This window comes from Helianthus annuus, chromosome 11 (assembly GCF_002127325.2).
Source record: "Helianthus annuus cultivar XRQ/B chromosome 11, HanXRQr2.0-SUNRISE, whole genome shotgun sequence".
Classification (NCBI taxonomy): Eukaryota; Viridiplantae; Streptophyta; class Magnoliopsida; order Asterales; family Asteraceae; genus Helianthus; species Helianthus annuus.
The window spans coordinates 141,100,079-141,172,167 of NC_035443.2; the positions used below are offsets into that span (position 1 = coordinate 141,100,079).

General features: G+C 40.1%; 1 protein-coding gene across 1 annotated transcript; it reads right to left on the reverse strand.

Annotated features, from left to right (window-relative positions):
• Positions 1-5,159: 5,159 nt before the first annotated feature.
• Positions 5,160-15,024, reverse strand: LOC118484087 (golgin subfamily A member 6-like protein 1). The gene is made up of 4 exons (XM_035979978.1): positions 14,574-15,024; positions 13,506-14,135; positions 6,148-6,364; positions 5,160-5,625 (listed from the first exon to the last, which is right to left on the reverse strand). The coding sequence occupies exons 1-4, from the start codon at positions 15,022-15,024 to the stop codon at positions 5,160-5,162; spliced, it is 1,764 nt and encodes a 587-aa protein (XP_035835871.1).
• Between the last annotated feature and the right edge of the window lie 57,065 nt (positions 15,025-72,089).

Genomic DNA, 72,089 nt, shown 5'->3' on the forward strand with positions numbered 1-72,089 from the left:
ACAACACCTTCATATTTATTAAATCTTGCTATGTACATAAGCCAAAAATAGCCGCCCAAATGTCACCGCCGGATGCTACTGGATCGACTAAGACATGCACAATTATTAATTTTCTAATTTGAAAATTGTCTAGAACAGGAATCATGTGTGATGATAATTAGCATATGTCGGCCATTAGTTGACAACATCAAGAATTGCATGTGATGATCCTTTAGCTTAATAAATCAAGGTTACATCAATTTATGTCAGTTCATATAATATTCGCCCCCACCCTTTTGATAAGTTTGGTCCAATAGGAAATTTCATGATGTCAGACATATGAGGTAAATTTCAAAGTTGTGGAAGAATAAGATTAATAGTCTAGTCATGCAACCCTAGTTCCTACATATACAGCCATAATGATTTCAAATGATATTATTCCATGCTAAATCAGATTCTAAATCATGTGTAATTGAAATCATATTAATCCATTCCGAATATCACAGTACCATACATATAATCCGATGCCACTTTGTTCAATAATCATACACATAAAGGAACCTAATATCCAGCCAATAGAAATCAGTTTAACACATGACATTATACTAACCGAATTACAAGGGGGCGGATAATGTGCCAGATCCGAGAAGAAAGCTTCGATGAGGGAGGGCCTGCCGTCGCACACAAGGGAAGTACTCAAGGGTTTCGGTTTTTTTTTTTTTTTTTTTTTTTTTGGTGATAAGACTTTTACGTGAGGTAGGGAGCATGATATATATAAAAAAAAAACCCATTACTACTGGGCCAAGCCCATATGTTTTCGCTGGCCATTTGTGGACGAAAACACCTCAGGTGTTTTCAGTCATAGAGTGTTTTCGTAGGATGTGGGTTTTTCTTTTGGCTAGGATGTCAGGCAAAGTTCCATATTAATTTATAACACACAATTTAACACAAGGCAATTTATTACTATACATGTATAGATATATTGCACAATCAAATATATCATATTAATCACAATATGGTTTAACACATTACAAACGCGCATAGTAGTAACACAAACATGTCGTGTTAATAAACAACTCAAACAATTAACGTGCAATTAATGCGAAGATGGGATCTTGGAAACTCGAATTGTCACAGACCCTCTCCTCGTCCCCTGAGCTTTCGTCTTCAGAGATAATCACCGGCTCGTCGATTGCATTTGCTATGCGTTGTGCAATGACAAGTGACCTTTCGCGCAGCCTCTTACTTCTCCTAAGATTATGCGCTGGTTCGTCAGTCGGCTCAGCAATAGCGAGCGCGGGAGTTGAGGACATCAACCTGCAAACGAAAAACTGACACAATGAATAGTTTATTAATATAATAATGTTTTTTTAGCTGAATAGAAACAAAATATTTATAAAAATGGGCTGCAAGATTTATAAAAATCCGAAAATGGGCCGAAATTTTTATAAAAAATTAAAGCAATGAAAATAATCGAATCGGCTAGTTTAAAAACGATTTTTAAGAGCCGAAAATTCAACGAATAAATGAATAAATAAATCCGGATTAGAATAAATAAAAAGAATAAAAATTTACAAGTGTACAAAAGAATCACGAAAATGAATAAATTGAATTAAAAGCAAGAATTATTAACAAATAAATCAACAAATAAATAATCACGAAAATATACACAAATATTAACAAGTATATACACCGATAACACAATGACTCGGGTCGTTCCTAAAACTCGCCATTCCCCGGCAACGGCGCCAAAAACTTGGTACGTGCGCGACTGTACATATTTTTACAATGAAATTACACACGATTTGGTTTTAAATTTATAAAAGTGATTATTACTTTTACATCAAAACACACACGAAAGAGGCAAGTGTACCCCGTCATATATGTAGTAAAGTATTGGTAAGAACCAAGTATCAATCCACGGAAATGGGCGGAGAAATAATACTAGACCTTTGCCACTAAATTACCGGTAAAAACATAAGTTGTTTTGGTTTTAGTTAATCTAAAGTAAGCATAAATAAATACTTATAAAACATAGTAAATTATATATAAATAGCCTTGCTTAATACATAACCAAAGCATGTCATCTAAGTCAGTTTTGGCACTAGAAGCATTCGGTCAATTTTCCATTTTAAGACAATTAGTATCCCTTTCGGGAATCCTAACATGACAATCATTCGGAAAGTTAAAACGATAAACACACTTTAACCACCTAAAAATTGTTCTTTAACGTGCAATTGATTAATGTCTACAAAAAATAAGTTAGTCATCCGTTAGGAATTTTCTAACCTCACTTAATCAAGGAAAGCAACACCGATAAACACAATGCAACCACCGAGACAAGCATAAACTAGATTAAATCACAACCGAGTTCATTTTACAAATCTTGCGCATAAATTCACCAAGATAGCAATTTTGGCCGAAACTACTAACTAAGCTAACAAATCATGGCAAGAATTCATAACAACACCATCTAACCCGTTAGAGTCCTTCCGTGAAGGCAAGCTTTCTTGATTAAAATAATTACATTTTATTAAACCACTAACCCGTTAGAGTATCATGGTGCCCACATTTTAACCAAGTTAAGCTAGTTAACCAAATTAAAAGTTTACTAATACATGATTAAATAAGCTTCATTTCTCAACTATCTTACCTAACCAAGCACCAATCATCCAACACAATTACTTATAATCAAGAAATCAATATCAATAACAAGGTTGCAAACTAATCATCAAAGATAATCATAGAAAACACTTCCAAATTTCATTACAAACATAGATTAACATACTAATGGTTATAATCAAGCAAGGGATTGTTGTGTTTTTGCCCAAAGGCTACAATAATACATAAACATTAACCTAAATGCTTGAAAGATTAACAAAAACATGGAAAGATTAGAAAACCCAACCATAAACAAGCACAAGATTAAGAATCTGGATAGTAAATGAGCAAAACCAGGCAATGTGGCTTGAATCCGAGTGAAAGTAGAAGCCTTCGGAGCCTCAAAATCGCCTGCAAAGCTCTCCAAAATTCCAGAGTTTTCAACAGAATGGTTCTGTTCTGTTTTTATGCTTTTTCGCAGTCGCACGGTCGTTCTCCCTATGGCACGACCGTGCACTTTAAGCAATTATTGGTGGTGGTCCACCATACTGCATTAAATCAGCAGATCGTTGACCAGATTCGATATCGCACGACTGTTCTCTATGTGGCATGGTCGTTCATCATCGGGTTGTCGTTGCACGCCTGGTCGCACTGGTCGTTCAGTTCCGAGGTTGGCTTGATCATCGAAAATGCACGTGGTGCATGATATGGAACGACCGTGCGTTCCCGGGTTGGCCTTCAATGCGGAGTTGCACCCTCGTTCACTGCCGGGGTCTTCATGAATCATCGGTGACGCACGGTCGTGCATCAGGTCGCACGGCCGTTCCACACGCCCAGGTCAGTTTTCTAATAGAAGTTTCGCAGCTTCGTCGTTTTATCCGGAAAGTCCTCGTTTTCGCTATCATCCTGTCTGGTATGCTGTTTTAGGCCTGTAAACAAAAATGTAGATAATTAAGTATCCGAATGACGGTTTTACGGCCGAAAACACATAAAATAGGGGTAAAACGGGGGACTAAAATATGTGTAAATTAGCGAATATCAGAGGTACACGACTTTTTTTCAGAGAAGATTTCAGAATCAGATCAAAATTGTGTGTATCGGGACAACATACAGAGATTCAAATAGAAATGAGCTAATTCCAAGTGACTTTCTTTCCTGGGGTCATGTACAATTTTAGTTCTGAACAGAAGGACAGCCAAGATATCCCAGGATGATTCAACAATATAAAGACCCGAAACCTCAGATGTTGGCTATCTATCAACGCAAGATTTAAGACCATAAAATCATACGCCGTTGGTATGTTACCCACATGATACATAGTTCATTATGTTTATATCACTTAGTATCTTTTATCATTTTGAGCGTCAAGCCTATCGACATATCGCAGTAGATCCTAGTCTTTCCAGCTATGGCACCTTACATGTGTTAGTCAAATCCTTTAACACAAACATTTATTTCACTTCCCTTATCATGCAATTTATCTTTTTGGCTTTTTCATTTTTCTAAGGTTTTTGTATTTTTCTCATTTTCTCCCCCTAAATTCTATATCTATCTATATGTTCCTCTCCCCCCCCCCTAAATTTGTGCATAAATCTTGTATTTTTGCGCAAATTTACCATTTACTAGAGAAAGGACACTCTCTATACAAAAAAAAAAAAAAACTAAGAAATAGAGAAAATATTTTTGTTTAACCGTTCTATCATCAGATTGAAAACTAATCAAAATCATATCAAAGTACTGAATTTAAACGGTACCTTTTGCTGATCATTTCTTACTTCTCTAATCTCCTCCAAAGGAAACATATCATCTGTAAAAAAAATTTGAACTTTTTGCAACAGTGAAACGTTACCCGTTTTTATCTCTGGAACAACCGCTATCAACATTCCAGAGATTGTCAACAGCTCCTCCTTAGTTGTTCCTGAAAGGTAAGGAGATTAGTAAGACATAGGTACCCAGGCCATCGTGGTCCTGGGATTCCCTGAAGCATCAAAATAAGACACTTCCTTTAAACATAAGTCCCCTTTAATTTCAAGGATTGGAGACATTACTGCCTTGGATTTAGGTTTCCAAATTTGTTTCGGCTTAGCAAACGCGTTTGTTGCCTTCGATTGAGCAACTTTAGCTGTTTCAGACTTGTTAGTTTTAGAAAAACGTTTTTGTTCCTGAAAAGCTTTGCTTTTGTTTTTGGCAGCGTTCTAATCCCCATCAGAAGGTTTAACCTTGGGATTCACATTCTTCATTGCCTTAGGTGAAGATACCTTCATCGGCTTGGAATGATTGTTATCCTTTGGTGTAACCCTCTGATTTTGCATATAATATGGTACGTAGGGACGATGTGTGCAGTTTCTTGCAATGTGACCAGCAATGCCGCAATTGAAGCATGTTTGTCTCTTCACGTGGAAGGCATTCTGAACAGCTGGATTTGCTCTTGCAGGCCCTGAAGGACGAACCGGTCCTTTCTGTGCTTGATTTTGTTGTACATTTCTTGCAGAAGACGATGAATTTGGATGTCTATACTTATCGTTTGCAGGGTCCTTCTGTGGTTGAGATTTCTTTTGATTCTTCTTGTTTTGATTAGACTACAGGTCTTGTTCAGAAATCTCACCAGTCTTTTTGAAAGCTTTGTTAGCACAATCAAATGCATATTTCTCACATTTTCCATTACAGACTGGCTTAACGAAAGCATTTTTCTCATTACGAGCCTTTTTTGGACGATTGCTGCCCATTGAGGATTGTGGAGAGCCTGATCGTCTTTGATGTTTAGGCTTCTTCTTTTCGCATCCTTTACCTACTCGCTTCGGCTCTTGTTGCTTAATCTGAACCTTTTCATTACTAACAGAAGGTTCAGATTGTTTAGCTTGCGTACTTGGAGCCTTGTTCACATCAGTCTTCTCGTCATCCTTCATGTCATCAGCTTTGACAGAATCGGAGAGTTCTGGTTTGTCAGATGAAACACCAGAAACTTTAGTAGAAACTTCAGCTGAAACATTTGACGAATTTTCAGCACAAGACGGTTCTGCACATGACACCTTTGGGCTGAATCCACTAGAATCAACTTGTAGGATCAGTTTTGACCACACGAATGAGTCAATCAGAGCTAGTGCTTACTGAAAATGTGGCGGAAACACATTTTCAGCATGATACAAAGATAAACGTAACAGAAACGAGTAGAAACAGATGAATTCACACTTTAAACACTTTTACTTCACTTGATAACGATTGCCACACGGTCAGCAGTTTGACGTAGAGTACAAGACAACGTTACAAATGAAAACGACTTCAGGGGTATTTATAGAGATTGTGAACCGCTCATGTGACATGTCCACATGAGCGATCCAGCCTGGTTCGCTTTTGTGGACAAATGTCACAAAAGCGGTCCAGCATCATAACTTTCATAATATTACACTTTCAACCCCTAAACTAATACAAAATAATCTATCTAGACCATATACGTTAATCTAACTTCACAAAGACGCAGGCTTTAGACATTATGCACCAACAAACTCCCCCTTGGATGAAGCCGCAGTCTTTGTCTTTAATATTGGTCTTCAGATAGCAGCTTTGTACTGTTCTTCACGCCCTTTAGGCTTCCTGCTCAAAGCAATTCTTATCTTTTCATGCTTTAGCTTCTCTGCCTTCTCTTCTTCCTGTTGTTTCTTCAAAAACTTTCCTCTTTTCTCTTCCATCCTACGATTTTCACGTTCACGTACACGTTTTGCTTTCTTCTTCATCTTTTCATCTAACTCCCACCATGACGATTTCCACTTGCTTTCGGAATTGATTCCTACAGATATGTCTTAAACACTCTAGATCTGAGATCTAAACTTCTTGTTGCCGACAACACACATCTAACGTACAAATCTCAACAATTAACATATTGTACATCTATCAACATCATCAGACGATAACACTCAACCTAGCAATTTAGACAAATATGATATTTAAATGAACAAAACTCGAATCGTTCAAACATACATACCGACAGACGAGATTTAAACACACTAGGACTGAAATTGAAAGATGACTTACCTTGCCCATGATGTAAATGATGGAAATCTATCAAGAACAGGCAAAAACAAAGCTCAAACAGCAAGAAAACACGAAGATCAGTTGAAATCGCTCGAATCGCTTCAGAGACAATGACGTAAAAGCGGTTTAGGGTAATGGCAGAATAAGCGGACCCTGTTCCTTATATATGAGGGTCTGAACCGCTTATTCGTCATGTCCTTATGAGCGGTCCACAATGATCATTTGTCAAAAAGGCGGTCCATAGATGTGTCATAAGAGCGATCCACCCTTAACTTTTAAAAAAATTCAATTTTTAATCATTTTTCAACCTTTTTGATTTCACATGCTGGCACCCAGTTGACCAAGTCCAAGTTAATGACCTTGGAACAACTGATTGATCTTCCAAGTCCAAGTTAATGGCCCTGGATGATCAGATTTATGAAGTACTTTGTCATTTTGTTTCTAAAACAGTTCAACTTAATAAACTTTTGACGTTTAAACCATTTGCACCTTTTATCTGTCAAGCATCATACCAGATCTTTGTTTGCAATCACAGCTTAACCAACCCTCATCAGACACCGACATGATCTGCATACGGGCTTTGAACTTTCAATCCCCAGTATCAGTTGTCGAAAATAAAATGAGAAAATAAAATCTTTTTGGGTTTAAAGCTGTACAAACTAAAATATATACACACACTATTTTTTCGAGCGTGTTAGGGGATCATATCAACTGCCGACAGAACACAAGTACCGTTAAGCTTATTTCATTTTAAACATTTAAGCAATTCGCGTTGATTGTCGGTATATTGATCCACTTTAAATTCTCACAGAATTTTCAAACTGTTCGGGATACGTTATTAGTGTTTTAAAGACTTAAACGTCAACGTGTGTTCCCACCTCAGTATATACTCCCGTATCCGGATCCCAGTATTCAGTCTTACAGGTGAATATACCACAACTGATATCTGTTGGGGGTAGATGCGAAACCGTGAGAGCTCAGGTCAGAACTTCCGTTCAGCAGAGAGATGACGGCTCGACTTTTCGGTGGGTCCCCTTTAGAGGATCTTTTGCATTTCAACAGCAGCGACTATCAATTTTATTGTTTCATCAGCATGCTGAGGGTGAAGCTTATGTTTCAAAGCTTTTTGCATAAAGTATTATCCGGGGACTAGGTCAGTATTTCCATACAGCAGAAGTCCTGGGATAATACCCCAGATATCACCGAGTATAAAGACCTAGTATCTCAGAATACGGGACCTTTCAAACAGGATTTCAGGGGTTACCTATATATCCTGGAGGTGTTCCCCACGAAAACGCAAGTTAAATTTAGTTTATATCCCAAACCGATCTACTAAAACTGTAAGAACCTACCGGCACATCTTTAGCGAGACTGCTTAATTGCATTTTTCATTACATATCACTAGCGTACTGTGCCCGTCTAGCTGATGTACTATCATTTCCCCTATATTACACAGCTCTTTTTGCATTTTTTAATGTTTTTGGATTTTTATGATTTTATCATGTTTTTGTATTTTTCTGCGAATATCTCCCCCTAAAACTAAAACATATTTTTGTGTTTTTGTTTTTAACGAAAAGCAGGAAATACAACTGTACAAACAAAAGTTGACAACTCGATACGGTTCAAGTCAGATCGCCGCCCAATTCGGCTTCACACTCGATAACCCTCCCAGATTGCAGATTTTTTAACCCATTTAACTTTAAAAGATAATAAAATCTCTTTTTATCAAACGGTTTCGTGTAAAAATCAGCTTTCTGATCATCGGTGCTCACATGTTCAATCCGTATTAATTTCTTTTCGTAACAATCTCGAATAAAATGGTGACGGATCTCTATGTGTTTCATTTTTGAGTGGTGAACCGGGTTTTTCGTAACATTGATGGCCGCTTCATTGTCCACAAATATCGGTGTATCCAAGAATTGCAGACCAAAATCGCGCATCTGCTGTTGAATCCAGAGAATCTGAGAACAACAGCTAGATGCTGAGACGTACTCAGCCTCACAAGTTGAGAGCGCGACTGCAGTTTGCTTCTTGCACTGCCAGGTAACGAGCCGAGTTCCGAAGAACTGGCACCCAGCAGTGGTGGACTTGGCGTTCTGCTTACAACTACCAAAATCTGAATCAGCAAAACCAGATAATGTAAAATCACCCGAGCGAGGGTACCACAAGCCGATGCTTGGGCATCCCTTCAAATACCGTAGAATTCGTTTAACGATTGTCAGGTGTGATTGCTTCGGGTTTGATTGATATCGTGCGCACAAACATGTCGGATACATGATGTCAGGCCGGGAAGCTGTAAGGTACATCAACGAGCCGATGATCGATCTGTATAATGTTTCATCCATCTTCACACCTTGTTCATCCGGACAGATACCATGATTTTGTGTGAGGGGGGTTGATGCAGGACTGCATTCTGTCATGTCAAACTTATCCAGCACGTCCTTTACATACTTCAATTGATGAATGAAGATTCCGTCGGGTAGTTGTTCAACTTGTAACCCGAGGAAGAACTTCATCTCCCCCATAGAACTCATCTCGAATTTCTTCTTCATCACAACTTCAAACTCTTTGCATAGCTCGTCGTTGGTGGAACCATAAATAATATCGTTGACATAAATCTGCACAATTAGCAAGTGGCCAGCTACTTCTTTTGTGAACAAGGTGCTATCTACTGTGCCTCTTGTGAACCCGTTGTCCAGCAAGTAGGTCGATAGCGTCTCATACCAGGCTCTCGGGGCCTGGTGGAGACCGTATAAAGCTTTATCCAGCAAATACACCTTGTCTCTGTTTAGCGGATCTGCAAACCCCGGTGGTTGCCCCACGTAAACTTCTTCTCGAATCTTGCCATACAGGAATGCCGATTTAACGTCGAGTTGATAGACTTTGAAATCTTTCCATGAAGCAAAGGCTAGAAAAATGCGGATTGCTTCAAGCCTTGCTACCGGCGCATAAACCTCTTCATAGTCTATTCCCTCCTGCTGGCTGAAGCCCTGGACCACGAGACGTGCTTTGTTCCTCACCACGACTCCTCTATCATCACGTTTACATTTAAACACCCATTTTGTCTTTATCAGCTTCTGATTCTTCGGCAGATCGACCAGTCTCCAGACACCCAGTTTCTCAAATTGTTGCAGTTCCTCCTGCATAGCATTCACCCAGCTGTCCTCGGTCAATGCTTCTTTGTAAGTCCTGGGCTCAATCTGCGAAATAAAACATTTATATGAGACTTCTTTCTGCATATCAGCTATGTCAGAATAAAAGCATGTAAAAGCTTGGTCTATCTGATGTCTTGTTTTGACACCACTCTGTAAATCGCCGATAATTTGTTCTGAAGGATGATAAGACAGGGTCCGTGGCATTGCAGTATCAGGCACCACAACTTCCGATTCCAGATTTGAAATATCGAGATCAACGATTTGATCAACAGCCTCCTCTGATGTCTCATTTGGTTCCTCGTCAAAGGTAGGAGCGGGTTCCTCCTCTGAGTCATCAGAAACGTCAAATGACGGAGCTGGCTCCTCTGGTTCCTCTGGCGGTATATGAACTGTTCCACTAGGTCCAGCTTCATCATCGTGAGTGCCCACAGTTGGCGTAGGAACATCTAGTGGTCTAGATTCCGGCTCTTGCAACTGACTTTGCTGATACAGGTACATAAGAGCAAGTTCCTCCTCACTCGGCTCGGACGGCAGATGAAACGATTCCCAGAGTTTGTCGTAGTCAAATAGGAATCTTTGTCCGGGAAGTTGTTGCGACTGTGTGTGCTTCTGACAATCCGCATGAAGAACCTAAATCACCTTCCCCAGACACGGTACAAATACCCTCTTTAATGGGCTGGCATATCCTACGAAAAATCCTTCATTTGCTTTCGCTCCGAATTTACCATCAGAATCGATGAACGTACACGGAGAGCCAAAAGGTTCCAAGAACTCAAGATTTGGCTTATAGCGATGCAACAACTCAAAACAAGTCTTTTTATATTTCTTCACTGTCAGAACTCTATTCAGCGTATAGCAAGCTGCTGACACCGCTTCACTCCAGAAGAAAATCGGAAGCTTTGAATCGGCCAACATAGTACGTGCAGTCTCAATCAGGGTTCTATTATTTCGTTCAGCCACGCCGTTCTGTTGTGGTGTATATGGCGCACTGAATTCGTGAAGTATCCCCTTTTCATTGCAGAACTCGTACATTTTGTTGTTTTTGAACTCAGTTCCATTATCGCTTCGAATTCTTCTGATCGGCAGCTTGTACACTGTTTCCATCTTTTTGAATAAAACCATTAAAGCCTCGAACGTTTCATCCTTCTTTTCCAAACAAATGACCCATGAAAACCTTGTATAATCATCCGTAACCACCAAACAGTAAGAATCTCCACTAATGCTTTTGACGTTGACCGGCCCAAAGAGATCCATATGCAATCTCTCGAGAGGTAACCGGATTTTGTTGATCATCTTTAGCGGATGAGACTTCCTTACCTGTTTACCTTTCTTACACGCAACACAATCGTCAGGTAAATGAAAATTTTTAACATTCACACCTTCTACCAAATCGTTGTGCACAAGAAAGTTCATTTTACGAATGTGTATATGACCCATCTTTCTGTGCCACATAACCGACTCTTTTTCAGTCGCTTTAGATTTTGTAACAAAGCATTGTTTTTGAGGAGTTGTTGGTGTTGCAGCGCTCATGTCTAAAATGTAAAGATCATTAACCCTAGGGGCGCGCAACAGAACCAACTCATCAGGGACTTTAAACCTTGGTTTTAAAACCAAACATTCTGTTTTTGTAAAGTGTACGCTAAAGTCTTTGTCGCAGATTTGCGAAATACTTAACAAATTGTTCGTCAGTTCAACAATATAATTCACTTTGTCAAACGATATGATGCCGTTCGTGAGCATTCCCTGACCAACAATCCTTCCTCCTTGGTTACCGGCAAATCCAACGTAACTCCCATTAATCGCTTTGACATCATACAACAGTGCTAAGGATCCCGTCATGTGTCGCGATGCTCCGCTGTCCATTATCCACCTTGAGAGCACAGACTTGGGCAGCTCCTGCAATCAATTCACAAACACATCAGTTAAACAATGATGCCCACGACTTTTTAACTTCCGACACTGTACCAAAAACCACATTGCATTTTTCAGTTGTTTTCGGAAAGTTAAATGTTACATTTGGCTCAATTTTCTTTTTATCCTGTTTCACATTGTTATGAAGTTTAGGAAATTCCGACAAAAACTGATCAATTTCAGACTCAAATACAGCAACATCATCTTTCACAGACTGTGACTCATTTTTCAACACATTTTCCATCTTTTTAATCTCACCAGATGGTTTAGATTTCACGATCCATGACTGATTTTCAAAAGTTTTTGCTTTTGGGTAAAGTTTCGAAGTCTTGGGGGACTTAGAAGACTCGCCAATTTCGAAAGTCGATTTCGGCTTATCCTCTGACTTCAACTTTTCACCTCGTTTGAGAATTCGGATCGGCGAAACCATCACCTGTTTATCTTTTGCAACGACCGGTGATATTGGTCGAGGTTTTTGAATGGTCTGTTTTGGCACATTTTTGTTTTTATCCTTAGGTTTTTCAACCTTCGGTTTCTCAACCACTTGTTTCTTAACAGCTTTTACCACAACCGGTTTTTCGATCACTTTCTTACACTGCTTCGCCATGTGGCCGATTTCATTGCAGCGATAGTATACACGTTTGTCATACTCGACAAATGTGCTACCAACAATTTCTACTTTCAGCTTTTGCGCTGCATTGAAATCGTCCACGACCTTTTGACTAAAAATATAATCTTTTTCAGTCTCAGTGCTCGGACCACAAACAAATACATCATCAATTCTATCTTTTGGCTTTACCAACTTCTTAGTCATTTTCTTCTCAAAACCAAGACCTTTATTCTTTAACTGATTTTTCTTGTTTTGGTTTTTACCCACCCCCTCTACCTTTTCTGGACTAGTAGGACGTGACGAACCAACAGATTTGTTTAGTTTTGAAAAGAAATCATTTTTCTTTAACTCATTTACGCTCAGCTCAATCAGCTTAAACACTTTCTGAACATTCTCAAATTTAACATTCTGAAGCGGAAACTCAGTGTTGGAGTAAAGTTTGTCAGATCCAATCATAGTGTAAGCCACCATAATTGAATCATCATCCACACTTTTATCCGTTTTTGTCAAATAACGATCTAAAAAGTTTCCGTCCTCCTCAGACTCACTACCGGACTCCACTGATTTTGCCATCTCAGATTTCTCACTATCATCGTCCAACACCTGATCAATAACATTTTTGATTACCTAGGATTCGTTGTCAATGTCAGACGCAGTAAACGTGATATCAATGTTATCAGGTAAATCATTCTTAAGTGTTTTCAGTTTGATGTTTAATGCAGCTTCCACCCCATCTGGATATTTCTGTGTATAATGATTCCACATTGGGGGTGGAACACTGTTAAAGGCAGGTGAAGCATGTGGTTGTTGTGGTACTATTTGCTCTAACACATATGATGACGCCACATAACTCATCAATTTCTGATCAATTCTATCATTTTCAATTTTAGTCAACTCAAGCTCTTTTCTTAAAGATGCTATTGTGTCTAAATGAAAGTTTACTTCTCTTTGTTTGTCAAATAAAGTTGATTGTGCCAGCTTGGTTGCTTTATCGTTTTCAAGACTTTCTTTTTGGATCATTTTTATTGACCTAGAAAATGTGTCGTACGCCTCTTTTAATTGCCATAAGTCAAACTTCATCAGATCTGCATGTTGTTTCAGTTCCTGATACATGGTGTCTTTTTCAAGACACTCCGTGCATGGTTGTGAACAACGTTGACACGGTGTATCAGAGATTGAAACTTTTTCTACTATAATCTCATTCTCACAAACAATTTTACCAACAGGATTTGACTCCAACTCAGACAACTTGACCATGTTGACTTCTAAGACTTCAGATTCCTCTCCTAGACCTGACACTTTATCGACTGACTCCTGAATGTCTGAATCTACCTCTTTTAATTTGCTCATCAGTGCTTTATCTGCAATCTCCTGTAGAGTTTCTTCAGTCATTTCCTTCGACACATCAATCATCTCCTCGACTTCTTCTTTCTCTGCTTCGAATCTCGGGCATGTTCCGGTTCTTGGATCTTCAAAATAATCTGCAAAAGAACCAAAGACGTTAGGAGGTAAAATTGATTTCATAGTATAGACAAATTCCTCCCGTCGAGATTTAAAACTAAGAACATCAGATACAGTTTCCTCATTTTTTTCAGAATCTTCCATAGAAACATCTTTAACGATCTCCGGAACCTCCTGATCAACAACTTCAATAACCTCTTCAATCATGATCTCAGAAACAGATTCAACAGCTTCAGTAACTGCTTTATCAACCACCTCAGAGCCAGACTCAACAATTCCAGTAACTTCTTCACCAACACTCTCAGTAACTACCTTCTCGAAAACCTCTGGTTCAGCACCCGTCTCGGTAATCTCCACAACTTCAGCCATCATTGCTTGATCGTCTTTTCCTGGAATATACTTATCCCAACTAAAACCAGACGCAACCTTCTCATCATCTTGGTTTACGATCAACGCCTTCTCAGGTTTGTTCTCGATCTGAGGTCTCTGAACTGTAGGCTGTTGGTTCGGGCGATGATATATAGCTTGTCTGTAATAATCATTCGTAAACGGATTCTGATGATTTGTCACCTCATGATTCGGACATTCTCGCTTGAAATGACCTTTCTCTTTGCGTTTAAAACAGGTGACCTTGGTCTTATCGAACCCTAATTTCTGATCCAGACCCGACAAACTGTTTCTACCAGTGATTTCCATAAATCGTTGAGCTCTTCGAACTAAACTTGCCATACACCACTTAATATCTATCAATTCCAGTTCTTCCGGATCGATCTGATCGTAATCCTCTTTAGTCATATCAGGATTTCCGATCCTCCCAGCGACCAAACCTTCATATGCTTCTAGAACTGAACCCAATAACGCGATGTGCTGCTTGGCTGCATTTTCGGTGATTTCATTTCCATTCTTGATGTTAATTGCAATGTTACATTGCACTCCTGACACAACTGTCTGTTGATTTGACCCAGTAGAGCTTTGAGGAGAATTTTGATCTGAGACTTTGACATTCGGCTCGTAGTTGGCAAATGGAGTCGATTGACTTGACTGATAGGCATTTGGAGCAACAGATGAAGTGTTGTCTGCACTAAAACCAGTTTGAATTTTCGGACTCTGAACATTCGATACTACCGGACTACTCTTGTAATACAAAGATACATCCTGTGGCATATTTGCTGAATTCATCTTCTTGACTTTCACCAATTCCAACTCATGAGCTTCAATTTTCTCTATGAACTCACTCAAACTATAATTCACAAAATCTGAACTGTTTTTCAACATCATCACGTACGTTCCCCATTCCTCATAGGGAAGTGCATCGCACAATTTGTCTATCCACTCTTAATTTGTCTTCTCGATGTCCAACCTTCTCATCTCTAACACCAGATGACAGTACCTCTCGATAAGCTGCTTTGTTGATTCACCCTTAATCCCTGTGAAGATGTCAAACTCTTTCTTTAGTAATGCCGTTTTACTTTTAATCATTGACGCGCTGCCTTTGAATTTTTTCTCTAATGCTTGCCATATTGACTGTGAATTATTTTTGTGCTGTAGTAACACTAAAATATCTTCTTTTATCGCTTGTTGTAAGATGCTGATCATCTTTTTCTCGGCTTTGAATTCGACCTGCTCTGCATCTGTCAGACTAACAATTGTCTTTTTTATATTCAACTCGTCTACTGGAGGAACATACTCTCTTTCGATTTTTATCCAACTCTCTAAGTGATTTGCCTGCACCCAATTTTTGAACCTCTCAGACCATCCTGAATATTCATCCAAACTCATCAATTTCGGAGGCTTCTGCATCGTTCCAAGTTCATTTTCTAGACTGACATTTTGCATGATACTTGCTTGGCTTTGAGTCGCACCCACACCCGAGAACATGTTATAGAAATCCTGGCTTTCCATTTTTAGATGTGACGGAAAAATCTTTCAAACAGTCTGTATAAGCGATCCACAGAAGTAGCAATGAGCGAACCAAAAAAACAACTTTAGAGCGATCCAGAAATGTGCACAAAGAGCGATCCAGAAAATTGCACCAAGAGCGATCCTAGAACTTGTCCAAAGAGCGATCCACCGATGAAAAATGAGCGGTTCAGAAGACTGTTTTCGAGCGATCCACAGGTGATACAAGAGCGGTTCAGAAGATTGTATTTCAGGCGGTCCAAAAAAGCGATCCAACACCTAAGATAGCCATTTGGAGCGATCCAGAACTGAAAATTACGAGCGATCCAGCTAAAATTGTACGTAGGAGCGGTCCATAAAAGCGATTCAGAGATGACGTCAGAGCGATCCAACTTTCACGAAGGTTTTTAGGTCACTTTTAGGCCATATTTTGATCCGAAACTTTCAAGGGTTTGTTATTACTGTGTTTCACACCTACTGTCCAAATCTCAGTTCATTTCCACCGCTAAATCAGTCCAGATCTACAAAAGTCCGTGAAAACCACTTCGTATCTAGCAACTAACTCGCAACTGGCTCTGATACCAATTGTAGGATCAGTTTTTGACCACACGAATGAGTCAATCAGAGCTAGTGCTTACTGAAAATGTGGCGGAAACACATTTTCAGCATGATACAAAGATAAACGTAACAGAAAGGAGTAGAAACAGATGAATTCACACTTTAAACACTTTTACTTCACTTGATAACGATTGCCACACGGTCAGCAGTTCGACGTAGAGTACAAGACAACGTTACAAATGAAAACGACTTCAGGGGTATTTATAGAGATTGTGAACCGCTCATGTGACATGTCCACATGAGCGATCCAGCCTGGTTCGCTTTTGTGGACAAATGTCACAAAAGCGGTACAACATCATAACTTTCATAATATTACACTTTCAACCCCTGAACTAATACAAAATAATCTATCTAGACCATATACGTTAATCTAACTTCACAAAGACGCAGGCTTTAGACATTATGCACCAACACAACTGATTCCAATTTCTCAGAATCAGCTGCTTCAGATGAATCACATTTGGAATCAGATGGTTCAACTGGCTCATTTGTTTCATCTGCCGATTCAGACGCTGTTACACAAGCATCAACATTTTCTCCCAAACCATCAGGCCTAAAATTAAACACAGAGCGAAAAACCGAGTTAAAAATACTACACGCCGAAATAAAATCTGGATTAGGTTCATTTATTAAATTTGCAGAAGAACCAGACTCTGATGCTTGTTCATCCCCAATTACATTTTCAACTTTCAATTCATCTGCAGGGGAGGACAAAGTATTAGTATCATTCACAGATGAAGAAGTAAACGTGATCGGAGGAGTCGCTCGTTTTTCAACAGGTTTGCTGTTGAATGATGACTTATCAGTCTTTGGACCGTAAGTCATCTTGCCCTCATTCATTAACTCCTCTTCCGTCATGGGTAAGTATGTGTAATTGTCATTATAGGGAGGAGGAGCCTGATTAAAACCCAAACCACGCCCTTTCTTTTCCTTGTACGCGAGCTGTTGATCACACAAGTTTTTGAATAATTTACTGGAAGAATCAAATTTCTTAATATTAAGCTCATTTATTTGATATCTATCTCTGATATCTTCCATTTCCTTAGTTACAGTGCAAAGTTTCTCCTGAACATATAAGAGTTGACTTGATTTCACACTTACATCATCCTTGAGTTTGACGATGTCTTTTCGCTGAGCTTCAATTTTTTCTTTATAAAGTTTCTCATTTTTCGATAAAGTAAAGGTTTTATTCTTTTATCTTTATATTCTTGAATTAGCTCAGCATTATGTAACCTATATGCCTCATTTCTTTCTCTACACTCACGAGTGCAAAAGACAGAAAGTATATCTTCAAGTTCTTTGCTCACAGGTTTGTCAAACATAAATGACATAATTTCAGTCGGTGGCTGTTACTTTTGTTCTTTCCCCCAAAACACAAACCAAACGGGAACCCGTGTCCTTGCTAACTCAAACCTTTGTAGGCGGATGAACCTGCTTTCTGAATCACACCTCAAAACCTGTCAAACTTTTCACAACCAAACAAACTCCTTTTTTTAATCAATAATTTATAAAAGTATACTTATTATTATTACTACTATTTTTATTGATTATTTTTTTATTGTAAAAGTAAAACCTAATTATTATTAAACAATTATAATTAATGATTATATAATGATTTGAATATTATTATTATTATTATTATTATTATTATTATTATTATTATTATTATTATTATTATTATTATTATTATTATTATTATTATTATTATTATTATTATTATTAAACCTAATGATTATGCAATGATTAGCTTATGATTTATTAATAATTATTATTATATTAAAATCAAAAAGAGAACACAGCCTTATTCTCGATCAAACCCAGCAAACCCTAATATAGCGTCCAGCCGTCACACCCTTATCTCTTCCGTTCCCGGCAACAGACCAAAACCAAAGTGATGTCAGGTGGTAGTTGCAGGTCCGACGACGATGGTTGATGGAGAAGATGACCGGTGAACTAATGATGATATAACTTGGTTGCCAGAGAACTGCGGTTGCCGGAGATGGAACGATGATAATGATAGTTGTCGGTGATGAATGGAGGTTGCGAGTCGGAACGGAGGAGTCGAAACGATGAATCAAAACCGGCACTCGGAACCTCAACTCGAAACAATGGAGGTGGTTGCGAATCAACAGTGATGATGTTAAAGAAGTTGCAGGTTTCATCGAACGGTTATCGAAGAAGAAGATGATATGGTGATCGATGATCGGAGGGTGGTGGTGGTCGGACGTGAACAGAGGTGATAATGAAGATGAATAGTGGAACTCGACGGAGTAGTGGTGCTCGTCGGAGAAGATGAACAGTGGAACTCGAAACCAGTGGAACTCGACGGAGTAGTGGTGATCGATGGAGTCGTAGGTGCTCGTTGGAGAAGATGAACAGTGGAACTCGAAACCAGCTTGTTTTGATGACTCGGAACCGAAACTCGAATCGTTGGACAAGGTTGTGACTCGAAACAAGAAAGCAGAGACGAGGTTGCGACTCGGAATGATGATTGCGAGTCGAGACAATGGTTGCGACTGAAATGATGAGAGTCGAGACCTTGAAAGGTGTGTTGTCGAGACCCTGAAGTCGAGACCAGTTGTGGAGATGACTCGAGACCTGCTGTCAAGGTTGTGAGTCGAGACTGTTTAAAAATTGAACTCGAGACCGTGGAGATGATGGGACTCGAGACTGAGATATTTCAAAAATAGAATCAATGAAGCTGTCAACAAATCTCCGAAAACTTAGGAACTTTTTCAAATCAAGATATTTCCAAAATTTTTTAAAAGATTATGTTAAATCTTTTTAACAACCTTTTCAACAATTGAAACACCAAAATACACTGATTTTTTATAAAATATTGATGAACATACGAAGAACACTAAGAACGCGATGAACAAAAATTCAAAATCTTGAATATTTGATATCAAACCGAGCCTAGAAACAGGTTCTAATGGCTCTGATACCACTTGTAAGTCCCGTTTAACCGGATCTTTCAATGATATCAAACAACCAATTGATTGTGCGGAATCCAATCAATTGGTGATTCAAGAAAAACACGAAAATATGAATAACAAACCGAATACGAAAAACACACCGAATCACTTTCAACACTTATACATGATTCTATTACTATCAAAGCAAAATCGTCTGGTACAAGTGTTTTCACAACCAATCGCCTCTCTCTCTCACTCTGTAGGAAATTCTGTAACTGTCAAGTTCAAACCCTAAAACAAGTTAGAAACTTGTTTATATACTAACTCAAGCCCACTTCCCTACATGGGCTCCCCTTGGGCCTGCTTGGCCCACATGGCCTAAAGCTTGGCCCAAGAGACCTATAAAGGTCCAAAACCTAATATAAACTAACCCGGTAAAGCCCAGTTCGTAACCATAACCCGTTGTGTCAATTTGATGCGTCAGTCTCACACTTTAGGGCCTAACAGTTGTATAGGGAATAACCTTCCGAGGTTATAACTTATGGTCACTTCGTTTAAGTAGTTGTATGATAGGTAGTTTATATGCCTTAGGAAAATTACCAAAATACCCTTTTTATGCATAATTGATATTTAAGCATATGTAACCCATATTTTTGTCATTTAAATGATTATGCAACATAATTAAACATGTTAGGGCATATAATACTTGTCGTAGGACTAGTTAGGCGGTCCGAACGCGTTTTACACGAACGACACGTTAAAGTAGCGTAAGCTACCTAAACGGGCCGTAATGGGTCGTAAGCACGTAGGTTAGGTTTCCTTTTAGTATGTAGGCCTTGTTAAACCATATCATATGAGTTCCCACACTCATTTGGTTTACGAGACCTCATCCTATCCGATCTTCCATTTTAGGTCCGGTTTATTTATGTAGTTATCAATATTAGGTGCCGTTTGATTCGGTGCTCCCTCTAGCTTGCTTGGTAGTTGTTCAAGACTCCTAAGCACTCTCAAGTGAGTACATAGTCCCCTCTTTTACTGTTTTCAAACTGTTTTGGGGTGAAGCATGTGTACCTATCTGTTATTTTCATGTTTTCAAAAGTATAATTGATTATACATATTTGTACCTATCTTTTTACAAACTGAATGATTATTTATGGTTTTAAACACTATTTTTTCAAAGATTATAAAATTAATTGTTGGAATAGTACTTATTTTTGTTTTCTAGGACGGTTGGTAGTATGATATAGCGCTATAGGATTTGACACCCCATTCCTGTTGTCATGGAATGTCTGAAACCAATTTATTTTTCTCCATCCAAATAGGGATTGCCTTTGTGGTATTTCTATAGTCTCAAAGGTGTATTTTGCTGCACTAGGTCTGAATGAATTCTTAAATCACATTATTTTTGTATATTTAGTTATACTCCCAAAAGTATAGTTTGATATGCTCTCATATGTGATAATGTACAAAACCAACATATATTTTGTTAATCATTAAAACATAGTTTAATATGTTATTTTCAAAACCAAAGCATAGTTAATATATTATTTTCAATCCAAAACATAGTTTAATATGTTATTTATAAATCCAAAATATACTTTTAATGTACTACTGAAAATTATTATTTTTAACAACTAAAGTATATTTAATATACTATTTGTTTAACAAGTGGGTTTTGGTTAGTGTTTAGATAACGGGACGGGTGTAATATGATGAACACATGGTAGATACGCCGCTGGTACTTCTTATATATAAGTGTTTTCATCACATTACATACCATGGCGTTATTTAGTACACTTGGGTAAATGATTTTGAAACTGAAATATATTTTAATATATTACTTATTCGACTTTCTTAAAACCAAAGTATATTTTTGCATATACTATAAACCTTTTTATCAAAATATTGTTTTTCAAACAATATATTTTATACAAACTCATTTTACTTAATTATTTAATTACCTATGTATTATTATTTTATATCATTTGATTTCTTATAAATTTTAGTATGATTTATAAAAGAAAACCTTTTTCAAGGATCATGACTACTTTTCTTAAACATTTTTCCTTAAACTTATAAGTCATGAATCCTAAATCAACAAAACATATGTATCTCACATGCATTTTTATGCTGACGTACCTATTTTTACACATGTTTCAGGTGCTGCTTTGTGATGATTGTTGATACATGCTATACATAGGATGGACTCGTGCCTTAGCGACTTTAAAACTTGAAAGATAATAGTTGTATTTATCTGATTTGTAATAAAACAATGAGTTCAATAATTCAATAAAACGAAATTATTTATTCCATGGTTGTGAAACAATGATTCTGTTACAACACTCCCCGACATTTCCGCCACGTTCTGTTGTTTTACGTGGTCGGGGTGTGACAGAAAAGTGGCCGATTCGGTCGCCACCTTCTTCCCAGCGGAGATGTTTCTCTGTTGTTCGTCTTCTGCTATTAGATGATATGCGGTTCCAAGCGTTGGGGTAGGCTTCATTGCAAGGATCTGCGTTCGTATCACCGAAAACTCCGCTTCTAACCCCATCAAAAATTCATACAATCTCTCTTTATCTTTCAGTGCAACCATTTTTTTCCGAGGTCACAGTTACATCCTTCACATTCACAATGTGGATCTGGTAAAACGGTGTCCATCTCGTCCCACAACACACGCAGTTTCGTGAAGTATGCTGAGACAGAGGACCCATCTTGCCGCATTGTTGTGATCGCCCTCTTGAGTTCGTAGGTTCGGGGCGCACTTTCCTTCCCGAATCTTTCTTATAAGTCGCTCCAGATTTCTGCTGTCGTGCCCACATACTTGACACTACTGTGTATGTCTTTCTCTATTGCGGTGGTAAGCCATCCTTTAATGATGGCGTCACACCGCATCCAGCTCATGTGTTTCGCATCTGTCTTCTTGGGTTTGACGAGGGATCCGTCAACGAACCCGATTTTGTTTTTGGCAAACAAGAAATTAGTCATTTCTTGGAGCCAGTCATTGAAATTGTTGTCGGAGAGGTTTTCGTTTACCTGTAACTGTTTCGGGTAATCTGATGGATGCAGATAATAGGGTGAATCGTGGTTTGTTGGATCATCGTCGTGCTTCGGTGGCGGTGGATTCTCACCGGCCATGTCTGACGATATTTTAATGATCTTAATCTTGTATGAATTGCTCTGATACCATAATTGAGTATTCAATCTTAAAAAGGGGAAATCTGTAAATCATAATTGTAAAATGGATTACAGGGACCGAGTAAAAACTAATAAATATATTCAGTGCAAGGCTTGACGTTTTCGACAGGGGGTCGAAAACGTATATACCCAAAAATTTCTATACGAAAACTACATATATAACACTATCGAGCGAAAAGTTCGGGGGGTCGGGCGCTATAACAACCCTCCAAAATATTTCTGACACCCCTATTTCATTTAAAATGTCCCTATACGTCCTAAAAATTCACCCCGTATGCGAAAACCGAGCCCAAAATACCTTATATAATTAAAAATTTAAATAAAAACAAGAAAATATAGGTGCTCGCGGGCCGCGAAGGCTTTGCCTTCAGGCTACGCGGGGTGCGACAGCCAACCCAGCAGGCGGCCCCCTGAGCTGTCACGTGGCTCACTCGTGTCAAAGCTACATCTGACGAATAAGCAAAGCTAGGCCCTACACCCCTACGTCGCGGGCCGGGAAGGATTACCCTTCGGCTTACGCGGGCCGCGAGAAAACCCATTTCAGCTCCTATAAATTGGGAGCATCGGCCTCAGTCCCAACTCGCTCAACTTTTCGAATTCTCTCTCAAATTCTGCGTAGTATACATAATTTCCGGGCATTATACCCCCCTAATTAACGAAGTTCTGCCTCGTTGTAAGTATCATAACCCCCAGTTACGTATTAGATACGCTGCCCGTTTGATCTAGTGTTCCGTAACGGCTGTCGAGGTTCTGCCCGACGTAGTCGTTGGAATTCTGTCTCGAGGAGGGTATTACTAATGTAAATATTGGGTTATTATACTAACGCATGTGCATTTGTGTAATTAATAGATAATTACCAGGAAATCCTAAAGGAAAACCCTAAGATAGCAATGTGAGTAATCTCCTTTTTGCAAACTGTTTTTACAAAACCTCAATTATTTTAATTTATATTTAACAGTGATTGAGTATTTGTACTCTACAATTATCGTCGGTATGTTGGGGTTTTGTATACAAAACTTGTTACTACAATGTGAGTAGTAACATGACCACAAGTCGGGTTGACAATACCGTGGGTGGTAATTAAAGTAGGTGGAAACAAATGTAATTGCGAGATCGCCCTCAATACTATAAAACGGTTTTGCCTGTCTTGATTAAACTGGGATTCACTCACCAGTATTTCCCACTGACAAAATGTTTTTAAACGCGTTTTAGCTAACAAAATGTGAAAGCCAAATAGAAGCCAGCTGGACAGCACTGAAGGCTTGGAAAAGTGGCTACCTAAATAAAGAGATGTTTTTATTTAAATAATATAGGATTTATCCCTATAAAATGTGTGTACTTGAAACTTGGGAATTTCCCATGTGTTTAATATTATAAAAGCGTGGTATTTTACTCTGATTAAATATTTCCTAACTACGGTCCTGATGTAAATTCCGCTGCCAAATTGATAAACACCAATACCACTGAATCTGGTCTCGCGGCCGCCCGTTCCCGAGTAATCAGGGAGCGGGGGTTGCGACAGAAGGTGGTATCAGAGCTAAGCCACTGATTCAGCCACAGAAGTGTTCTGCTGACACCAAAATATTATTCAATATGTTAGGAAATTAATTACGGAACTACGTGCATATCTTTATATTATCGTTGTGTGTTATTTGACTATTTGTTAGTTTACAGTATGAGCGACCAAGGACCTTCCGACGCCTACCGTCAGTTGTCCAGCTCACCTAGGGACGAAGGCACCTCTTCACAGCCTACCCTCTCAGGGTATTTGGCTGACAATGAAGATGGGATATTCGTGTTCAAGGCCCAATCTGAAGAGTCATTCCCTCCCAAGAAAATAGGATGGTTCAGCAGAGGAGCGCATGAACGTAGGAAGAGGATGAAAAAGTTACAACAGCAGCGAGCTTTAGCAGCCGCTTAGAGAGAAACAGATGCTCACACCCAAGATATGCTCAATAGGAGTCTAGCAAATTTTCATATCTTAGCAACTACAGCTACAGACCCTAATCTAGAGCAACTCATAGCTCCCCAACCCTTACCACTGTTTCTCACACAACCAATGGAAATTGAAGCCAAACCAGAAAACCAAATCCCAATGCCTGACCTTGACCCAGCTGAGATACCTAGAATACCAGCACCCCATCCCTCTGACCCTGACTACGACCCGTGGTTTGACGACCATAGGGATTACCAACAACGCTACCCAATACCAGAGGAACCCATGCCAAACCTAGCAACCTACCCAGACCTGGACCCTCTAGACCCCTACTATGATAATGACCAATACATCAGGGAAATTCTAGAGAATCCTTACCCCTACGAGGAACCCATGCCCCAGTTCCCAGACCCAGTACCAGCCCCTACACCACCCATGAGCGTAGAGAATGTGCAAGAACTCCGAACCTTTGGTGAGGAGATTTTAGAAGGAAGTGAGAGGATGAGGCAGATAGGACAACGACTCGTCTGGAAATATGACGAGCGTAATATGGAGTTCTGGATGAACCCATACCAGTAGTAGTAATAATAAAATATTATATCATACGTGTGTATGTTTGAAAAAATATAATAATATATAGTAGTAATAATAGATAAATAGCTATGGATGCATAATAGTATTAGTAGTAGTAGTAGTAGTAATAATAAAATATTATATCATACGTGTGTATGTTTGAAAAAAATATAATAATAATATATAGTAATAATAATAGATAAATAGCTATGGATGCATAATAGTATTGTAATTTCAATTCCAGTTGTATTTATATGGATGCATAATATAAAATAGAGTAAAAAGTCGCAATGTTCGACGATTTTGATCAATATGGTTGTTGTGTGATTGCTTGCATTAAATATTATCTTGTAATATTAGTATGTGGCAAATGTTTAAAATTCAGATGGACAACGAAGTGAACTAGGAGAACCAGAATAACGATAACCAGAATAACAATAACAATGGAAATCAAGTGGATAACAGTGCCATCCAACACATAGTGGCACAAGGAATTATAGACGTGATGCCATATATTATCAAAACGGTTAAGGAAGCGGATAATAAAAGTAATAATGGCATTAAACGACCTACTGAACCTGAACACAGCGTAAACAATGGACCCATACTTCAAGTGCCCATTCCCAAAAGAAGAAGAACCATGTCTTATGGTTGCTCTTATAAAGAATTCTGGTCTTGTAAACCAATAGAATTCTCGGGCAATGAAGGACCCGTTGCAGCCCTACGCTGGATAGAAAAGACTGAGGCAGTCTTGAAAATAAGCAAGTGTGCGGAAGAGGATAAGATAATGTTTGCCTCCAATCTGTTTAAAAACTCAGCCTTAGAATGGTGGAACACTATCCTCCAGTCCAGGGGAAGTGACAGGGTTTATAATATGGAATGAGAGGAATTTAAGAACATGGTGGAAAGGAAATTCTGCCCTCCTAATGAGAAGGAACAGATAGCAAACAAATTCTTAAACCTTAGGATGACTGGAGTGGATAGTAAGGGTTACACTACTTTATTCTTCGAATATGCTAGAATAGTGCCAACCTTTGCATCATCAGAACCAGTATTAATCTCCCGTTACATATGGGGATTAATCAGTGAGATTAAGCATGTAGTCAAGGCGGATAGACCTCAAACTATAGAAGAAGCTGTAGAACTAGCAAACACCTTGAATGATGAATTAGTGCGTACATGAGAAGAGGATCATAGGAGGAACCTAGCTCAAAGGCTTACCCAGGAATTTCGCTACGGTAATTCCAGCCATGGGAAAAATGTAGGTTTGACCTCTACACCTTATTGTAAGGCTTGCAAGAAGAAGCATTCAGGAAGATGCTCCACATACTGTAATTTCTGCAAGATACCAGGACACAAGGAAGAAGATTATAGGAAGAAACCTAGTAATGGAGTGTGCTTCAACTGTGGAGAAAAGGGTCACATCAAGCCGAACTGTCCGAAACTAGCTCCAGCCATGAACAACAAGAACATTAAAAATGCTAGAGCATTTGTTCTGACTGCAGAAGAAGCAAAGATGATCCCGAAACGTGATAGCCGGTACGTTTTTAGTTAATGATGTTTTTGCTAAAGTATTATTTGACTCTGGTGCGAACCAAATTTTTATTAGTACTTCATTTTGCAAACTTCTCAATCAACCATTAACTAAACTCCCACAAGAATGTCTAGTAGAGACAGCAAATGGGGAAACCATTAAGATTTCCGAAATCTTGCAGGGAGCAAAAATAGAATTTTTAAATCAAAAATTTATTGCAAATCTTTATCTAATGAATCTGGCAGGATTTGATGTTGTATTAGGAATGGATTGGTTGGTAGCCAATAAAGCCAATATTCTATGTGATCAAAAGTCAATCCAAGTAAATTCAACAAGGGGTGAAAAGATCACAATTAAAGGTGATAAGCCATCTAGATCCACAAAATTCATCTCCGTAATGAAAACAGCCAGTTATGTAAGAAAAGGATCATTAGTGTATTTGATTTCCATAATCATTAACACTAAAGGAAAAGAACTGAAAGATATTTCCGTAGTATCTCAGTTTCCAGATATATTTCCAGAAGGATTACCAGGACTACCACTAGACAGGGAAGTTGAATTCAGAATCCACCTGCTACCAGGGACAGCACCAATTGCCAAAGCACCTTACCATTTGGCACCCGCAGAAATGCAGGAACTGAAGAAGCAGTTATACGAATTGTTGGAAAAAGGATTCATACAGCTAGGTTCATCGCCATGGGGAGCACCAATATTGTTTGTCAAAAAGAAAGACGGGTCAATGCGTATGTGCATTGATTCCGAGAATTGAATAAGGTCACGATTAAGAATCGGTATCCATTACCAAGAATAGATGATCTGTTTGATCATTTGCAAGGAGCTCGATTTTTCTCTAAGATCCATTTACGTTCAGGATATCGTCAATTAAAGGTACAGGAAGAGGACATTCCTAAGACCGCTTTTAGGACAAGGTATGGCCATTATGAATTTACTGTCATGCCATTTGGTTTAACCAATGCCCCAGCTGCATTTATGGACATGATGAACCGAATATGTAAGCCATATTTGGATAAATTCATAATTGTTTTTATAGATGATATTCTCATTTACTCAAAAAGAAAAGAGGAACATGCAGAGCATTTGCACGAACTTCTAAGTTTATTGAGAAAAGAAAAACTTTATGCAAAGTTTTCGAAGTGCGAGTTTTGGTTAGAACATGTACAGTTTCTTGGACATTTAGTTAATCATGAAGGAATTCATGTGGATCCCACCAAGTTCGAGGCGATTACCAAATGGAAAAACCTTGAGTCACCAACCGAGGTTAGAAGTTTCTTAGGATTGGCCGGTTATTATAGAAGATTTATTCGAGATTTTTCTAGAATAGTCATTCCCTTGACTAAGCTAACCTATAAATCTGTTAAGTTTGAATGGGGACCCATACTAGCGTTACCCGAAGGAACTGAAGACTTTGTAGTCTATTGTGACGCTTCTAAGTTAGGTTATGGATGTGTGTTGATGCAACGTCAAAAGGTTATAGCCTACGCCTCTAGACAACTTAAGAATCATGAAGAGAATTATTCAACCCATGATCTAGAACTAGGAGCTATTATTTTTGCCCTGAAGATTTGGAGACATTATCTTTACGATAGTAGGTTTACCATTTGCACAGATCATAAGAGTTTAAGGTATGTTTTCGGGCAAAAGGAGTTGAATATGAGACAGAGACGCTGGATGGAAATACTTAGTGATTACGATTGCAATATCCAGTATCATGCAGGAAAGGCTAATGTAGTAGCCGATGCTTTAAGTTGAAAGTATCATGAAAAGCCAAAAAGAGTAAGTTCTCTTAAATTAAATCTACAAGTAGATTTAAATGAACAGATTAGAAAAGCATAAGAATCAGTAATCAAGGATGATACTGAAAAGTTGAAAGGAATGATTAAGGAATTAGCACAAGGAACAGATGAAATTTGGAGATTTCATAAGAAAAGAATGTGGATACCCAAATTAGGAAACCTACGCCACCGTATATTAGAAGAAGCCCATAAGTCTAAATATACAATGCATCCTGCAAGTGATAAGATGTATCAGGATTTAAGAAAGAATTTTTGGTGGATAGGAATGAAGAAAGATATAGCAGCTTATGTTGCCAAGTGTCTAACCTGTTCACAAGTTAAAACTGAACATCAGAAACCCTCAGGTTTATTGTAGCAGTAGAAATGCCGGTGTGGAAGTGGGAATTGATAACAATTGATTTTGTTACCAAATTACCCAAAACAAGGAAAGGTAATAATACAATCTGGGTGATTGTAGACAGGCTAACTAAGTCAGCTAATTTCCTACCAATGAAGGAGACTTTCAGTATGGAATAGTTAGCTAAGTTGTATGTAAATGAAATAGTTTCATTACATAGAATTCCTTTATCAATTGTTTCAGATAGAGATAGCCGTTTTACCTCTCATTTTTGGAGAAGTTTCCAAAAAGCAATGGGAACCAAGCTAAATCTAAGCACAGCTTATAGTCCTCAAACGGATGGACAAAGCGAAAGGACAATTCAGACGATGGAAGATATGCTTAGAGGTTGTGTAATTGATTTCGGAGGTAATTCGGACGATCATCTACCATTAATAGAATTTTCTTACAATAACAACTATCACACAAGTATCAATGTTGCGCCATTCGAAGCACTTAATGGATGAAAGTGCCGAACCCCAGTCTGTTGGACAGAAATCGGAGAAAAGCAACTATCTGGACCAGAGATAGTACAAGAAACAACCGACAAGATTATTCAAATCAAGGAACGACTGAAAGCAGCACGTGATTGACAAAAGAGTTATGCTAATAACAGGCGAAAACCGTTGGAGTTTCAAGTAGGAGACAAGGTATTATTAAAAGTCTCTCCTTGGAAAGGGGTAGTCAGATTCATTAAAAGGGGAAAGCTAAGCCCCATGTATGTTGGACCTTTTGAGATTATTAGAAGAATAGGATCTGTAGCTGATGAATCACTAGTAGTGCCTCTTAAGGACATAGAGGTAAATGAAAAGCTTAAATTTGTAGAGAAGCCCCTATAGATTGAAGACAGAAAGGTCAAGAATCTCAAACACAAGAGATTAGTTCTGGTCAAAGTAAAATGGGATTCCAAGAGAGGACCAAAATACACTTGGGAGCTTGAATCAGAAATGCAAAGGAAATATCCACACCTATTCCAGTAGACCTCGAGGACGAGTTCTAAAACAAGGTGGGGAGAATATAACAACCCTCCAAAATATTTCTGACACCCCCATTATATTTAAAATGTCCCTATACATCCTAAAAATTCACCCCGTATGCGAAAACCGAGCCTAAAATACCTTATACTATTAAAAAATTAAATAAAAACAAGAAAATATAGGCGCTCGCGGGCCGCGAAGGCTTTTCCTTCAGGCTACGCGGGGCGCGACAGCCAACCCACCAGCCGGCCCCTGATGTCACACCCCAACCGACGGCGGAATGATGGGCGCGACACTGAGCGAAACAGATTGTCAAGAGAAATTCCATAACGACTAAATTACCAAATAGTTAACATTATGTCCCATACCATAACCCATTAAGTAATCTAATTATTACAGACATCGATATTCTCCAAACGAAAGCATGTTCCGATAACTAAGATTTCAAATAAAAATAAATTGTTTGTTTGTTTCTTATAACGACCCTCCTGAAATTTTTCTGACACTCTAATATATTTTAAAATACCCCAATATGTCTTAAAACATACCCCGTATGCGAAAACTGAGCCCAAAATACATTATATAATTAAAAATTAAATAAAAATAAGAAAATTGAGGCTATCGCGGGGCGCGTAGCGAGTGACGGCTTGCGAAACCCCAGGCCGCCACGTGTTACAACACCCGGCGAGGCTACACCCGTGACCAAGCAACCGTAAGCCCTACGACCCTATCTCACGGGCCGCGTAAACCCTGGCATAATCCTTCGCGGGTCGCGAGGGAAGGCGAAAGGTCGCCTATAAAGGGAGGCCCTCAGCTTTCAGTTTTCGTCGTTCATTTCTCGATCTCTCTCTCTAATTTCTGAATAAAAATTATTATAACAGGCAAAATACCACCCTAAATAACGAACTTCTGCTCCGTTGTAAGTATCATAACCCCTGGATACGTATTAGATACACTGCCCGATTGATCTAGGGTTCCGTAACGGCTATCGTGGTTCTGCCAGACGTAGTCATTGGAATGCCATCTTGGGGAGGGTATTACTAATGTTAAAATGGGTTATTATACTAACGCGTGTGCATTTGTGTAATTTATAGATAATCACCAGGAAACCCTCACAGAAAACCTAAGACAGCAATGTGAGTAATCTCCTTTTTGCAAATTTTTTTCACAAAACCTCACACGATTAATATTATATTAAACAGTTATTAAGTGTTTATATTCTACAATTACCGTCGGTATGTTGGGGTTTAGTATACAAAATTTATTACTACCTTGTGAGGGGTAACATGACCACAAGTCGGGTTGACAGTACCATGGGTGGTAATTGAATAGATGGATACAAATGTAATTGCGCGACCGCCCTCAATATTGTACAATGGTTTTACTAAACTTAATTAAACTGAGATTCACTCACCAGTATTTCCCACTGACAAAATGTTTTTAAACACGTTTCAGGTAATAAAATGTGAAAGCCAAATAGAAGCCAGCTGGACAGCAATGAAGGCTTGGAAAAGTGGCTATAAAGTTACCTAAAATAGAATAGATGTTTTAATTAAATAAAATAGCGTTTGTCCCTATGAAAATGTGTGTACTTGAAACTTGGGTCTTTCCCATGTGTTTAATATAGTAAAAGCGTGGTATTTTACTCTGATAAAATATTTCCTAACTACGGTCCTGATGTAAATTCCGCTGCCAAAATGGATAAAATACAGATACCACCAAAACTGGCCGCGGCCGCCCGTTCCCGGGTTTGTTAGGTGACGGGGGTTGCGACAGAAGGTGGTATCAGAGCTAAGCCACTGATTCAGCCACAGAAGTGTTCTGCTGACACCAAAATATTATTCAATATGTTAGGAAATAAATTACGAAACTACGTGCATAATTGTATTTTATTGTTATGTGTTATTTGACTATTTGTTAGTTTACAGTATGAGCGACCAAGGACCATCCGACGCGTACCGTCAGTTGTCCGGTTCGCCTAGAAGCGAAGGCGACTCTTCACAGCCTACCCTCTCAGGGTATTCTGCTGATAATGAAGAAGGAATATTCGTGTTTAAGGCTCAGTCTGAAGAGTCATTCCCTCCTAAAAAGAGAGGATGGTTCAGTAGGGGAGCACATGAGCGTAGGAAACGAATGAAAAAGTTGCAACAACAGAGAGCCCTAGCAGCCGCTAAAAGAGAGACAGATGCCCACGCCCAGGATATGCTTAATAGGAGTTTAGCCAATTTCCATATCTTAGCAACCACTGCTGCCGACCCTAACCTGGAGCAACTGATAGCACCCCAACCATTACCACTATTCCCTGCTCAGCCAATGGAAATAGAAAACCCAGAAAATCAAGTTGAAATGCATGATTTTAACCCAGAAGAGATACCTAGGGTACCAGCACCCAATCCCTTAGACCCAAACTACGACCCGTGGTGGGACGACAATAGGGACTATGTGCAACGTTACCCGATACCAGAAGACAGCATACCCAGGTTTGGACCCTCTAGATCCCTACTATGATAGTGATCAATACATTAGGGAGATCTTAGAGAATCTTTACCCGTACCAGGAACCCATGCCCTAGATTCATAACCCAGTCCCAAAACCCTGCACCCCCAATGAGTGAAGAAAATGTGCAATAACTTGGGACATTCGGAGAAGAGATCTTAGAAAGTAGCGAGAGGATGAGACAGGTGGGAGAGCGACTCGTCTGGAAGTACGACGAGCGCAATATGGATTTCTGGATGAATCCATATCCGTGAAGGTGATAGTGGTGGTGATAATAATGATAATATAATATAATAATATATGATATGTGTGAATGAAAAAAATAAAATAAAATAAAAAAAACTATGGATGCCTACTACTAGTAGTGTAACTTTAATTTCAGTTGGTATTGTAATTTTTAATTTCAGTACTGGTTTGTATTAGATGCATATTATATATAAGAAAAGAGTAAGTCGCAATGCTCGATGTTTTTGATCAACCTGCGTGTTGTGTGATTGGTTGTATTAAATATTATTTTGTGATATTAATATGTGGTAAATGTTTAAAATTCAGATGGACAACGAAGTGAACCATGAAAACCAGAATGATAATAACCAGAACAATAATAACCCGATTAATGAGAATCTAAACAACAATAACAATGGAAACCAAGTGGATAATAGTGCCATCCAACACATAGTGGCACAAGTAATCATAGATGCAATGCCATTTATTATTCAAACTGTTAAGGAAGCTGATAATAAAAGTAAGCATAGCAGTAAGCGACCAACTGAACCTGAACACAGCGTGAACAATGGACCTGTACTTCAAGCGCCCATTCCCAAAAGAAGAAGAACCATGCCTTATGGTTGTTCTTATAAAGAATTCTGGTCCTGCAAACCAATAGAATTCTCGGGCAATGAAGGACCCATTGCAACTCTACGCTGGATAGAAAAGACTGAGGTTGTTTTAAAAATAAGCAAATGTGCGGAAGAGGATAAGATAATGTTTGCTTCCAATCTGTTTAAGAACTCAGCCTTAGAATGGTGGAACACTATCCTCCAGTCTAGGGAAATGATAGGGTTTATAATATGGAATGGGAAGAATTTAAGAACATGGTGGAAAGGAAATTCTGCCCTCCCAATGAAAAGGAACAAATAGCGAATAAGTTCTTAAACCTTAGAATGACTGGAGTAGATAGTAAGGGGTACACTACATTATTCTTTGAACATGCTAGAACAGTGCCAACCCTTGCATCGCCAGAACCAGTATTAATCTCCCGTTACATCTGGGGATTAATCGGGGAGATTAGGCATGTAGTCAAGGCAGCTAGACCCCAAACCATAGAAGAAGCTGTAGAATTAGCAAACACCTGGACAAATGAGCTAGTGCGTACTCGAGAAGAAGACCAGAGGAGAAACCTAGCTCAAAGATTTACCCAAGAATTTCATTATGCAAATTTAAACTATAGGAATGTAGGTTTTACCTCTGCACCCTACTGCAAAGCCTGCAAGAAGAAGCATTCGGGAAAATGCTCCACTTACTGCAATTTCTGTAAGATACCAGGACACAAGGAAGAAGATTGTAGGAGGAAACCTAATAATGGAATGTGCTTCAACTGTGGAGAAAAAGGCCACATCAAGCCCAACTGTCCGAAACTAGTTCCAGCCATGGGCAACAAGAACACTAAAAATGCTAGGGCATTTGTTCTGACGGCAGATGAAGCTAAGATGATTCCAGACGTGATAGCCGGTACGTTTTTAGTTAATGATGCTTTTGCTAAAGTATTATTTGACTCTGGTGCAAACCAAAGTTTTATTAATACTTTGTTTTGCAAACTTCTTAATCAATCATTAACTAAACTCCCACAAGAATGTCTAGTAGAGACAACGAATGGAGAAACCGTTAGGATTTCTGAAATCTTGCAGGGAGCAAGAATAGAATTTTTAAATCAAAAGTTTATTGCAAACCTTTACCCAATCAATCTGGCAGGATTTGATATTGCATTAGGAATGGATTGGTTAATAGCCAATGAAGCCAGTATTTTATGTGATCAAAAGTAAATCCAAGTAAATTCACCAAGGGGTGAAAAGATCACAATTAAAGGAGATAAACCATCTAGATCCACAAAATTCATCTCTATGATGAAAACAGTAAGTTATATAAGAAAAGGATCTTTAGTGTATTTGATTTCCATAATCACTAACACTAAGGGAAAAGAATTAAAAGATATTCCAGTAATATCTCAGTTTTCAGACGTATTCCCAGAAGAATTACCAGGACTACCGCCGGACAGGGAAGTCGAATTCAGAATCCATCTGCTACCAGGGACAGCACCGATTGCCAAAGCACCTTACCGTTTGGCACCCGTAGAAATGCAGGAACTGAAGAAACAGTTAGACGAATTGTTGGAGAAAGGTTTCATACAGCCAAGTTCATCACCATGGGGAGCACCGATTTTATTTGTTAAAAAGAAGGATGGATCGATGCATATGTGCATTGACTACCGCGAATTGAACAAGGTCACGATTAAGAATCAGTATCCATTACCAAGAATCGATGATCTGTTCGACCAAATGCAAGAAGCTCGATTTTTCTCGAAAATCGTTTTAAGATCAGGATATCATCAATTGAAGGTACAGGAAGAGGACATTCCTAAGACCGCTTTCAAAACCAGGTATGGCCATTATGAATTTACAGTCATGCCGTTTGGTTTAACCAATGCCCCAGCCGCATTTATGGACACGATGAACCGAATATATAAGCCATATTTGGATAAATTCATAATTGTAGGATCGAATTCTGACCTGAACGAGTCTATCAGAGGAGTTTTGATCAGATACAGGTGCGGAAAACAAGTACCTGACGTAGAAACAGCTAGATCTTCACTTAAATCACTTTATTGATTGATATAACAGCGTTTACATCCAATTCTCACACTGGCAGCACCTCGGTATGGAAATCAAGTACGTTCCAAATGATTTTGCTCATGTGGTATATATAGGAAAAAGGTTTCCCACATACGGACATGTACACATAAGCGGAACTATTAGTTTCCCACATATGGACATGTACACATAAGCGGAACTATTAGTTTCCCACATATGGACATGCAGGGAAATCTTGTACAATGTGCCCTAATCTAACATTCTAAGACTAAGACTCGATACAAGACGAAGTCAACAGATGTATGCACTAACAGACTCCCCCTCAGATGTTGACGAGTCTTAAGTGTCGAGTCTTTGCATCTTCAGTCTTGATATGTCTCTGGGCTTTACTCTCTCAATCTTTTTCTTGCAGGTCTTCAGACTCCCCCTTGCGATATGCTGGCATTTCTTCAATTCATCAGCATCATCAGCTTTAGGATCGTTGTCTGGCTTTCCATCTAACAGCTTCTCAATATCAATCAGCCTGACTCTTCATGTTCCAAGATCGTTGACTGGCTACCTCCAATCAGAGTCCTCAGGTATTGGAATCTGGCTCTCATCTAGCTCAGATCTCAGAAATGAATAACCTGGCTCAACTTGACCTGCATAAGCTCTACCTAAAAGGAAATTTCTCTTTTCAAACATATAAACTTGCACTAATTCAGACTCACTCTCAAAACAAACACAGATTTTGATGAACCACTTGAAAGGTTAGAATATGAAAACATTTAATTCCAAACATACACTCCCCTCAAATATTGCTCATCATGTTTAGCACTCGGAATTTTGAAAATCTGCTTTTCAATACAAGTTATCAAAAATTTTTTTGAGTTTTCTGAAAATTTATGCTAAAACACACTGAAAAACTTTTTGGATTTTGAAATAAAGAAACATGTAATGCAGTAAAGAAATATTTACAGACAATATTTTTGTGAGTTCGTGTAAGAGGATCATATCAGTTTTTGAGACATGTCACCAACACTGTTAAGCTTCATTTCATTTAAAGTTCTAAACAATTCACCTAGATTGTCAGTATATTTGTCCACTTAAATTTTCACACAAATTTTAACTGTTCCGAGATACGATATTAATGCTTTAAGCACTTGAACTTATCCGTGTGTCCCACTTCTTGAATATACTCCCGTATCCAGATCCCAATATTCAGTCTTACAGGTGAGTATACAACAGATGATATCTGTTCAGGGGTTAAATGCGAGGGCCGTGAGAGCTTAGGTCGATACTTCCGTATACGCAGAGAGATGACGGCTTCGACTTTTTGGTGTGTCCCCTTTAGAGGATCTTTTTGATTTCAACAGCAGCGACTATCAATTTTATTGTTTCATCAGCTTGCTGAGGGCGATGCTATGCTTCAAGCATTTGCGGAAAGCATTATCCGGGGACTAGGTCAGTATTTCCATACAGTAGAAGTCCCGGGATAATACCCCAGATATCACTGAGCATAAAGACCTAGTATCTCAGAATAAGGGACCTTTCAAACAAGATTTCAGGGGTTACCTATATATCCAAGATGTTGTTACCCACAGAATAAGCAAGTTTAAATTTTAGGTTTATATCTCGTCACAATCTACTAAATGTGTAAAAACCTACTGGCATATCTGCAGTGAGATTGTTTATCACATTTTATCTTTCCAATTCTTTAGCATGTTGTGACAGTCTACTGATGTACTATCATTTCCTCTTTTCACAAAGAAACTCATTTTTGAATTTTATCATGTTTTTGGCTTTTTCAAATTTTCTAATGTTTTTAGATTTTCTGAAATTTTCTACTCCCCCTAAAATGCAAACACATTAAAGAAAAATTTGAAAACTAAGTAAGCTCTTGACCCACTTAAAGAAAATTCAAAACAAACTGCACAGAAACATGACAACCGTTATCAAATCGCCTCAATTCGCCATTCACTAGGCATAAACAATCTGAATTCCCCCTTTCACAAACCATTTTCTCATTTAGATTTCAAAACACTTAAGTTTGTTTTAATCAAAATGATTTTTCCGGAAAATGAGTTTGTTTTTACCACTTGTAAGTTTACCACTTGTTTAAGTACGGGGATATGGTTCATCATCTTGTCAGTTTTATCAAATGTAGCAAATCAAGTACAACTTAATGTCCTTGATTCACTGTTTGCAATCAAGCAACTTCTAAACCACTTGTAAAAATAACCTCTTGTAGGTATAACCAAGCAATACCAATTGTAGGAATGAATCATCTACAATTTACCCATCAAAGTGCCGATTCCTGCTTCGCACTTACCAACCTGGAAGCTCCGGCGTAGTCATTCAAACTGTAAAATTTTAACAATTTTCAAGTATTTTAAAAAACAACCTTATTAAACATGAAAAATGCCGATTCCTGATCCACGATTACAAACTTGGGATCTCCGGCAAGTCAGGTTTTTCAAGCAAAGAAAATGTCCACCCAAGCCTGACCAGCCTTGGGTGATTTCAATTCAGATTTTGTTGGGGTGTAAGTTGCTTTCTTTTTAGCGTAGAAATCCTTTACCCCTTTCACCTTCCCATCAACCATTTTTCCAAAAATCTTCTTTACTTTCCCATTAAATGCTTTCTCAACATCAAAATTATCCTTTTCAGAATAATCCTGATTTGAAATTTCAGACTTTCCAACTTTCCTTTTAAAATTCTCAGTCCTCAATGGTGGAAAGTTCTCATCATCCAATGAAGGAACTGAGTTTTCATCACTCTCATCAAACTGTGGCTCCTCTGATTTTGTGGAATCAGATTCATCACCAGATTTTTACTTCAGATTTCTTAACAACCCATTTTTGGTTGTCAAGTTTCACACTACGCCTGTAAAATCTCTTCGAACACTCACCAACTTCAAATGTTGAATTTTTGAAAACTTTAAATTTTTCAGTTGGTGGTTCGGTTTTATCAACAACAACTTGTTTCCGTTTAGAAACTCCCTGTTTTGTGTTTGTCGCTTTCGGACAGTTCCATGCAATGTGACCAGCTTCATTGCATCGGAAACAGGTTCTTGTCTCTTTCTTCACATAAGCTCCATTCTTTCTCTTCTCGGCAAGAAATTCTTGGTTTGTTTGTCTCCAGAATGAGCTCTTCTTTTCCTCTTCAGCAGATGGTCCTGAAACAAATTTTGTATTTGTTTTAGAAAATTTTTTATTTTTATAGTTTTCAGGTGGAATAAAAGCAACGCCTTTCTTTTTGTAGCTACGATTTTGGTTTGATTTCTTTTGAAAACCAGAACCAGAATTGTAACCCTTTTTCTTGTTTAAACGTTGTTGTACTCTTGAGGTGTAGAGTTTAGGTTTACCATTAAGATTTAAATCTTTTATTTCAGAAATATTAATTTCTGTAAGTTTGAAAACCTTTTTGATCATTTCTGGTTTAACACCTCTTATTGGAAACTCTTTATCAAAATATAATTTGTCAGAAAGTATACACAACTTCAAATGTTTCATCACTCAAATTAGATTTTGACAACAAAAATTCTTTACTATAAACCCGTTTTCCCGACGATTTTGAACTCTTTTCGGACGAACTCGAACTCCCGACTGACTGACACGAACTTTCGGACTCGGATTTTGACTCTGACTCCTCATCCTTATCCAACACCTGATCGACCACTCTTTTTATCAATTCTGACTCATGATCTGTGTCGGACGCTGTGAACGTGACGTCAATATTGTCCGGTAAAACATCGGTTATCTCGAATTCTAACTTAATATTGACCGCCTGTTTTAGTTCTTCCTCGTTAGGTTTTCTAGGCGAGTACCCTTCCCAAATTGGAGGCGGACACTTATTATACAGACACCCTGTTTCTTACCAGTATCCTTTCTCTTCTTTGGTTGTTCATCTTTAAATGCCTCAAAACCTTCAACTGTTGGATAAATTCTGTTGATTATGTAGTCACAACCTTTGTAACTTCACAGCAATCTTCTGATTCTTTCATTCTCAGTTGCTTCACTATCCAACTCTTTCTTCCACTTTGCACATTCTTCTATGTACAAGTTGATCTCTTTCTGCTTTGTCATCATGGTAGCATTCATCATCTTCAAAGCTTTCTCTCTTTCAGAGTTAGTCTTCTCCAGACTATTCACATGTCTGTTCAATACATCATATGACTTTTTCAAATTCTTTACATCAAACAACAATTGTTCTTTCAACTTTTCTAACTCACTAAACCTCTCATCTTTTCTATACATTGTTTACAAGACTCTAAACAAGTAAGACAGGGTTTTGTGATTTCAACGATCTTCTCGACTTCAACTATCTTTTCAATTTCCACAAACTTCTCAACCACTTTGACTTCTTTCAATTCTTTTGCAGCTTTCTTCTCTTTCAGTTTCTTCAATTTTTCTGCAAAATAAAATTCAAAAGTGTTAGAAGATAAATGCGTTTTTCCAAGATTTATCTGTTCCATCTCTTCATCACTATCATTTGTTTCTGATGAACTGTTTTCAGATGAAACAGATCCTTCATCTTCACTTTTCTCTTCATCAGATAACACTTCCATCCATTCCTTCAACATTTCTGGCTTTCGAATAATATGTGCAATAAACGCTTGAACATTTGAATCAGCTGGAATAAACTTGTCCCAGCTAAAACCTTCTGCCATTTTCTCATCATCTTGATCAACGATGCCATAATAAGCTTTCCTGTTTGCATCCTCGATCATTCTTCCATGTGCCGTTTGAGCTTCTTTTTGTTGATTCGGTTGATGAGTGATCTACTGATAGATAGTTTTCCTATAATAATCATCTTTCCCAGATGACTCCTTTGCTCCTCTCGGCTCCCGATTCTTGCACTCTCTTTTAAAGTGGCCTTTCTCCTTGCAACGAAAACAGACAACTTTAGATTTATCAAATCCTAGATCAGAAAGGTTTGCATCCAAGAAATCATTTCTTCCTGTAATCAATCTAAACTTTTCTGCTCTCCTCAAAACACTTGCCAATGCCCATTTGATATCCATCAGTTCCAGCTCTTCTGCATCGATTTGGTCATAATCTTCTTTTGTGAACATTGGATTTCCAATTTTTCTGGCAATCAACCCTTCATAAGACTCTAATGCAGTGACCAATAATCCCATATGGTTCTTTACAATCTCTTCAGAATAATTTTGTCCATTTTGAAGATGTAAAGCCACATTGCACTGAATTAGATGACCATTTCCAGCAGATGAACTTTGAACACTTGGAGGATTCACCGTTGAGAACCCACTAGTGTTGACTGATCCTTGACTGCTTGGTGTAGATTGATTTCCAGCACTAAATGCAGTTTGTATCTTTGGACTTGCTTCAGCAGTTTGAACATTTCCTTTATAGTACAATTTAATATCTTGTTGATGAGTAGAATTGTTCATTCTAGCAATTTTCTGCTGCTCCAGATCCTGTGCCTCCAACTTCTCTATAAACTGTGCAATCGATAACCTGCTAAACTGTCCAGAATTCTTCAATATCATTGGATATGTACCCCATTCCTGTTGCGGTAATGCATCAGCCAGTTTTTCAACCCATTCTGCTGGAGTTTTAGTAATCTTCAACTGTGACATGGTGCGTACGAGATGACAATATCTTTCAATAAGAGTCTTTGTTGTTTCACCAGGCATGCACGTAAAAAAACAAAGCTGCTTTACTCTGTAGCATCTCAGTACTTCCCTCAACTTTCTTTCTAAGAGCTTCCCAGATAGAATAAGCATTTTCATCATGTTGAAGCAACACAAAAATATCCTCTTTAACAGCTTGTTGTAACAGATTGATCATCATTTTTTCGGCTTTGTAACTTTCTCTCTCTAGCTCAGTAAATTCTGAAATGATTTTACCAAGTCCCATTGAATTCTTTGGCCTCTCATATTCAGTTTCGATGCTCTCCCAAGCTTTTAGATGATTCGCCTGAACCCAATTCTCAAACCGTTTCTTCCATCCGTGATAATCCTCGATTCCCATAAGTTTCGGAGGTTTTTGCATTGTTCCGGTTTCAATCTCCATTGTCATGGTCTTAGTAATGTCGGATGGACTAGTCGGAGTTGTAGCAAACGCATTGTAGAATTCAGAATCCATGTTTCTAACTGGTTCACCTCGTAATACACCTGTATCACCTGACGTACACACAAACAAACAAAACACAATCAGTTTAAAACATTTATCAAAGCAACTGAATCAAACTAATACTCTGTGCGAACTGAATCACTCGAACTGATGAATATTCTGTGCGGACTGAAGATTAACACACTGTGCGGACTGCTATGACCCGGATCAAATTCAAAACGACCTTTTCCAATGACCTCACTAAACCACACGACCTTGACCGAGTTTGAAATCAAATGAACTGAACCACCTCTTGTGAATATTATGCTTTGATCTTGAAAAAAAAAAACTTTGAACTTGGGCCGAGATGAATGATGGGCTGACAACACTTGATCAAAAATGTGATTGGACCTCAAATTCCACTAAACCGATAACTGTTTAAATGATATCACAAAATACAATTGAACCAAACACTTTATCTAGCCGACAACATTAATACCCAAAATAATATGATTGGCCGATGAACTATTTCACATGCAATCAACAGTTGGTAAACAATGATTGGACCTATACTCTTTTATAAATGTGGCCGACAACTAATTGGGCCTCAAATAACACTCAATGGGCCGAACACAATTTCAAAGAAATGTTTGATCGTGCTATGTACTGAAATTGACTGACACTTTTTAAATGAAACAAAATCTATTTGGCCGCTATTATGAAATTCAATTGATGGACCCTAACATAACTTTCACGTGACTATATTATCAACAACAAAGATAATTGGGCTGCTTATAAGATGCCTTTCTGATTGGACCATGTAAACTTTATCTTGTGCCACAACATCACGTGGGTCTCTTTAATGAACTGTCAAACAGATAATGCTCACAAATACATGAATCAATCTTTGTTTCTATTTGACCTCAAAGACTTAGTGGACTGACATCTGATCATAAACGACAATTTTTATTGTATCTTCAACTCTCAATAATCAATTCATTAACGGTGGCCGACAATGACTATCCAATACACATTTCTATTGGACCTTTTGATTTTAGTGGGTCGGTACATAAGGTGAATGATTGGGCCGTGAACTTAATGATCAGACAACAATTATTTCATCACACAACCACAAGATGACACATAAGCGTAACCCTTTTGTGACAAACAAGCGAGACCCTGTTGATGTCAAATAAGCGAAACTTTATTGATGACAAATAAGTGGAACCTGTTTTGACTTATAAGCGGAACTTTATTAGACCAAATGAGCGGAACCTGTTTTGACTTATGACTTTTGGAGCGAAACTATCGAATAATGTGACACTGGAGCGAAACTAGGTGGAACTATGAGCGAAACCACAAGTTGTCCAAATAAGCGAAACTACATCCGAAGGTGATTTGGTCCATTTTTAGTGTGAATTTTAAGCTCAAACTTTCAGGGATTTGACTATGATCAATTATCTACAAACTGGGAAATTTTGAGCGGATTCCGACAGTAAAATCTCGTTCTGATGAAGAAAGAAGGTGTAGAAGTAAGAATATATGATGAAATCCAGCAAATCTCTATAGAACTCCTCCTCCTGATGCTCTGATACCACTTGTAGGATCGAATTCTGACCCGAACGAGTCTATCAGAGGAGTTTTGATCAGATACAGGTGCGGAAAACAAGTACCTGACGTAGAAACAGCTAGATCTTCACTTAAATCACTTTATTGATTGATATAACAGCGTTTACATCCAATTCTCACACCGGCAGCACCTCGGTATGGAAATCAAGTACGTTCCAAATGATTTCGCTCATGTGGTATATATATGAAAAAGGTTTCCCACATATGGACATGTACACATAAGCGGAACTATTAGTTTCCCACATATGGACATGTACACATAAGCGGAACTATTAGTTTCCCACATATGGACATGTACACATAAGCGGAACTATTAGTTTCCCACATATGGACATGCAGGGAAATCTTGTACAATGTGCCCTTATCTAACATTCTAAGACTAAGACTCGATACAAGACGAAGTCGACAGATGTATGCACTAACAATAATTGTCTTTATAGATGATATTCCTAAGAATAAAGAAGAACATGCAAAGCATTTACATGCACTTCTAAGTTTATTGAGAAAGGAAAAGCTTTATGCTAAATTTTCGAAGTGCGAGTTTTGGTTAGAACAGGTACAGTTTCTTGGACATCTAGTCAATCATGAAGGAATTCATGTGGATCCCACCAAGATCGAGGCGATTACCAAATGGTAAACCCTGAGTCACCAACCGAGGTTAGAAGTTTCTTAGGATTGGCCGGTTATTATAGAAGATTTATTCGAGATTTTTCTAGAATAGCCATTCCCTTGACTAAGCTAAACTGTAAATCTGTTAAGTTTGAATGGGGATCAAAACAGGAAGAAGCTTTTAGAATTCTTAAGCGAAGATTAACCAACGCACCCATACTAGCATTACCAGAAGGAACTAAAGATTTTGTAGTCAATCGTGACGCTTCTAAGTTAGGTTATGATGTGTATTAATGCAACGCCAAAAGGTTATAGCTTATGCATCTAGGCAACTTAAGAATCATGAAGAGAATTATTCAACCCATGATTTAGAACTAGGAGCTATAATTTTTGCCCTGAAAATTTGGAGACATTACCTTTATGGTAGTAAGTTTACCATTTTTACCGATCACAAGAGTTTAAGGTACGTTTTTGGGCAAAAGGAGCTGAATATGAGGCAAAGACGCTGGATGGAAATACTTAGTGATTATGATTGTAATATCCAGTATCATGCAGGAAGGGCAAATGTAGTGGCTGATGCTTTAAGCCGAAAGTATCATGAAAATCCAAAAGGGTACGTTCACTCAAATTAAATCTACAAGTAGATCTAAATGAACAGATTATAAAAGCACAAGAATCAGTTATCAAGGATGATACCGAAAAATTAAAAGGAATGATTAAGGAATTAGAACAAGGAACGTATGGAATTTGGAGATTCCATAAGAAAAGAATGTGGATACCTAAATTAGGAAACCTATGCCACCGTATATTAGAAGAAGCCCATAAGTCTAAGTATACGATGCATCCTGGAAGTAATAAGATGTATCAAGATTCAACAAAGAATTTCTGGTGGATAGGAAAGAAAAAGGATATAGCAGCTTATGTTTCAAAATGTTTAACCTGTTCACAAGTTAAAGTTGAACACCAGAAACCCTCTGGTTTGCTGCAACAGTTAGAAATGCCCGTATGGAAATGGGAATTGATAACAATGGATTTTGTTACCAAATTACCCAAAACAAGGAAAGGTAATGATATAATCTGGGTGATTGTAGATAGACTAACTAAGTCAGCTCATTTCCTACCAATAAAGGAAACTTTCAGTATGGAACAGTTAGCTAAATTATATGTAAATGAAATAGTTTCATTACATGGAATTCCTTTATCAATTGTTTCTGACAGAGATAGTCGTTTTACCTCTCATTTCTGGGCAAGTTTCCAAAAGGCAATGGGAACCAAGTTGAATCTAAGCACAGCTTATCATCCTCAAACGGACGGACAAAGCGAAAGGACAATTCAGACAATGGAGGACATGCTTAGAGATTGTGTAATTGATTTCGGAGGTAATTGGGACGATCACTTACCATTAATAGAATTTTCTTATAATAACAGTTATCACACAAGTATTAACGCTGCACCATTCGAAGCACTTTATGGACGAAAGTGCCGAACCCCAGTCTGTTGGGCAGAAGTTGGGGAAAAGCAATTATCTGGACCTAAAATAGTGCAAGAAACAACTGACAAGATCATTCAAGTCAAGGAACGACTGAAAACAGCACGTGATCGACAAAAGAGCTACGCTAATAACAGACGCAAGCCATTAGAATTTTAGGTAGCAGACAAAGTGTTATTGAAAGTCTCTCCTTGGAAAGGAGCAGTCAGGTTCATCAAAAGAGGAAAGCTAAGCCCCGGGTATGTTGTACCTTTTGAGATTATTAAAAGAATAGGACCTGTAGCCTATCAGCTACAACTGCCAGAGGAAATGGCAGGAATACATGATGTATTTCATTTATATAATCTCAATAAATGCTTAGCTGATGAATCACTGATGGTACCTCTTAAAGATATAGAGTTAAATGAACAACTTAAATTTGTAGAAAGGCCTCTACAGATTGAAGATAGAAAGGTTAAGAATCTCAAGCACAAGAGATTAGTTCTGGTCAAAGTGAAATGGGACTCTAAAAGAGGACCAGAATACACATGGGAGCTTGAATCAGAAATGCAAGGGAAATATCCACACTTGTTCCAGTAGATCTTGAGGACGAGCTCTAAAACAAGGTGGGGAGGATATAACAACCCTCCTGAAAATTTTCCAACACTCTAATATATTTTAAAATACCCCAATATGTCTTAAAACATACCCCGTATGCGAAAACCGAGCCCAGAATACATTATATAATTAAAAATTAAATAAAAACAAGAAAATTGAGGCTGTCGCGGGGCGCGTAGCCTTTGGCTACAGCCTACGCGGGCCGCGAGCGAGTGACGGCTGGCGAAACCCAAGGCCGCCACGTGTCACAACACCCAGCGAGGCTACACCCGTGACCAAGCAACCCTAAGCCCTACGACCCCTATCTCGAGGGCTGCGTAAACCCTGGCCTAATCCTTCGCGGGCCGCGAGGGAAGGCGAAGGGTCGCCTATAAAGGCAGGCCCACAGCTTTCAGTTTTCGTCGTTCATTTCTCGATCTCTTTCTCTAATTTCTGAATAGCAATTATTATAACAGGCAAAATACCCCCTAATAATGAAGTTCTGCTCTGTTGTAAGTATCATAACTCTTAGTGCATATGTCTGTTGATTTCTTCTTGTATTGAGTCATGTAATAAAATAGATAGACCAAGACACGTTGTACGAGAAAAACGGGAAACAGATCGGAACCAGCCACTTCGCACAAAGTGACCAGTTCGTGCAGACTGGACCAGGTCGTGCGACCTGGACCAGGTCATGTGAAACAGGTTCGTGCGTTTTGGCATCTCCTATAAATAATGAGTCTTGGGTCTTCATTTGTAACTTCTGATTCTGGTAGCGAAGCTCTGCCGAAGTGTCGCCAGCTCGTGTAAACAGTTTCAAATCAATACAAACGACAGTTAATCTACTTCTAAGTGTAAATCAAGCTGCAATCAAGATCAAATCAATGAATTCCGCCTTTGGTTTGGTCTAGAACTCTTCTGATCGACTCATTTGATCGATTCACCGATCCTACAATAACCCCTGGATACGTATTAGATACGCTGCCCGATTGATCTAGGGTTCCGTAACGGCTGTCGTGGTTCTGCCCGACGTAGTCGTTGGAATGCCGTCTCGAGGAGGGTAATACTAATGTTAAAATGGGTTATGATACTAACGCGTGCATTTGTGTAATTTATAGATAATCACCAGGAAACCCTTACAGAAAACCTAAGACAGCAATGTGAGTAATCTCCTTTTTGCAAATTGTTTTCACAAAACCTCACACGATTAACATTATATTAAGCAGTTATTGAGTATTTGTATTCTACAATTATCATCGGTATGTTGGGGTTCTGTATAAAAAATTTGTTACTACCTAGTGAGGGGTAACATGACCACAAGTCGGGTTGACAGTACCGTGGGTAGTAATTGAATAGATGGAAACAAATGTAATTGCGCGACCGCCCTCAATACTGTACAATGGTTTTACTAAACTTGATTAAACTGAGATTCACTCACCAGTATTTCCCACTGTCAAAATGTTTTTAAACGTGTTTCAGGTAACAAAATACGAAAGCCAAATAGAAGCCAGCTGGACAGCATTGAAGGCTTGGAAAAGTGTCTATAAAGTTACCTAAAATAAAATAGATGTTTTTATTAAATAAAATAGGGTTTGTCCCTATGAAAATGTGTGTACTTGATACTTGGTTCTTTCCCATGTGTTTAATATAGTAAAAGCGTGGTATTTTACTCTGATAAAATTAATCCTAACTATGGTCCTGATGTAAATTTCGCTGCCAAAATGGATAAAATACAGATACCACCAAAACTGGTCGCGGCCGCCCGTTCCCGGGTTTGTTAGGGGACGGGGGTTGCGACATTTCTAGACTCTTCCTAACTCGATTCCACAAAGCAAGCATCCTAGCAGGTAGCATCCTAAACACCTGTCGCATACGTTAAAATAAAGGTCAATACACATAGTGTAAAGGTGAGCATACAAGTTTGATATAGCATAGTAGAGTTCGAAATAGTTTACGCGTAACCAGCATGTACAACGTATAATGTGAAGCATGTAAGTTATCGACAAAGATTCTATCAATACCAATGACTGCGATTTGACTGCGCGTAACGAGTGCGCAACGCATGTTCGCCATTGCGAACACGTGAAGTAATATCCTTAACAACCCATGAGTGAACAGGTGCTGAGTCCAAACTATAGTACTATCATTGCTAAGGCAGGTAGACAGCAATCAATGTGTAAACATAACAAACAAGCATTCATCAAGTCACGTATAACATGCAATAGCGGTTAGCGTATAAATAGTGTTTGCGTTGTGTGTCGATTGTGATTTGAATATAGATAACGTATGTAACACCCAAAAGTGCGTAAAGCAAAAAGGGATCGAGTATACTCACAGATTGTGTTTAACAAGTAAACACGCTCTTGGATTGAAGGGAGCGCTGAGAGAGATTAGCCTGAACAGTTAACGATAGCATAAACGATAACCGGCGCCTAAAACGGTGCAATAGTACCAAGTATCGGATGGCAATCGATCGGATGGCCAGTCGATCGGATGACAATCCGTTCAGATGGCCATTCGATTGGATTGTCACATCGTTTGGTGAGGATATGTTTGTGTATGATGGTTTGCCTTTTGAAGTTTTCGTTGTAGCATTTTGAAAACAGAGAAGTATCTCTACCCTTCAGATCGATCGATCGAACGACAGTTCGATCGAGTGACGATCCGTTCGGCGAGGTATTTCTCAGAGAACAAGTTCACAGCAGTGTTGTCACTTGATCGGATGGTCTACCGATCGGGTGGCAATCCGTTGGAACTGGTAATACATTGAACATGTTGAAAATTGGTTAAGTGTTGAAGTCCCAAACATCACAGGGTCGGATGGTCGTTCGATTGGATGGCTATCCGATCGAACGGCAATCCGTTCGACGTTCAGAACTTTAATAATCAAATAAAAAGTTTAAGTGTTGGAACCAAGTGTAAGTCGATCGGGTGACAGTCCGATCGGATGGCAATCCGATCGGACGGCAATCCGCCCCGTGACCTGGTCGTCTTTTACACTTTGATTGCTTTGTAGCTTTGATCGAGACGATGTGATATCGTGCCAAACAACAGAAACCTCGTCAAGACTCAAGTGACCCGATCGGACAGGAACCACCCTAGTCCGACCAGTTAACTGTTCAAGACGGTGTTTCATGTTCAACCCGAAATCAGTAGTCTCTTGGATAGAACCAAGATCTTGAACCAACACATCAACAAGAAGGAGTAGAAGGTCAGAACAAGCTCCGATTCTATCGGTTTTGAATGAAATTGAGTGTAAAAGAGATGAAAGAAAGTTAGAAAACCATCTTTCAATCCTTTTCACCATGAATCTGTTATGATCTATGCAAGATCTTTGTTTATTCATGTGGAAATCGTCCAGATCTAAGTTGTTCTTGGTGGATTGAAGCCAAAACATGACGTTCATAAGAACCTCATGATGACATCATCCTAGAACACCTTAAATCTAGTGATTTCACGGTTAAAAGTTAAGACTCAAAAGAGAAAAAGACGAAGGAGTGCGTGTAGATCAAGAAAGTACAAGATTTAGGTTGAAAACTTACAAGAATCTCGAGAAATCGAGAGAAAGAAGCTTGAGAGCGACTGGGTCGAATGAGAGGCTGTCACATCAAGTGATGTGACAGTTGAGGGTATTTATAGGGTCTCCCAAAAAGGAAAGTGCAATGGGATAGAGTGGGTTACCGAGCGGTCACTCGACCTTGTGGCTCCGACGATTGAGTTTCGGTGTTTCGTTTCGTGTGTTGAGTTTTGCGATGCGTTTCGACTGAGCGATGCGATAGAATTACACATTAATCCCAACTACTATATCTAACATACAATCATCCTAAGTAAGTTGCGTTTAGCGCTTGCGATTCGATTGCGATAGCATTGCGATTGCATTTCGATGAATCACCACAACATAAACATTAAAAACATGCACAAGTAACACATAAAGAGCACACACACGTAAAACAATATCCTGAATGCATAATTCGGGTTGCGAATGTGATTGCGATGCGATAAGTGATAAAGCGATAAAACATGCGATAAATAGCAATTAAACCTCGATTATTAACAAGTACTCCACATAGCACAACTAATGCGATAAAATAAATAGATTATCTACAAGTCAAAACAGTAGTTGAACAAGGAGTGACAGATCGCAATTAGCAATCTTTTCTTCCTTCGACTTCAATGTTGACTTTGACTTTGACTTTCGAAACACGGGGTGTTACAGCCTCCCCTAGTTGAGGGAATTTCATCCCGAAATTAGGATTTAGCCGTAACAAACAGCTGTAGGTACTTCGCTTTCATGTCGCTTTCGAGTTCCCAAGTGAACTCTGCGCCGCGTTTGCCTTCCCATTAGACCTTCACAATGGGAATGCGAGAGCGTCTGAGTTGCTTGGTTTGGCGGTCCATGATCTCGACAGGCTTCTCCATGAAGTGTAGTGTTTCGTTTACTTGAAGATCCTCGAGTGGTACATACAAATCATGCTCAGCCAGGCACTTTCTGAGGTTCGATACATGGAAAGTCGGGTGGACGTTGCTAAGTTCCTCCGGTAGTTCGAGTCTATAGGCCACTTTTCCGATCCTTTCCAGAATCTTAAAGGGTCCAACATATCGAGGCGCGAGCTTTCCTTTCTTGTCCAATCTGACCACACCCTTCCAAGGTGATACCTTTAGGAGTACATGGTCGCCAACGTCAAATTCAAGGGGCTTGCGTCGTCTATCAGCGTAACTTTTCTGACGACTCAAGCTTTCAGTAGATTGTCTCGAATTTGGAGGATTTTGTCAGTCGTTTCTTGCAATAGCTCAGGACCGGTTATTTGCAAGTCACCGATCTCATGCCATACAATGGGCGATCGACATTTTCTTCCGTATAATGCCTCAAACGGTGCCATTTGAATGCTGGAATGATAACTGTTGTTGTACGAGAATTCGAATAAAGGTAAGTATGCGTCCCAATTACCACCGAAGTCTATGACACACGAACGGAGCATGTCTTCAAGGGTACGAATCGTTCTTTCAGTCTGACCGTCGGTTTGGGGATGGAAGGCGGTACTTAGATTAAGCGTAGTACCGAGAGCAGATTGAAACGTTTCCCAGAGACACGAGGTAAACCGACCATCGCGGTCAAAGATGATGTCACGAGGAGTCCCATGTCGACAAATGATCTCATTGGTGTAGATTCGGGATAAATTTTCTACCTTGTAGTCTTCTCGTATCGGCAGAAAATGAGCAGATTTGGTCAAGCGGTCAACGACAATCCAGATGTTGTCGTGACCTGATGGCGTGCGCGGAAGCTTCGTTATGAAGTCCATGGCTGTACTCTCCCATTTCCACATAGGGATCTCGGGTTGGACGAGTAAGCCAGAGGGTCTTTGATGCTCGGCCTTGACTTTCGAGCAAGTCAGGCACTTCGAAAGATATAGAGCGATATCTTTCTTCATGCCCGGCCACCAGTACTTGTAGCGAAGGTCCTGGTACATCTTATCGGCACCGGGATGAATAGAATACCGAGATTTGTGGGCTTCGTCCATCAGAATCTGTCGTAAATTGGTCCGCTTAGGGATCCAGATTCGGTCCAGATACTGGAATATCCCATTCGACTTATTCACTAGCTGGGCTCCATCATTGAGAATCCTTTCCTTCTTCAAAGTGCGCTCGATGAAGCAAGCATGTTGGGCTTCGCGGATGAGAGTTTCGAGATGATGCTGGGCTTGAACATTACGAACGCTATGTAAATAGCTTCACCTGCTGAGGGCGTCGGCAACGACATTCGCTTTGCCTGGGTGGTAACGAATCTCACAGTCGTAATCGTTGAGAAGTTCTACCCATCAGCGTTGACGCATATTAAGTTCTTTCTGGCTGAAGATGTGTTGTAGGCTCCTATGGTCGGTGAAGCCCGTACACTTGGTACCATAAAGGTAGTGTCGCCAAATCTTCAATGCAAAAACAACTGTGCCTAGCTCGAGGTCGTGGGTTGTATAGTTCTTCTCGTGGATCTTGAGCTGACGAGATGTGAAAGCAATAACCTTGTCTCGTTGCATGAGAACACAACCGAGACTAAGGTTCGAGGCATCGCAATAGACAACGAAGTCATCATTTCCGTCGGGTAAAGCAAGGACGGGAGCATTGCAAAGCATATGCTTGAGGGTTTGAAAGGCAGAATCTTGTTCAGTTCCCCAAACAAAAGACCGGTCTTTATGCGTGAGAGAGGTAAGCGGCACGATGATCTTTGAGAATCCTTCGATAAATCGGCGATAATAGCCCGCTAGCCCGAGAAAAGAACGGACTTCAGACGGGTTCTTAGGTGTAACCCAACTCATAACAACTTCGATCTTCGTGGGGTCAACGTGAATACGTTGACTATTGACAATATGACCAAGGAGTTGAACCTCCTCTAGCCAAAATTCACACTTGGAGAACTTGGCATAGAGTCGATTCCCCTGGAGTAGCTCGAGAACCAAACGTAGATGTTGCGCGTGTTCGGCTTTCGACTTGGAATAGACCAGGATAACATCAATGAACACGATGACGAAGCGGTCAAGAAAAGGTTTACACACGTGATTCATCAGATCCATCAATACCGCGGGTGCGTTGGTTAAACCAAAAGGCATAACAACGAACTCATAGTGGCCGTATCGAGTGCGAAAAGCGGTTTTAGGTATATCCTCCTCTTGAATGCGCAATTGGTGATAGCCTGAGCGTAGATCGATCTTCGAGAAACATGAAGCACCTTGCAACTGATCAAACAAATCATCGATTCGAGGCAGGGGATAGCGATTCTTGATTGTCAGCTTATTCAATTCCCTGTAGTCGATACACACCCGGAACGAACCATCCTTCTTTTTGACGAAAAGGACTAGTGCGCCCCAGGAGAGGTGCTAGGGCGAATGAAGCCTTTATCAAGCAATTCCTGGAGCTGACTCGAGAGTTCACGCATTTCGGACGGAGCGAGTCGGTAAGGAGCTCTAGCAACAGGATTGGCCCCAGGAACGAGGTCGATACGAAAGTCGATATCACGACTTGGAGGCAGACCTGGAAGTTCTTCGGGTAATACATGAGGAAATTAACAAACCATGGGAACATCGTTCACTCCAGGATTACCTTTCTTTTCCTTCTCCACTACTACAATGTTGGCCAAGAAAGCTCTGTATTCCTTGCGGAGATACTTGCTAGCTTGGACACATGACATGAGCTTGAGACCTTTCGAGGGAGTTTTTCCATACACACAAAGTTGAATCACCGTTTGCGAGCGAGAATCGAATCATCTTATCAAAACAAACAACTTCAGAATGGTTTTCACGAAGAAATGACGTCAAAACTGCCGAGCTGCATCGGAATGAGGTCGATAGGGAAAATGTGATTGTTGAGTTCGAGAGTACAATCATGAGGAATAGAATTGACGGCGACGGTTCTTCCGGTGGCAACTTCGACATCGAATGATGAGGGAAGATGGGCACGCTTACGATTAAGGAGCTTTTCGAATTCAAACGACACAAAACAGTTATCAGCTCTAGTATCAAACAAACACGAAGCATATATACCATTTACAAGGAACGTACCATTAACCACATTGTTGTCAGCCTGAGCCTGGCGCGCATTGATGTTGAAGGTTCGGGCGCGAGCTGCCTGTTGTTGTTGTTGTTGCTGCTACTGATGCTGCTATTCTGGTTCTTGCTTCACCACTCGATTTGGGCACATGTTCGTGAAGCGGTTGGGATCACCACACGCGAAGCAAGCTCTAGCATGGATCGCGGGTACAGGAGCCGCTTGCTGGCCTTGAGGAGCGGGAAGTAGAGCTTGTTGAGCAGGAGCTAGAGCTGTAGCTTGGCGAGGACCTGTACGGTAGTTGGCGATGAAGTGGCCGTACATGTTGCAATGCACACAGTATCTGCAGGCGATTCCCACTGGGTGATGGTAAGTACAAGTCGGGCAGGCAGGGTGAGGACCAGTATAAGCTCGCTTTGCCGGCGGTGCTTGAGTAACTGGTGCTGCAGCTGATCGGTGTTGAGGTTGCTGCTGAGCTGGTACAGCTTGGAGCGGGGTAGTGGTAGTGACAACACAGTTCTTGTTGCTGGAGTTGCTGTTGTTCTTCCTCTTGCGACGAGAGGATTTCGAGGATTGCGGAGCGGTGGCGGTTTCAGCGGTTGCGGCAGTGGTAGCTTGATGCAGATTCTTAGAAGCTTTATCCCAGTACCCAGACTTGACTCGCTTATCGTTGATCTCAGCGGCAAGCAGGTAAGTTTCCTCGATTGTTGCTGGTTTTGAAGCTTGCACAAAGTCTGCGACACAATCCGGCAGAGCTCGGATGTACTTCTTGATCGTCACATTGGGGGTCTTAACTTGATCAGGACAGATTATGCTTAGTTGCTTGAAGCGAGCAGTAAGAGCAGCATTGTCACCATCCTTCTGCTTGATATGCCAAAATTCGTCCTCCAACTTTTGGCGCTTGTGGGGAGGGCATAACTCTTCCATCATAACGTTCTTCAACTCATCCCACATCAAACCGTAACCTGCATCATTTCCGCGTATGTTTCTCTCGGCCGTACACCAGTCTAAAGCGCGGGACTGGAAGACGCATGTGGCGTTCAAAGTGCGGAGATCTTCAGGACAACCACTCTGGCGCAGGGTGACCTCAATCGAATCAAACCATTGGAAAAGGGCCGTAGGGCCATCTTCGCCAGTAAATTCTTTCGGACCACAAGCTTTGAACTGCTTGAAGCTAAAAACAGGCTTTGGCGAATCAGTCCTGGATTCTTCAGAAGACTTGCTGGTATTCTCGTGCAGGTCGCCAATGATCCGAGGAATAACTTTCGCTATCTGTTTAGCGACGAGAGCAGCAAGGCGTTTGTCTTTCTGATTTCGGCGAGCAGTTCGAGAGTGAAGGGATCCAGATGATGACATTGTCTGCAACAGACATCGCCACAGGACTCAACACAATATAATCGAATCTCACCTCACACGTCTAACGCTATTAAAGCTCAGGAACACAATCAACTATCACATAATCACACAATCACATAAGCATACAATCACAGACACATAAACACATAAGGTACATAGGGCACATAGAAGCACATTGAAGCAGTCAGAATACAGAAACCTATCATTCAAACTCCGCGCACGTTCGAGAATAGCGATTGCCATCAGCGAGTACACAGCGAGTAACATAGTATCCAGTTATCCCCCCAGTAGTAACGATTTGTTAGCGTGTTGAGATAGATGTGCAGTGCGATTCGTGTGTGTCGATCAAAGCGAAGCGAAAAGCGAATACAAATCACCAAAATCGAAACATATAAACATGTCAAAATCACATTAAGCACATAAAATTCACATAAAACGACGAATTATCAGAGTCGGCAGTTGCGAGCTCAAAATCGAAACACATAAAAACCGAGAATAGATTGTCTGCGGCTGATAGACGTCGACTACCGAAGGTGGTTCGACTATTCACAAGGACCTTTAGTACACACTTTGGCTTTCGGGACTATGCTCTCGCCTCGATTTTGGGCGAATGGCACGCATCCCTCAAGTTACAGTGTGACTTCAAGTCGTTGGAGTCCATCGAGACTTTGGTGAGAGTGTTGTAAAACCAAAAATAAAGATCGGAATAGGTCGTCAAGGTTCGGGTTTCACCCCTAACTAAACAACTTCGTTCCTGCTTTGATAAAATAGAGAAGAAAATCTGTGTTAAAGTACGGATTTCACTCCTGATTCAACGCAAATTCTCCTGTTTATAGATAAAAATACGGGTCGAACAAGCGATTCAGTCGAGAGTTTGCGGTTTTCACACCTAATCTCAACCTAATCACTCGCTCATTTTCGAAAATAGAGTGCAGTGATAGTGTAGTGTAAGCGAGAATAGCGAGAAATAGCAAGTAAGCTCGTACAAAACCCTACAGGCTATGCACAAGTCGGTCTGTTGGTACTTAACTATAGACTAGGTTGTTTCTAAGACATCGACCTGGACTAGGTCGAGTCTTGCCTAATTCCCTATAGTTATGACTCTGATACCAATCTGTTACACCCCAACCGATGGCAGAATCATCGGGGTGCGGCACTGAGTGAAACAGATTGTCAAGAGAAATTCCATAACGACTAAATTACCAAATAGTTAACATTATGTCCATACCATAACCCAATAAGTAATCTAATTATTAGAGACATCGATATTCTCCAAACAAAAGCATGTTCCGACAACTCAGATCTCAAATAAAAATAAATTGTTTGTTTCTAGACTCTTCCTAACTCGATTCCACAAAGTAAGCATCCTAGCAGGTAGCATCCTAAACACCTGTCACATATGTTAAAATAAAGGTCAATACACATAGTGTAAAGGTGAGCATACAAGTTTGATATAGCATAGTAGAGTTTGAAATAGTTTACGTGTAACCAGCATATACAACGTATAATGTGAAGCATGTAAGTTATCGACAAAATTCTATCAATACCAATGACTGCGAGTAACGAGTGCGCAACACATGTTCACCACTGCGAACACGTGAAGTAATATTCTTAACAACCCCTGAGTGAACAGGTGCTGAGTCCAAACTATAGTACTATTGTTGCTAAGGCAGGTAGACAGCAATCAATATGTAAACATAACAAACAGGCATTCATCGAGTCACGTATAACATGCAATAGCGGTTAGCGTATAAATAGTGTTTGCATTGTGTGTCGATTGTGATTTGAATATAGATAACGTATGTAACACCCAAAAGTGCGTAAAGCAAAAAAGGGATCGAGTATACTCACATATTGTGTTTAACAAGTAAACACGCTCTTGGATTGAAGGGAGCGCTGAGAGAGATTAGCCTGAACAGTTAACGATAGCGTAAATGATAAGCGGCGCGTAAAACAGTGTAACAGTACCAAGTATCGGACGGTAATCCGATCGGATGGCAATCCGATCGGATGGCCAGTCGATCGGATGACAGTCCGTTCGGATGGTCATCCGAACGGATGGCCATTCGATTGGATTGTCACCTCGTTTTGTGAGGATGTGTTTGTGTATGATGGTTTGCCTTTTCAAGTTTTCGTTGTAGCATTTTGAAAACAGAGAAGTATCTCTACCCTTCAGGTTGATCGATCGAACGGCGGTTCGATCGGGTGACGATCCATTCGGCGAGTGATGGGTGGTCCATAGGACAACCCTTAATGATGTTAAAAGACGAGTTTATCCCTCACTTGATCGTGTAATTATCTTGAATTATATAACTACGGTGGCTTATATTTCAGGTACAGTTCAGGAGCTAAAAATGGATAAAACGCTGCTTTGGACGGATTAGAGTGGAACGGGTCGTGCATGGAAGGAAAGAAGAAACAAAACCAAAGATTCATGGGGTATTGTAGCACAGTCCTGAACTGCCGTAACCACTATGATGTCCACCATAACTTACGGTACGTAAGTTACGGTGGAGGCTGCGGACAAATTCGTAACTGCTCATTAAAACTGTTGTTGATGGTGTCTTTTCACATTATCTCATCATTGGACGTTTCTCTGGAGTTCTAGGGTGAATTTTGGCTTTGGCAAGTGTTTGTGAACAATTTCTAACAATTCGATTTGTCTTTCGATTCATATGAACTTCAATCTTGATGTTATGATAATCCACCAAACAATGTCTGGCTAAACTTTCGGTGATCATCTTAGGTGAAGGTTTCTTATGACTTTTATGTGATGAATCTTTATTTCTAGAATAATAGACTTGGTATGTTTGCTATGTTTATTATGGTGCATGAATGTTTGATTGTAAATTGTTAATTAGTATTGCAATTCTAGTCTAAATCGTACGTTCTTGGTGTCGTTGACAATCGAGATATCACGGGAAGGGTTAGGGTTGGATATTGGTTAATTGATCATCGGGTAACAACCTCGCGTTTATATAATCCGAGTACTTTGTTCCCTTTTATCACAATAAACGTTTATGCATGAGTTATGTCTATGTAACTCTTTCTAGTTGGATTTGTGCACAATTGTTCATGGAAACCGAAACCTGAGATGGTCACTTTCTCCTAATCTGTTACACAACCAATTTTGATTTGCAATTAGTTAGTAATTTAGTTTTAAAACCAAACAAACCAAACTCTTGAATTTTTATTTCTGCAAATTAGTTTACTTGTAGTTAAATTGCAAAGCTATAACATCAACACATTTTCCACATACTCCCTGAGTTCAATACCTATTTACCACTATCTATTAGTTGTTATTTGGATTAAATTGCGTGTACCACGAATGCACGTCAAATTTTGGCGCCGTTGCCGGGGAGTAGTGCGCAACGTGTGTTAATTTAGTAGTTTTGTTTTGTTATTTTCGGGTTTACGCTAGTTGTGTTTAGTGTGCAGGTACTACAGGTGTATGCATACTAGAGGCTCTCACAAGTCGCCACCACTATCGTTTGATCTGGAAATTGAAAGAACGCTAAGGCAAAACCGAGTCTTGTTAAGAGAAAACAGAATCGTTGGTTCACCCACTTCACCCATTACACCAAGAAACATCATGCAAGAATCTCAAGTACCACCCACAACGGATCAATCGAACTCATCATTCATACCTACTGCCACACAACCATCACCAAACACCACTATACCTAATACCACTACTGAACCTTCTCCACCACTTGAAGTTACACCAACCAATACCACTCAACCGATCACTACCCAAGTTGAACCCACTATTACCTTTAACCCTTCTAACACAATCCCACCTTTTTCCCTTTTCTTTCCCCCAACTACGGGTCAATCATCCTCTAATTACATGATAACACCCAATTCAACTATTGTTCATGCTACTTCATCCTTTAGACCACAAAACGAATCGGGTTTTCAATATTCAACTCTTCCCTTTGGGCAATCTTCGGGTATTCAAGGGGATGGATATGATGATGGTTATGAAGAGGATTTTAGAGGTTATGAAGAGGAAGGTTTTTCCTATGGGGGTGACGGTGGATATTTGGGACTATAAGGGGGAGCGGATCAACAAAGTCAACCGATTCAACAATTTCAAGATATGGGTAGATTACCGGTTGGACTGCAACATAATTAGACCGCAAGGGTCACAATTACAACGCCCTACACCGTTACATCAAGTGCGGCCTCAAAACACGCAACCTCAATTTCAAAGGCCGATTCAACAACAACCACCAATGCATCAATACCAATATCAACCACCATTTGCTCCTCAAGGGCCTATGCAAGGGCAAATGGGTCAACCAAGAGCACCATTGGGCGCCCCTCAAAGACATCATCGGGAGGTTGTACGGGGGATCGGAGCTCATTTTCGGCCTATTATCACTAACAATCCTTCGCCGGTAGTGATTCCTCATCATGCGGATGGAAGAACTTTTGAAGTTAGAACAACCGCTCTCTAAAGTCTACCAAAATTCAAGGGGTTAGCAACGGAAGAACCCTATTTTCATTTGGAGACATATGATTCTATTTGCAACACGATTGGAGGTCAAGGGTTTTCCTCGGATTATGTTAAGTTGGTTCTCTTCCAACTTTCTTTGGAAGACAAGGCAAAAAGATGGTTTCATACTCTACCCTCCGCATCTATTCTTACATGGGCCGACATGCAACAAATATTCTTGGATGAATATTACACTTCTCAAAAGACTAATGATGCAAGGAGAGGTTTGAGAAGCTTCCAACAACAATAGGGGGAGATGTTTCATGAAGCCTTCGAAAGGTTTAATATGGTGTTACGGAATTGCCCTCATCACGGGATCCAATTATGGGAGTTATTGAACACGTTTCACGAGGGGTTGAGTTCGGAGGATGCACGGGATTTAATGTCGATCACTAATGGTACATTTGGTACGAATTATGAACATGTTGATTGGGCATTTTTAGAGCAAATGGCAGTGAATTCCAAGAGGAAGGCTCAATCTTCACGAAGGGCAAGGCATGTGACGCAAAGGCCACAAGTGCATGGAGTAGAGAGTGGCAATGTTCAAACTACGAATCAAGTGTACAATGTGTGCACTAATTGCAATGAAATAGGCCACACGGCGGAAGTTTGTGTAGTGGGGGTGGTTGATAAACAAGTAGAGGAAGTGAATGCAATTCAAAGGGGTGGCCAAAAATTCAATATGAACTCCAACACATACCACCCTGGGTTACAAAATCATCCTAATTTCGGTTATGGGAATGTGGCAAACCAAGCTAACCCAAACTTTCAAGGAGCTCATTGTAACTTTGCACCTCGCCAACAATACAATCAAGGCAATTATCGGGGTGGAAACAATTATGGCTACCAAGGGCAATTCCAACAAACGGGTTAAAGTGGTTCGGGTCAAAATTCATCAAGTGGGAATGAAGTCATGGATATGCTTCGGGCTATGCAACAAGATATGCAAAAACAGAATCACCTTGATGAAGTTCGAATGCAAAAGGATGAGATTCGTGACAAGAGCATTCAATCACTAACAACCCAAATGGGTCAATTGGCAACCGACGTGGCGGAGTTGAAGAAAAACAAAGGTCAACTTCCTAGCGACACCAAGGTAAATCCTTCCCATGGTTTGTCACGAGGTAATAATGTTAATATCAGTCATCTTAGTGTATTGAGAAGTGGTAAAGAGTTTAAGGCCAATTTGTCACCGGGTTTGGTTGAGGGGGTAGTTGAGGATGTCACGGGTAATGAAAGTGACGATGATGAAGTTTCACCGGGTAAACCTAAAGAATCAAATGTTAAAAAACCGGGGTTGGGTGAAAATGAAAAAAGTGAAAAAGATGAAGGTGAACCGAGTCAAGTCCCGTTTCCGTCGGCTTTACTTAACTCGGGGAAGAAAAATTTTATTGCATCAAGAGGTCCCCAAAAAGAAGAGTTATGGGACATGTTTAAACAAGTTAAAATTAACCTTCCACTCCTTGATGCAATAAAACAAGTACCCGCCTATGCAAAATTTTTAAAAGAGTTATGTACACAAAAATGGCAACAAAAGAAGAAAATGCCTAAGCGGGTAGACTTGACCGGGCAAGTAAGTGCGGTTTTGAATGGGGAACTTCCCCCTAAGCTCAAAGATCCGGGTATGCCATTAATAAACATACAAGTTGGTAATTTTAAAATGGCAAAGGCGTTACTAGATCTTGGAGCCGGGGTGAGCATTTTACCGGGGGGCTTATATGACCAATACGACTTTGGTTCGTTAGCAAGAGTAGAGACAACGGTTGTTTTGGCCGATTTGTCTCATAAGTTACCCCGGGGGATGGTTCAAAATGTGATTGTTAAAATTGATGAGTTTTATTACCCGGTTGACTTTTTAGTATTGGACTACTCATCCACGGACCCAAAACAACAACAAAATGTTATTTTGGGTCAACCAATTTTGAGCACCGCGCATGCTGTGATCGATTGTAGATTTGGTACAGTCGATATGACCTTTGGAAACCGAAAAATGCGTTTGAATGTATTTACTAACAATTCTAATGTTGTTGGTGTTGATGAGTGTTTCATGGTAGATTTAGTCGACGGATGCAACCCGCATGAGTATGAGGAGGATGGCATAGATGTTTATTTGTGTGATTTTTCTGAACAGGTACATGCTTGTGCATTACGCGTTGAAGAGGAAAAACAGGATGCTATGGCTTTGAAAGAAGGTCGACCGCCATGGACTCACCAATTGAAGGCTTGCCGGTGGAAATAAATTCGGGTACTAGACCATCATTAGAAGAACCACCAAAGTTGGAGCTCAAAGACTTGCCAAGCCATTTGAAGTATGCCTTTCTAGGGGATAAGGACGCACTACCGGTCATTATTGCCTCTAATTTAGAGATGACGCAAGAGCAAGCCTTGTTGGAAGTGTTGAAAGCAAACAAAGGAGCTATTGGATGGACGATTTACCGATCTCAAAGGAATTAGTCCATCAATCGTCATGCACAAGATTATTACCACCGAGGATGTAAAACCGACACGAGAAGCTCAAAGGCGATTGAATCCGAACCTAAGGGAGGTAGTAAAGAAAGAGGTAACAATGGTTGGATGTGGGAATTATCTATCCGATTTCGGATAGTGCTTGGGTAAGTCCTACCCAAGTTGTGCCTAAGAAGGCCGGCATTCAAGTAGTCAAGGATGAAAATGGTGAACAAGTTACCACCCGACCGGTTACCGGGTGGCCTGTGTGTATTGACTACCGTAAATTGAATGCCGCCACTTCTAAGGACCATTTCCCGCTACCTTTCATTGACCAAATTATTGAAAAATTATCGGGTCAAAAATATTACTGCTTTTTGGGCGGGTACTCGGGTTATAATCAAATAGCAATACACCCGGATGACCAACACAAGACCACCTTCACTTGTCCATATGGTACCTTTGCCTTTCGGCGAATGCCATTTGGCTTGTGCAATGCACCGGCAACTTTCAAACGATGTATGATGAGTATTTTCTCGGACATGGTTGGAGAGTCGCTTGAAGTGTTCATGGATGACTTTTCAATTTTTGGTACTAGTTTTGAATCTTGTCTCAACGAATTACAAAAAGTTTTGAAAAGATGTGTTGAGAAAAATTTAGTGCTTAGTTGGGAGAAAAGTCATTTTATGGTATATAATTGTGCTAGGTCATGTGATTTCGGAAAGGGGAATGGAGGTGGATAAGGCAAAAATAAGGGTAATTTCATCTTTGCCACCACCGAAAAATGTTAAGGGTGTAAGGTCATTCTTGGGACACGTGGGTTTTTATAGACGTTTCATCAAAGGTTTTAGTGTTATCACAAAGCCTTTATGTAATTTGTTGTTAAAAGATGTTCCATTTGACTTTACTGACGAATGTTTGCAAGCATTTACTATTTTGAAGGAACATTTGGTCAAAGCTCCTATCTTGCAACCGCCGGATTGGTCAAAGCCATTCGAGATCATGTGTGTCACACCCCCAAAATCCACCTGCGGAGTATCACCGCTTGGGAGCGTGACTGACCAGGATCAAGCCACCAATCATATTGAACAATATAAATAATTAAAGAAATTCATAAACCCAATTCAATACAATTGATGTTCCAACAAAACATAGTTTAAGTAGCGGAAGCAAGTAAGTAACCCAACGTAGTTAATAGTTTTAAATGTCATAACAGTTCAACGTAGTAATCACGATCCTTGTCCACAACGACCGCGCCTCCAGTGCAAGCTCCATAAGTACCTAAGGTCCTGCAAGGCATGCAGCAACGAGTCAACAACTAGTTGAGCGAGTTCACAGTTAACAGTTCAGTAATAATATAGTGTGAGTAGTAGTATGTTCTTTCGTTATGTCATGTATCGTATTAGTTTCCATCGCGGCCTCCCAGGCAGGTATGCGAAGATATTAGGGGATGTTCATCCCGAGTATTCTAGACTAGGTTTATCTGTATCGCGGCCTACCAGGCAGGTGTGCGAAGATTAGTAAATTTCAGTTCGCGGCCTTCCAAAGGCAGGTGTGCGAAGTTAGTCATAATATCGCGGCCAACCCTTGGCAGGTGTGCGAAGATCAGTTCAATAAGTGTTACTAGTCTAGTCGTAGTTCTGTCAGCGGAGTATGTACAATAGTTCATCAAATCCCATTCCCACCCGGGAACCCCATGCCTTGGCTGTGTGAACTCACCTTGGTTTGCTCGGTATGCTTAACTATGTGCTTGCAATTAATCAATCAAGTCCTATAATATGCATGTATATTAAGTCAGTTGTATGTCGATTATATCACGAAGTGTTTAAGCAATCATCGTCATGTTGCACACAACAGTTAATTCACGTTCATAAAATAATACATCACACGACAGAGTAATTCAGAACCATTAGGGTTACCGCACACACACTGAGCTTATATACACAGTTAACACAACTCAGTTACATACCACATACCTGACAGATAGAATAGGACTCACAGTTAAGCATTTAACAGTTCACAGGGTAAATCACTTAACAGATAACGAAACTCGGACCAATCACTTGTTCTTAGAACTCAGATCAAACCATAACATACAAAAGCTCGGACACCCCTTGCCTTAGACAAAACTCGGACACTAGGGCCTTATGAAAACAAAACTCGGACCTTATGTAACAAGCAAAAAAAAACTCGGACAAACATAAACTTTTGGCAAAAAGTCGGACCCTTTTAGCTATACATAAAAGTCGGACCTCATGACACAAAACTTCGGACCACATGTTCTCTTATAATAAAACTCGATCAAACCAAATAATTATTCTCATCTATATCGGCCGTTTCATCACCCAATGATCATAGCTGTTTCATCACCCAATGATCATACTATTAACATATACACAATATATGATATTATTCAAAAACAATTGGTGGCACACTCATAGACCCCCCCATATGTCCACTGACAAACCTATGCTAACAAGAACAATCTAGCCGAATAGGGTATGGTGATTACATGCAAACTAGCTGACAATTTCCTATGCCATCACATGCACAAACATTAACTTGGCTACACTTTCCATACAATCCACATGCCAATCATACCTCACAATAGCCGACAAGTATGTATATTGTTTTCATTTTTCTATTGGACCAAAAATAAATCACTCATAAATCATGTTAGGTTTGCTTGGACATATCTAGTGGATACTCTAATTGGACCGAATAAAATCGGTAGTTTCACACACCTTCACATTTGATAAGTCAACATCCTGTAAGATTCCATAGCACATGTATATTAACTCGCAACCCAATGATAGTCATGATATAAGCATATCAAACAGAGTATAGGCAGTGAACATAATCTGAATATAATCACAAGTATCAACTCTAGTCCATATGAATAACGATAGAACACACAAAAACCCTAACTATTTATAATCTCATTATTTAACTATTATTCTAGCCAAACCATTCTAATCTCAACGTGCATAACCATCATAACAATCAAACTATTGTAACAGAAGATCGAATCACTCAATCAATATCTAAATACTAACCGTATATGGGATGGAACAAACAAGATCTTCAAAAGGAATGATAGTTGCCGTCAAGTTCAAAGGTAGTGAGAGAGAGAGAAAGTGTGATTAGGGTTTTGTCATATTGCACAAATACACGCACAGATTAAAACAAATCCTATATTCATTCGATACTGGGCCAAAGCCCACTTTTGTTTTCGATGAACACCATGGTGGGCGAAAACACTCTCTAGTGTTTTCATGGGGAAATGTGTTTTCAGCTAGGAGGGTTGATTTGTGAGTTCCATGTTCATTATTATTATTAACATTCATGCTCATATTGCACAAGAATATATAAAACACACTTAATGCACACCATATATATCATATCAATCAAACACGGTTTAGCATATTACAAACGCGTTCAGTTGTGAAACAAACAAGTCGTGCCAACAAACAATCTAAACAATTAACGTGAAATAAATGCGAAAATGGAATCTTGGAAACTCGAGTTGTCACATTATCCCCAACTTAAAAGAAATTTCGTCCCGAAATTTGGTACGCACTCACTAAGGAAGCTAGGTAAGCTGTATCGTTCACTGGTTTTCCTGGGGTGTCACATCATCCCCCCGTTGATTTGGAATTTCGTCCCGAAATTCAGTAGTAGTAGCTTCAGCCTCAGTAGTGGTTGCATTGGTTTCGAATAACTGGGGGTACTTTTCTGTCATCTGGTCTTCGCGTTCCCAGGTGTACTCTGGGCCACGTTTGGAGTTCCAACGAACTCGGACAAGAGGGATTCTCTTGTGTTTGAGGACCTTAACATCCCGGTCCGTGATTTCAACTGGTTCCTCAACGAACTGCAACCGCTCGTCGATAGTGAGTTCCTTAAATGGAATTATGAGGGTCTCATCTGACAGGCACTTCTTCAGATTCGACACGTGAAATACATTGTGAACTGCACCGAGTTCAGCTGGTAGGTTTAGCTAGTAGGTCACTTTGCCTATTTTCTCAATGATCTCGAACGGTCCGACATACCGCGGATTTAGTTTGCCCCGTTTGCCAAAACGAACCACACCCTTCCAGGGTGAGACTTTAAGTAAAACCCGGTCCCCGACCTGAAATTCCAATGGCTTCCTACGCTTATCCGCGTAGCTTTTCTGGCGATCACGAGTTGTCACCATGCGTTGTCGTATTTGTGCTATTCGTTCAGTAGCGTCAACTACCATATTCTGGTCCTGTAATCTGACTATTCCCCACCTCTGCCCAACAGAGAGGTGACCGGCATTTACGCCCGTACAATGCCTCGAATGGAGCGGCTTGTATGCTAGTGTGGTAACTGTTATTATACGAAAACTCCACTAAAGGAAGGTGTTTTTCCCAGCTGTTGCCGAAATCGATAACACACGCCCGAAGCATGTCTTCTAGGGTTTGGATCGTGCGCTCAGACTGCCCATCCGTCTGAGGGTGATATGCTGTGCTCATGTCTAACCGAGAGCCAAAAGCTTTGTGCATTGCTTGCCATAGTTCTGACGTGAATCGTGCATCGCGATCCGAAATGATAGATTTGGGCACCCCGTGCCTCGAAACAACTTCTTTAAGATACACGTCTGCGAGAGTGGAGAACTTATCCGTTTCCTTAATAGCCAGGAAGTGTGCAGACTTGGTGAGTCGATCCACGATCACCCATATAGTATCATTCCCACGCTGGGATCTGGGTAGGCCTGTAACAAAATCCATGGAAATTTCTTCCCATTTCCATTGCGGTATCTTAGGCTGCTGAAGTAGGCCCGCTGGTTTCTGATACTCCACTTTGACTTTTGCACATGTCAAACACTTGCCCACGCAAGTCGCTATGTGGCCTTTCATGCCAGGCCACCAGTATGTAGTTTTGAGATCGTGGTACATTTTATCCGACCCTGGATGTACCGAGTAGCGAGACTTGTGTGCTTCGTCCATCACAAGCTCTCGTAAACCGCCATAAAGTGGGACCCAAATATGCCCCGTTACATAGTAGGCGCCGTCTTCCTTTTGTTCCATGCGTTGCCTTGAGGCGCGTAAGGCTTCAGCCTTGACGTTTTCGTGTTTTAATGCTTTTATCTGAGCAGTTCGTATCTGTGCAGGAAGATTGGACTGAATAGTGAGCTGCAAAGCTCGTACACGTCTAGGTAGAGTGTCTTTTCGACTGAGAGCGTCAGCCACAACATTGGCCTTGCCTGGATGGTACTTGATGGCGCATTCGTAATCATTCAGAAATTCGACCCATCTTCGTTGATGCATGTTCAAATCCTTCTGCTTGAAGATATACTCGAGACTCCTGTGATCGGTGTAAATAGTGCACTTGGTACCGTACAGGTAGTGTCGCCATATCTTAAGCGCGAAAACAACAGCTCCCAGCTCTAAATCGTGCGTCGTGTAGTTACGTTCATGAACCTTGAGTTGTCGTGAAGCGTAGGCAATAACTTTATCACGCTGCATCAATACACAACCAAGCCCCTGTATCGACGCGTCACAAAATAGGTGCAAAATCGTCTGTGCCCTCTGGTAGTGAGAGAATAGGTGCGCTGCAAAGCCTATCCTTTAAGTATTGAAAAGCGGTTTCCTGGGAATCTCCCCAACGGTAGGTGACACCTTTCTGTGTCAGCATAGTAAGCGACTGTGCGATCTTCGAAAAGTCTTTGATGAATCGCCTGTAATACCCCGCCAAACCCAGGAATTGGCGTATTTCTGTTGGTGCACGCGGTGCAGGCCAGTTTCGTATCGAATCTACCTTGGATGGATCGACATGAATCCCATCCCTGTTCACCACATGGCCCAAGAGGTGGACTTCACGAAGCCAGAAGTCGCATTTTGAAAACTTGGCGTACAATTGTTCCTTTCGAAGAAGTTCCAAGATAAGGCGTAAGTGCTGCTCGTGTTCCTCCTGACTCTTGGAGTAAATCAGAATGTCGTCGATGAAAACAATGACGAACTTGTCTAGGTAAGGTTTGCACACCCTGTTCATAAGATCCATGAAAACTGCAGGCGCGTTCGTAAGCCCAAATGGCATGACTAGGAACTCGTAATGACCATAGCGAGTTCTGAATGCTGTTTTGGAGACGTCCTCATCCTGGACTCTCAGCTGGTGATACCCTGACCTTAGGTCAATCTTGGAGTAGTAACTCGACCCTTGCAACTGGTCGAATAAATCGTCAATGCGTGGAAGAGGATAACGGTTCTTCACTGTGACCTTGTTCAGTTCGCGGTAGTCTATGCACATTCTGAAAGTGCCATCCTTCTTATTCACGAATAGTACTAGATCTCCCCAAGGCGAAGAGCTTGGACGAATAAAGCCCTTATCCAAGAGTTCTTGTAGCTGCGTCGATAGTTCTTCCAATTCGGATAGGGCTATGCGGTACGGTGCGTGAGCTATAGGTGCTGTCCAGAACTATAGGAATGAGATCGATAGGGAACATCTGACCAGCGAGGATAAGATTACAACCCTGAACTATGTACGGCCTCTAGACCTTTACCACTAGTTAACACTACGACACGTTGGGTGTTCAAGGGAGTTGGTGTACGTTTTAACGTTCGACTAACTTTCAAAGACATATAATTGGTATACACACCCGAATCAAACAAAACAGTAACGTAAAAGTCGTCAAGAAGAAACTTACCCATGGCTACGTTGGGATCATTTCTCGCTTCTCCCTGCCCCAGCACAAATACTCGTCCCCTAGCTTCGTTGCCATTGTTGTTCCCACCATCGTTGTTGTTGTTGCCATTTCCCTGATTGTTGTTATTGTTGCGATTCTGTTCTTGGTTCAACTGGGGACAATCACGCTTGAAATGACCTTCAGCCCCACACTGGAAACATCCCCGGTTTCCACGTTGTGGCTGCTGCTGCTGATTCTGTGGAGCTGGCGGTGGGGGTTGCTAGTTCTGGTTTACTGGTCGTGAGCTCCTACAATCCTTAGCCTCATGACCCATCTTGAGGCATCTTTGACATCTTTCCCTGCGACACCTTCCACTATGGTGTTTGTTGCATCGATTGCACCATGGGTGAATTCCCCGATATCCACCCTGCCCCTGACTACCTGATGATTGCTGATTCGGACTCTGGTAGTCGTTGGTGCGGCGCTGCTGTGTTTGGGACTGAACAGAAACTGATCCCCTGGTGGAATCCCCATCCCATTTCCGTTTGCTATCGCTGGGTGTAACAGGAGTAGCAGCTGGAGTAGTAGTAGCAGTAGTGGAAGCACTGATGCGTTTTGGCAGTCTATTCTGTTCCACTGCCTGATCGGTGAGTCTATGAGCAAGACGCTGAATGTCTTGGATGTTGTTGAGGTTAGCCGACGTCACGTGGCTCTGAATCTCTGGCGCAAGCCCCTTGAGATACAACTCAATGCGCTTAACAGGAGGGTCCACCATCGTTGGGCATAAGATGGCCAGTTCGTTTGACCGTTTCGTGTAAACCTCAATCTCTGACCCCGTCATCTTCAAGTGGTATAACTCATTCTCCAGCTTGTGAATGTCGTCTCGTGTGCAGTACTCACGTTTAATCAATTCCTTGAAATCCTCCCAAGGTGTGGCGTTAGCAGCTGCCAACCCTAGGATTTGTACTTGCGCGTTCCACCAGGTTAGCGCTATTCCTTCGAGAGTGTCGGTGGCATACTTCACCCTGCGAGCCTCAGGGCATTCGCACATTTCAAACACTGACTCTAGCTTCTCAAACCAATGGAGGAGTCCCACTGCCCCCTCGGTGCCACTGAAAGTACTTGGACGACAGTCCATTAAGTTCTTGAAAGTGCAGACAGGCTGCTGCGCATGTTGACCTATTGTGTACGAATAGGGCAAAGTTAAATACGAGAGTTAATGTGGGATCCAAAGATCCTAGTGTGTGCTATACTGCAGGGTGTACTACCTGCTTGAGCTGCTGCAAGTGCCGCAGCGACTTGTTCTTGAATGAGAGCCGCTAACTGGGCTTGTGTCATGTTCACGCGTCCAGACATGATCTTCATAGTAAAAGTAGCGTAAGTGAGAATGGTTCGCGAGTAGTGCGATGACATAAAAGTGTGAGCACGTAGGTATTCTCATGTAATATCGTATAGTAAGCAATGTAATCTAGCATACTACGAGCAAAGTTCTATGCAATTCTAGCATGTAGGCAATAAACATAAACCTTATTACCTAGGATGTTGAGTCTTGCACGTGGAGCGAAGCGTCGTTGTGGATCGTTGAGAGCACTGTTCTGGTTATAGTCTGGCTTTAATAAAAACGTTTTCCCATATTAAAACCAAGTTCTCTATAACCAATGGCTCTGATACCAATCTGTCACACCCCCAAAATCCACCTGCGGAGTATCACCGCTTGGGAGCGTGACTGACCAGGATCAAGTCACCAATCATATTGAACAATATAAATAATTAAAGAAATTCATAAACCCAATTCAATACAATTGATGTTCCAACAAAACATAGTTTAAGTAGCGGAAGCAAGTAAGTAACCCAACGTAGTTAATAGTTTTAAATGTCATAACAGTTCAACGTAGTAATCACGATCCTTGTCCACAACGACCGCGCCTCCAGTGCAAGCTCCATAAGTACCTAAGGTCCTGCAAGGCATGCAGCAACGAGTCAACAACTAGTTGAGCGAGTTCACAGTTAACAGTTCAGTAATAATATAGTGTGAGTAGTAGTATGTTCGTTCGTTATGTCATGTATCGTATTAGTTTCCATCGCGGCCTCCCAGGCAGGTATGCGAAGATATTAGGGGATGTTCATCCCGAGTATTCTAGACTAGGTTTATCTGTATCGCGGCCTACCAGGCAGGTGTGCGAAGATTAGTAAATTTCAGTTCGCGGCCTTCCAAAGGCAGGTGTGCGAAGTTAGTCATAATATCGCGGCCAACCCTTGGCAGGTGTGCGAAGATCAGTTCAATAAGTGTTACTAGTCTAGTCGTAGTTCTGTCAGCGGAGTATGTACAATAGTTCATCAAATCCCATTCCCACCCGGGAACCCCATGCCTTGGCTGTGTGAACTCACCTTGGTTTGCTCGGTATGCTTAACTATGTGCTTGCAATTAATCAATCAAGTCCTATAATATGCATGTATATTAAGTCAGTTGTATGTCGATTATATCACGAAGTGTTTAAGCAATCATCGTCATGTTGCACACAACAGTTAATTCACGTTCATAAAATAATACATCATACGACAGAGTAATTCAGAACCATTAGGGTTACCGCACACACACTGAGCTTATATACACGGTTAACACAACTCAGTTACATACCACATACCTGACAGATAGAATAGGACTCACAGTTAAGCATTTAACAGTTCACAGGGTAAATCACTTAACAGATAACGAAACTCGGACCAATCACTTGTTCTTAGAACTCAGATCAAACCATAACATACAAAAGCTCGGACACCCCTTGCCTTAGACAAAACTCGGACACTAGGGCCTTATGAAAACAAAACTCGGACCTTATGTAACAAGCAAAAAAAAACTCGGACAAACATAAACTTTTGGCAAAAAGTCGGACCCTTTTAGCTATACATAAAAGTCGGACCTCATGACACAAAACTTCGGACCACATGTTCTCTTATAATAAAACTCGATCAAACCAAATAATTATTCTCATCTATATCGGCCGTTTCATCACCCAATGATCATAGTTGTTTCATCACCCAATGATCATACTATTAACATATACACAATATATGATATTATTCAAAAACAATTGGTGGCACACTCATAGACCCCCCCATATGTCCACTGACAAACCTATGCTAACAAGAACAATCTAGCCGAATAGGGTATGGTGATTACATGCAAACTAGCTGACAATTTCCTATGCCATCACATGCACAAACATTAACTTGGCTACACTTTCCATACAATCCACATGCCAATCATACCTCACAATAGCCGACAAGTATGTATATTGTTTTCATTTTTCTATTGGACCAAAAATAAATCACTCATAAATCATGTTAGGTTTGCTTGGACATATCTAGTGGATACTCTAATTGGACCGAATAAAATCGGTAGTTTCACACACCTTCACATTTGATAAGTCAACATCCTGTAAGATTCCATAGCACATGTATATTAACTCGCAACCCAATGATAGTCATGATATAAGCATATCAAACAGAGTATAGGCAGTGAACATAATCTGAATATAATCACAAGTATCAACTCTAGTCCATATGAATAACGATAGAACACACAAAAACCCTAACTATTTATAATCTCATTATTTAACTATTATTCTAGCCAAACCATTCTAATCTCAACGTGCATAACCATCATAACAATCAAACTATTGTAACAGAAGATCGAATCACTCAATCAATATCTAAATACTAACCGTTTGTGGGATGGAACAAACAAGATCTTCAAAAGGAATGATAGTTGCCGTCGAGTTCAAAGGTAGTGAGAGAGAGAGAAAGTGTGATTAGGGTTTTGTCATATTGCACAAATACACGCACAGATTAAAACAAATCCTATATTCATTCGATACTGGGCCAAAGCCCACTTTTGTTTTCGATGAACACCATGGTGGGCGAAAACACTCTCTAGTGTTTTCATGGGGAAATGTGTTTTCGGCTAGGAGGGTTGATTTGTGAGTTCCATGTTCGTTATTATTATTAACATTCATGCTCATATTGCACAAGAATATATAAAACACACTTAATGCACACCATATATATCATATCAATCAAACACGGTTTAGCATATTACAAACGCGTTCAGTTGTGAAACAAACAAGTCATGCCAACAAACAATCTAAACAATTAACGTGAAATAAATGCGAAAATGGAATCTTGGAAACTCGAGTTGTCACATTATCCCCAACTTAAAAGAAATTTCGTCCCGAAATTTGGTACGCACTCACTGAGGAAGCTAGGTAAGCTGTATCGTTCACTGGTTTTCCTGGGGTGT

Bases quoted from the DNA above. Each gene is read 5' to 3' on its own strand.
- LOC118484087 (XM_035979978.1), bottom strand. From the start codon at position 15,024: ATGATGTTGAAAAACAGTTCAGATTTTGTGAATTATAGTTTGAGTGAG. The intron at 14,136-14,573 runs GTTTGGTCGCTG...AGTATATTCCAG, and splicing joins AGTTCTAGAAGCATATGAAG to GAAAAGACGATCAAGCAATG. The intron at 5,626-6,147 runs GTACAAAGCTGC...AGTTGATTCTAG, and splicing joins CCTAAAGGGCGTGAAGAACA to TGGATTCAGCCCAAAGGTGT.